General features: G+C 50.5%; 2 protein-coding genes and 1 pseudogene across 3 annotated transcripts; 1 reads left to right on the forward strand and 2 right to left on the reverse strand.

Annotated features, from left to right (window-relative positions):
• Positions 1-813: 813 nt before the first annotated feature.
• On the forward strand, positions 814-55,104 carry TSPAN15 (tetraspanin 15). 2 transcript variants are annotated; one of them, XM_065922492.1, is made up of 8 exons: positions 814-1,002; positions 32,478-32,663; positions 33,957-34,031; positions 44,511-44,606; positions 47,084-47,200; positions 51,403-51,450; positions 53,978-54,094; positions 54,316-55,104. In XM_065922492.1, exons 1-8 carry the CDS (start codon positions 907-909, stop codon positions 54,463-54,465), a joined length of 885 nt encoding a protein of 294 aa, XP_065778564.1. In that variant the 5' UTR covers positions 814-906; the 3' UTR covers positions 54,466-55,104. The 2 variants fall into 2 exon arrangements, with proteins under 2 accessions (XP_065778564.1, XP_065778565.1); XM_065922493.1 differs by lacking the exons at positions 32,478-32,663; positions 33,957-34,031.
• LOC136159018 (small kinetochore-associated protein pseudogene) lies at positions 21,139-23,021 on the reverse strand (annotated as a pseudogene).
• Positions 55,105-65,054: 9,950 nt separating the features above from the next.
• Positions 65,055-67,084, reverse strand: LOC136157223 (PML-RARA-regulated adapter molecule 1-like). The gene is made up of 3 exons (XM_065919204.1): positions 67,071-67,084; positions 65,313-66,411; positions 65,055-65,120 (listed from the first exon to the last, which is right to left on the reverse strand). The coding sequence occupies exons 1-3, from the start codon at positions 67,082-67,084 to the stop codon at positions 65,055-65,057; spliced, it is 1,179 nt and encodes a 392-aa protein (XP_065775276.1).
• Positions 67,085-70,282: the final 3,198 nt, after the last annotated feature.

A 70,282-nucleotide genomic window follows, 5' to 3' on the forward strand; every position in this document is an offset into this window, starting at 1 on the left:
CACAAACATGGATTGCCTGGTTCCCAAGTCCCCAGCTGAGCTAGGCCTGCGGGAAAAGGAAAACAGCAGTGAGTCAAGCAGGGGCCGTGGGAGACAGACTCACAGCCAGGAAGACAGACTTTGACCCCAGACAGAGGAAAGGCTGGGCGGAAAGAGGCTGGGTCAGACCTGGGCTGTGTGTGTGCAAGGGCTGAGGCCCCTGAGTTGGGGCTAGTGGGTGAGGGCTTTTCGGAGGAGGAGGCCGTCGGGGCAGGGCTGCTGTCTCGCCTAGTCCCAGTGAAGGAGAGGATCGGAGGCTTGGAGGAAAGCCTCCCACTGTTACAAAAGGAACTGTGGGGCCTTCCATGAGGGCCCTCTACCCCCACCCTGGTCTGCGGCGCCTTCCCAGATGCGACCCTCCCGTCCCACTTAGACTGAACAACTCCATTTCCTTATTCCAGTCATGCCTTGCACACTTAATTGCACACTTTTTAACGCCTTAGCCATAAATTCCTGCTCTTTCCCCATGGTCTTCCCTCTTGACCGCAATAGAAAGCGGGCATTCTGTGTGCCCCGAATGAAGCACACCAGCTCTCTCCGTAGCGACCCTCTGCACACACTCTCCCACGCCCCCCAGCGCGCCTTAGCACGGGCGCTTTCAGATTTGCCCGCGATCTGGTTTGCACAACCCTCGCCCCCGCCCCTGCCTTGGCCTCCTCTGGGTCCAGGGCCTCCGCCCCGCCCCAGGCCCGCCCCCTCCCCGAGCGCCCATTGGCCGCTGGGGCTGGCTGGCCCCGGGCCGGAGCTGTGATTGCGGCTCGCCGGTGTCAGTCCCCGAGCGAGCGCCGGTGGCGGGGCCGGGAGCCGGTCCGGCAGCCGCAGGTGGGGCTACTGGCAGCGAGGGACCCAGCCCGGGAGCCCCCCAGGATGCCCCGCGGGGACTCGGAGCAGGTGCGCTACTGCGCGCGCTTCTCCTACCTCTGGCTCAAGTTCTCGCTCGTCATCTACTCCACAGTGTTCTGGGTGAGTGACCCCAGTCGGGCCCCGGGATGGGAGGGGGAGAACGCACTCCCTTGTTCGCCCGCACGATGAGCCGGGGGTGGGAGGATGGGGGTTGGGTTGGGTGCAGACTTGTCTGCTCCAGGGAGCGGACAGAAGCGCACAACTGGGTTCTCGTCCCACTTTGCTTGGGAACCAGGAAATTCTGGCTGCTCGAGCTCAGCCTGACTTTCAGCCTCCGGGTGGGGAGCCTTAGAGCTCGTTGGCAAGGGCTACGACGAAGGAGCTCCGCGTGGCTCACCTGTGTGCACCTGACCAGCAGTTTGGTTCTCCGGGTCCACCAGCCTGCGCTGGTGCGGTAGGCTGTGGTTACCACGTTTGGCCGCTCCCGCCCCGCCTGCCGTGTGTTACTGAGTTCGCCTCCCCATCAGTCTGTGGAGTAGTGGTCAGGCTTTGTGGTCTGGGGTCGGGAGACCTGGACTCCTTATCCTGTCCCAGCCGACGCCCCGGAGGATACCTCCCCGCTGTGCTGCGGTTTCCTCTTGGGTGGAAAGAGGATGCCTTGCGGGAGGTGTGGTCAGGAGGATTCCACCAGACGTGTCTGGGGAGGTCTCCAGCTGCTTTTAGGCGCTCGGAACTTTAAAAAGCCCCTGCACTTTACCTTCTCTTCTCTCCTTTTGGGGGACAGGATGGTTGTGGTTGGACATGAACCAGCTTCGAATCCTGCCACTACCACTTTCCAGCTGAGTGATCCTGGGGAAGTTACTTCATCTTCTGAGGCCATGGTTTCCTCATCTGCCAATAGAAACATCACAATAGAAACAGTGATGATACTCAACTTTCAGAATGGTTGTGGGGATTAACTGAAACAGGTCAAGTCCATTGCTTAGAACAGGGACCAACAAAGAGCTCAAAAAGTCTCAGCCATTGTTATTATTATGGACAGGGGAGCTGGCCCTCCTGGTAAGCTGACCCAATAGACTGGGTTTCGCTATGGAGATTTCAGACTGGACTGGGCCCCCTCCTAGAAATGAGGACTTCTTTCTACAGGCCAGTGCCAGCCCTGCCACTCTAGTATAGTTCCCTTGTCCCCAATATGCCACAGGGCAGACTTGCCCAGGTACCTGACACCCATCCCCTGCAAACACATGTACACTCTGGTCTCTTTCTCAACCTTCATTGAATCTTTTCTTCTGGTGGGAACTGCTAGATCTGCCATCAGGCTTTCCTTGTGACCCCTCTGTGGATGTGACCTTACCTGGTGTCCAGATCCAGATTCTCGATTTGTTCTGTTACTGACTCAATGGGAGATCTTAGGCAAGTCACTTCCCTGTTTGGGGCCTCAGAGCTGTGAATTGACTCACCCAGCTCCTAGTTCAGTTCTCTGACTCTATGTAATGAGCAAGAGTGATGAGCAGTATGTATGGGGACTGGAGGAGGTAGCACAGATTCACTGATGGATGGTCCAGGGAGGCAGAAGTGTTTTGTTTTGTTTTTTAATATTTATTATTTTTTATTTTGGCTGTGCTGAGTCTTAGTTGTGGCACGCGGGAACCTTAGTTGCAGCATACAAACTCTTAGTTGCAGCATGTGGGATCTAGTTCCTCAATCAGGGATCAAACCATTGGGAGTGTGAAGTCTTAGCCACTAGACCACCAGGGAAGTCCCAGGGGCAGAAAGTTTCATGTGAAACTGGGATGGGGATGATCTGAGCTGTCACGCAGCAGTTCTCTCTCAAAGTTACATTGGAATCAACTCAGAATTTTAAAAACACTCTAGATGCCTGGGCCCTGGCATACATATTTATTTAAACTTATTTAATCTCTCCAGGTAAGTGTATAACAAGTGTTAAAAACTGCTGGGCTAGATGGTCTCACGGGCCCCTTGATTTTGATTCGGGATTTTTTTTTGCCTGCTCCTTCTTTGGCCTCAGAAGCTCCTTCCCTGTAGTTCAGAGTTGGCAGGGAGAAGGCTAAAGCTGATGGGTGGGGAGATGGGGAAATAGGAGAAGACCAGGAGTCAGAAGGTGGGGGTTACTTTTTTGGCTTCACCGCTTCTCTCAACGTTGTCATTGTTCAGTCACTAAGTTGTATCCGACTCTTTTTGACCCCATGGACTGCAGCACGCCAGGCCTCCCTGCCCCTCACCATCTCCTGGAGTTCACTCAAGTTCATCCATTGAATCAGTGATGCCATCCAACTGTCTCATCCTCTGCCGCCCTCTTCTCCTTTTGTCGTCAATCTTTCCCAGCATCAGGGTCTTCCAATGAGTTGGCTGTTTGCATCAGGTGACCAAAGTACTGGAGCTTCAGCTTCAGCATCAGTCCTTCCAAAGAATATTCAAGGTTGATTTCCCTTAAGATTGACTGGTTTGATCTCCTTGATGTTCAAGAGACTCTCAAGAGTCTTCTCCAGCACCACAATTCGAAAGCTTCAATTCTTTGTCACTCAGCCTTCTTTATGGTCCTACTCTCACATCCATACATGACTACTGAAAAGACCATAGCTTTGTCTCCTAATTTCTTTGCATCTCCATTTTTCCATCTACAAAATGGATAATTGATATCCTGCCCTATACTTCACTGGATTGTTTTTAGGGTTAGCCATATGGGGAGACAGTGACATGTGGACAAACCAAGTGCTGTAAAAAAGAAAGTCACACAGTTAAAGCGAAACTCGAATTTTCAAGGCCCCGCCTGCCACTGTCCCTGCAGCCTTAAGAAAATCCCACTCTGTGGCCCTTGGCTGTCTCTTCTGGAGCAGGGTGGGACTCAGAACTCAGAATCCTCCCTTTTCAGCCACCTGAGACTGACTTAAAAAATCTTTAACTTCCCATCCCTGGAGGTATTAGTGCTTAATAATCTCCTTACGCATGCCAAGAACCCAGCCACCTGCCAGGGCAACTTCAGGTGCCAGAATTTGACTTCAGGGTGGAGGCCCAGTTTAAGTAATTTGCCCTAGACTGGGTTTGTTGTTATTTGGAAACCATTACAGGAAAGCTTATTAGCTCAGTGCCATCCCTTGGGAGGAGGAGTGGGGCCAAGTGTTACCTGCTTTGTACGCCAAAGGTGCTAACATTTTCATCTCAGTATCTAAGGAGCTAAAAGTTTTACCATAGTTATGCATCTTCTGTAGGACTTTATGCTTTAAAACTTATTATCAAATAGGAAATGCAAGGAGATTGTACAAAATTTAAACGTATGAAAGAGTAATCATCAGTTATAAGCATTCCTCCAGTCCCTCTCTCCTGGTATGCTCTGTCCATAACTTTTGTGAGTTTCTTTATTCTTCCCCAGCCAGAGATCAAACCATGCCCCCTGTATTGGAAGCATGGAATCTTAACCACTGGACTGCCAGGGAAGTCTCTGTTAGGAGTTTCTTGTGATTCTTTTCTGAGATACTATCCTAGGCACAAACACGTGGATGTGTTTATACTCTTTTTTTCCCCCTGCATAAAATGGCATTCTGGGCTTCCCAAGTGGCACTAGTGGTAAAGAATCTGACTGCCAATGCAGGAGACTTGCTAGACATGGGTTCGATACCTGGGTCAGGAAGATCCCGAGGAGAAGGAAATGGCAACCCACTCCAGTATTCTTGCCTGGGAAATCCCATGGACAGAGGAGCTAGGCGGGCTACAGTCCTTGGGGTTGCAAAGAGTCAGACACGACTGAACACACACACACAAAGTAGCATACTATACACAGTTCTGCCCTTACCTTTTCATTTAAATTTAAATGAAATGTAAATTTCATGTAAATTTTGGAGCTCTGATAGGGGCTGCCTCATTCTATTTGATGACTATGTAGAATTCACTGTGCGTGAGTGCTAAGTCACTTCAGTTTGTGTCTGACTCTTTGTGGCCCCATGGACTGTAGACCACCAGGCTCCTCTGTCCACGGGATTCTCCAGGCATGAATACTGGAGCGGGTTGCCATTTCCTTCTCCAGGGGATCTTCCTGACCCAGGGATTGAACCTGCATCTCTTTTGTCTCCTGCATTGGCAGACAGGTTCTTTACCACTAATGCTGTCTGGGAAGCCCAGAATGCACTGTAAGATATGCCAAAATATATTTCATCAGTCTTCGGCTGGGGGACTCAGGTTGTTTCCAATCTTAAGTTACTGCAAATAGTGCATCTTTGAATGTGTCATTTTGCACATGTGTGTGTATGTCTGCAGGGTGATTTCTAGAAGTGGAATTGCTGGGTTAAAGGCTATATGAATACATGATATACATATGAGAATGCACTCATCTTAAGTGTATACAACTTAATGAATTTTTACAAAGTGAACATCACTGTATGATCAGCCCCCCAGGTCAACCAACAGAAATGTCAGCAGAACCAGAAACCCACCTTGTGTCCACTGGCCAGTTGCTACCACTCCTCACCAGTAGTAATCACTATTGGGATGTCTAATAGCACAGAACAGCTTTGCCTGCTTTTGTATGTGCATTAAAATTTTTGATTAATGTTGTTAAAATAGCCATACTAGAAGCTATAAGCATTATAAATTATTTATGTATAATATTACATTACTTTAAACTGACTCACTTTTTAAACTTAAATTTATTTATTTCCCATGTTACTTGCAGGATCTTAGTACCCCAACATCGGGAGTGATCTTGTACCCTTGGCAGTGAAAGCATGGAGTTCTAACCACTGGATTGCCAGGGAATTCCCTAAACTTAAATTTAAAAAAAAAAATTTTTTTTTTTTAATTTATTTTTAAAAGGAGGCTTTATGTTACTACTTCCAATGGGGAAGGCTTCCTAAATGGTGCAGTGGTGAAAAATCTGTCTGCCAATGCGGGAGAAACAAGAGATGTGGATTTGAGCCCTGAGTCAGGAATATCCCTTGGAGGACTACATGGCAACCCACTCCAGTATTCTTGCCTGGAAAATTCAATGGACAGAGGAACCTGATGGGCTACAATCCATGGGGTTACAAGAGTCAGATATGACTGAGTACACACACATACACACAACGGGGAACCAAAGTTCCTCATCAAAAACTGCTGGTAACAGTGACAGTAAATACAGTGCAGGGAAAACAAAATACCATTATTAAATCCCAGCTAGATACAGTGGGTGCTATAGGCTGCGAACCTGAGGCTTGGCTGGGTTGTTCCAAAGGCAAGTTGGCAGATGCTCTGAGAGGTGTAAAGACAAACTGACACCAAAGCCAAGATTTGCTCCTTGATGAGATTGGAAGGATCAGAAGGGAAGTGAGCAACGAAAACTTCACTTAGTCTGTGAGTCAATATGAACATAACCTTGAACCACTTACGAGATCTCTTGTGCCACTCTTGGGGGCCCTCTCATTTTTTTTTAGAGGAAGAGGGTGACCCTGGGGCTCAGACGGGGCATGTCTCAAGGTCACTCAGCACAGCTGGCACTAGCCTCCAGGTGTCCTCATTTCCAGTTCAGTGAGAAATGAGCTCATCCACAGGCTCTTGGAGCCTCCTCTTCCCACTGCATGGGTGAATCATTCTGACACATGTGCCCTCAGCCCACTGGGGACACACCTCTAATTATAGCACCGACCACAGGGTATCCTAGAGATCTGTTTACATGACTTTTTCCTTGCTGGACTGTGGGCTCCTGGAGGTCAGGGGAGTAGCTCTTTCATATCCTCTTCCAGATACTGGTCTCAGGGCTGGGCACACAGTAGGTGCTCTGGAAAGGCTTGTTGCATTGGGGTGGCTGAGTCCCGACCTGTACCTCGGAAGCAGGGATTGGAGATATGGGTGCCTGGATCAGAGGCCAAACTGGGTGTGTAACCAGCAGTGGTCAAGTTTGCTGACGCTTTGAATTTGCAAAGTGGGCTGGACTGATCATGGAGACACTGGCTGTCTAGAAAGCACCAAGCCTATCCCCTTACAATGAGGTAGAGTTTTAGGTTGGGTAAGGGTATCAGGGCTGAGCCATGTTGATAATTGGGAAGGAAGTGGGTGTGGATAGGTGGTGGAGGTTATAAATTCTGGAGGCAATATTAAGTCTTGTCCCTTTAAGGATAGGCCTCATTACCATAGTTCGACCTGTGACGCTTTATAGTTCCCCAAAGTTTAATGGTTAAGAGTGTGGACTCTGTACCAAGCTATCTGGGTTCAAATCCGGACTCTGACATTTACAGGTAGAGTGACATAGGCATTAACTTCCATCTGCCTCAGTTGTCTTATCTGAAAAACGGGTGATACCAGAACCTATCTGAGACCAGTTATCGGAAGGGCTTAGAGCAATGCCTGCCACATGATAAACACTACACCAGCTACTTAAGAGTTAGCCATTCTTTCCCTGCCTTCCTTTCTATTCTTCTTGGTGCTCAAGAGCCATAGACTGAGAATTAGAAGGGCCCTTGAAGGCACCTCTGGTGTGAACTTTTCATTTTACTGAGAAGGAAACAGGCCTGGAGAGGAGAAGCAAAGATCAGAGACCCCACAGCAAGTTAGTGACAGACCCAGACCAGGACTTGGCTGCCTGACTTCAGTTTCTTCAAGGGGACACTGTGACCTTTACCAGCAATGGTACCCCCTCCCCGCTCCCCAGTTGGTCCCCCCACTTGGCAGGGCTCCAGGTGTAAGTGGACAACAGCATTTCTGGAAGGAGCTAGGTACCTAGCTTCCCTCTTGAGCACAGCAGGAATTTTTAAGTTTTGAAAAGAGCTTTGTTTGTGCGAAAATAATACGTGGCACATAGTTGAAAAAGAATTCCAAGCAATTCAGGTAAGCACAGAGATGAAAATAAAAGTCACTTTTGATTCTATCACCAAAAGAACCATTATTGGGGTAAATACTCATTTGAACATCTCATTACACATTTGTGCATGCATGCTAAGTGACTTCACTTTTGTCTGACTCTTTGCAACCCCATGGACTGTAGCCTGCCAGACTTCTCCGTCCATGGGATTCTCCAGGCAAGAATACTGGAGTGGGTTGCCATGCCCTCCTCCAGGGGATCTTCCCACCCCAGGGATTGAACCCGCATCTGTTATGTCTCCTGCATTGGCAGTCAGGATCTTTACCACTAGCACCACTTGGGAAGCCCCTTCCTTATACATATATGTAGATATTTAATATTTTTGTGTGTGTGTGTTTGATTGATTGAGAAATTCTAATTTCTTCTTGTTCTAGGCAAGCATTTCATAGAGAAAATAGTGAAAGTCAAGCAGAAAGTGAGGCAGCCTTCATAGTGGAGGTGGTCACCGTGCCTCCTGGGCCCAGAGATGGCCTGGGGCTGGGCTCAGGCCTCAGGCCCAGGGAGGTCCCTCCCCTCCCCAAGCCAGGCCACAGGACCTTTACAATCCAGAGAATCCAGAAGGCACCCCCCAAAGGGGTTTGGAGAATTTTCTAATGCCCTCATTTTCCAGATGAGCAAGTAAGGCCCCAAGAAAGTTTCTTTGTGCTTGGTCGAGACTTCTGTGGGTAAACCCGCCTTTTCCTGTAAGTGAAGGGTTGTTTTGTGCTGTAGGGCTGGGTGGGACCTCATTGCTGCCTTTGGTTGGTTGTTCTTGAGAAGCAGGAGTAACAACCTGCCCTTCTTCCCCCTGCCCAGTGCCTCTTCTCTCTGGGTGGCTCACAATGCCACCCTGGGGTAGGACTCAGAGTCAGCCAGACTAGGGAGTGAGAATGAAATTTCTGGACCAGCTGGCTCCAAATACAGGGGAAAGATGTCTTCTGGGTAAGCCCAGGTGTGGAGGACTGAAAAGACAGAACTTTCCCAGAGGGCACCTCTGGCTGTGAGTGGATTGGAATCGACATCTTCACAGAAGGCAGGAGAGTCCGGTCTTGACACACCATTCCCTCCAAGGTGGGGACCACTTGTTTGCTTATTCAGTCAACAGTTCAATAGTTATTTAATGCCTACTGTGTATACAGGCACAGTGATAGTTAACCAGGAAACAACTGTGAACAAGACAGACTTGTCTGGAAGACAGACAAACCTCTAAATACACATAGCTGTGATAGGTGTTAAGAAGCAAATTAAGGAGGAAGTGGGGAAAGGTGGAAGTTCCTACTTTAAATAGGGTGGTCACGGAAAGACTTTATGAGGAGCTCAAAGACTGAGAGGCTTCCCAGGTGGTTCAGTGGTAAAGAATCAGCCTGCCAGTGCAGGAGATGCAGGAGACATGGGTTTGATCCATGAGCTGGGAAGATCCCCTGCAGAAGAAAATGGCAACCCACTCCAGTATTCTTGCCTGGAAAATCCCATGAACAGAGGAGCCTGGTGGGCTACAGTCCATGGGGTCGCAAAGAATCAGACATGACTGAGCAACTGAGCACGAATGCAAAGACTGAGAAGGAACCAGCCATACAAAAGGCCTGTAGAGAACATCTCAGATGGAGGGAACAGTAAGTGCACAGGCCCTGAGGTGGGCAAGTATGGTTGCAGCACATGAGGATTCCTAAGAGGACCAAATTATGGGAGGAGAGACTGGTGGGAGTCTGATCATATGAGGAGTCTGGGGTCTGAGTGACCTAGGAGGGAGGTTTCATTGTCAGGACTCAATGGCAGTGCCATCTGGAGACATGGATCAAGTGCTGGTTTTGCTGTGACTCTGGGTAAAGAGCAGACTCCCTGAGCCTGCTAGATGACTCATCTATGGATACTGTGGGGAGGATCCTGCAAGATGAGAGATGCAGAAGCTCCCAGCTCACTGTAGGCCTGGTCCACGGAGGGATGGATACTTACCTGGGGAGCCTTACAGAGCTCAAGGGAACTGGGATATTAGATGTGATAACTTCTGGAACTTGTCTTATTAGAGCAGGTTACTTTCTCCTGGGGATGCTCTGCCTGCTTAGAGCAGATGGCTGTGGCTTTGCCCTTGGGTGGAAAAGTCTGACCCCTTGGGAGAACATGTGGCTTCTTCTCAGAGCTGGGTCCTTCCCACCCTTTAGTTCCTGGCTTTAATGGTGCACCAGTAGAGGCTCTGCGCCACATGCTGGGCATGCGAGTCTAGCCTAACTAGAAGGCTCTGAGAACACCCAGATGGGAGAAGGCGGATGGAAGAAGCACTTCCGGGAGCCCAGCAGCAGGGTCTGCCCTTGCCAGAGAATGTCAGACAGGTGATGTCAATAGGGGCACTATTCAGCTCCAGGCTGGGCCTTCTTGCCTAGGCCAGGAGGAGGAGAGACAAAGGAGCAGATTGGGAGAAGAGGAGATGAAGAGGTCAGTCCACGAGGGAGATGGAAACTGAAATTAGGCAGCAGTGGCCAGCTGGAGATAGTGTGTGGTTTTCTGCCTGACTGTCTGGCTGTGACTGCAGAGGAGCCCTGGGGAGACTTCCAGGAGGTGGGAGCTGGGCTGGAGGGGCACAGAGGCCAGACTGAAAGGAGTGGAGATGAGCTTCGGGAGGGGAGGGTGGGTCACTGCAGAATGGGATGTTTCTTGGGCCTGGTTGTTGAGGTCAGAAACACCCACTGGGGGAACTAGGCCTGGAGGCCCAGCTCTACTAGGCAACTAGTTAGGAGAATGAGTGCTTCGTGTTTGATGGGTGGGGATCAGGTCTGATTGAGTGACTATGGACAAATCACGAGCACCTCTGTGCCTCAGTTTCTTATCTGTGGGAATGAGGTAGCCCTTGTACCTTGAACAGAACCAGGCTTGGGTGGGGCAATGCCTCCAGAGCTCTTAGCAGGGTGTCTTGTGTAATAAGCATCAGCGTGGATGCCAGGAGAAGTGGCATCACTGGGTGGGAGCCAGGTGGCTGCTTGCTGGGTGTTGGCAGAGAGGCTGGAGGGTGGGAGGAGCCTCCACTTTGCACTTACTTCGCTGAACTTGCACTTCACTTCTCTGGGTTCTCAGAACAACACTGTAAGCTGGACACTCGTCCCCTTTTACAGCTGAGGGGACTGAGGCCTAGGGAGGGAGACATGACTGACACAACCCACTGTTTGCCTCCATCCCTGAGACCAGAGCTGTTTCACTGTGGAAACTGTACCTGTTATGTTTTGTTTAATTCTTTGCAAAGGAGACTTTCTCACGAATGGAGATCTTTGCATCTTAGTCTGCTGGGAAGTAAATATTTACCCAGAGGGTAGAAGGAGAACAGCCTTGGCCTGGTCGTTCTCAGAGCGCTCCCCTTCCTCGGGAGAGCCCCTCCCAGATGGCACATGGCCTTGGACAAGTCACAGGGCTCCCTGTGCTGTTTGCCATCCCTACCAGAAGATGGGCTGAATTGGGTTCAGTGCAGGGGGCTGCGGTCAGTTCCTGTGCATCCACTGAGAGCTGGGCACTGGGCCCAGAGGAGGGCACATTGTGCTTGGTGGTGGGCGGAGGGCAGCCTCCAACCTGCTCCATCACAGACCGGGGCCAAGTGCCCGACTGGAGTGGAGTGGGGTGCTGGCTTCTGAGGCTGGCACGAATTTAGAGACTGGGTCACTTCCTGAGGTCAAAAGACAGGACCTTCTAGGCCATTGGATCTGTGAGACCTCCCATCTCGTGGATTTCACAAGTACATGTGTCTAAGATCCATCTTCACAGCTGATTCCATGGGTCTGGGTTGGGGCCCAGGCAGCTATAATGTTTAAACTTCCCCAGGTGATTCTAAGGAGCTGCTGGAGTAGAAACTACAGCTCATGGTGGTGTCTGTGAGGGGATTCTGATGGAGTGGCCTGGTTTCCAAGCCGACTTTCTAACTAGCTGAATCCTGACTGACTTGCTGAATGTTTTCCCAACCTTGCTGACCATCTGGACAGTGTCTGTGGGCTGGGGAAGTCGGTGTGCCTGTTTGGGGGAAGCTCGCTGGGAGGGAGCTGTCCTGGAAGTGGAGGAAGCACGCTAGGTGGGCGTGGACAAGTGGGGGCTGTGTGTGGGGGTGTTGGCAGCACCCAGTTGGGGCTGGTGGAGGTGTGTAGAGACCACCAGCCTTGGCATGTGGGTGACTGTGTGGAGGCTGGGCTTCTCTGGGGATCTAGATGTATCTGGTTGTGGGTGGGTATCCATTGTTCTAGAATTCCGTTTTCCTTTTGTTATCTTTACAACATACCTTTATCTGCTTTAAAGGCAGTGCTTCTCTGTAGTTAAGTTTGTAACTTGAAGATGTTTCTATAGAACCAGACTTGAAGTTTCTTGAGCCAGGGATTCACGCACTTAGAGGGTGAGCTGTGATCATTTCTCCCCTTCAATTATGTCTCCAGTTTGAGAACAGCTGATCTGTCAGCATTGTGTTGGAAGGCTGACTGTGATCTACTGAGTAGCAGTGACCTAAAGTAATGACCCTACAGGGGAGGTGCGGCAAGGAGGGGGAGCAGAGTTTCAGATGGCTGTGATGAACCTGCTCAGGGTCACTGTAATGGCCCAGTTAGTGGAAGGATGAGGCCTTGACTTCTGACTCTGACCATGAGTTGTGTAGTGGGTTGAATGGTTCCCCCCCACCAACCCCCAACAACAACATAAAAGATATGTTCATGTCGCAGAACTTGTGAATGTGGCCTTGTTTGGGAAAAGGGTCTTTGCAGATATAATTGGGTTCAGAATCTTGTGATGAAGTCACCCTGGATTGACTGAACATGGCTTAAACTGAAATGACAAGCATCCTTGTAAGAGAAAGGCAGAGGGAGCTTTGAGGCAGAAAAGACGGACACGCTGCGGGGAAAGCCGTGTGAATGCAGAGGCCAAGGAATGCCTCGAGTCACCCACAGAAGCTGGAAGAGGTGAGGGAGCATATTCCCCTGCAGCCCCTGGAGGAGGCATGGCCCTGCCACGCCTTGGTTTCAGGCTTCTGGCCTTCAGAATTTTGAGAGAACTATTTCTGTTGTTCTAAGCCCTTTGTGGTAATTTGCTATGGTAGACCAGAGAACCAAAGCAAGCCCTTTCTGCTTCCCCCGGTTGCCTGGCTAGGGAGGGGCCCAGTAGAGCAAGGCCTTGAAAGTCACTTTCCCTTCAGCAGGTGCCCAATGCGGAGGAGGGGTGGGGCGGGGGGAGGAGCCTGGCTGGCTTGGTGGAAGCCTTATAGTCCCACCCGCTGGGCCCCGCCCCTCACGAAGCCCCGCCCCTCAAGCGGCCCGGCGCCGTTCCAGCCTCTGCCCACTCAGATCGAAGGCTGTGATCTGCAACTGATTTCTCAAGGGTTTTTCCTCTACGAGGAAAGCCTGATAGAGGTTAAAGCTTGGGAAGGGAGTACAAGTTAGCTCTCAGGAAGGACTTCCCGATTCTGAAAATAGTTAAATCTAAGCTGCTTGCCGAGCGGGACTGTGAAACATCTGCTATTCCCCTACAACCTCTCAGAACAGGAGTGTCACCCATCCTTTCGGGCATTTAGGATGTGGTGGAGTTCCAGTTTGGGCGAACTTCGAAGGGCCATGGAGGGCATCTGATGTAGCACCACCTTCCTTCCGGAGCAGAGGGAACTGAGACCAGACCACACAGAAAGTGCCTCTGGTTCTAATACCTCCATTCAGGCGGACAATGGGAACTGCTTAGTGATTTCACCCCAGTGGCATCCTCTCTCGCCGGCATTATTGGTGTCCTCCGCTGTAAACGGGCCTGCTGCTGCACCTGCTGCAGAGGCCTGATGTGTGACCTGTCACAGACTGGCCTTCTCTGCAGAGCCAGAAAGAACTCAGGCAACGGGAACTCTGATACACGCCTCTGACCTGGTTCTCTTCAGCCTTTGATGAGGGAGCTCTATTTGCCTGACCCTATGCTGGGCTGGGGACAGATGATCCAGGCGTGTCCCTGTCCCTTGAGAGGATGGCACTCACTGCGTCCTACCAGTGTACTCAGGACAGCGGCAGACGTTCTGTGTTTGGGGTGGAGCCGGTCAGCAGCTCCCAGGAGGCTCTGGCTGATGGGGAGGCTTAGTCAGCAGTGGAGTCTTGGGTTCTGGGCAGAAGCAGCCACTTGACTCTTTCCATCCTGGAGAGGAGGTGGGCTTAGCATCAGAGCAGAAAGAAGAGAAGAACAGGAGTTGTTCAGGGGCCCGCAGGTCTGAGACAGGAGTGACCCTGTTTTTGTCCTCCTTTTCCATTGCAGTCTCCTTTGGTGCTCACCTTACTTAGAATTAAGCTTTCCCTTTGCAGTTAGAAAACCCCTTGTCTACCCTCTGTCTGATCTGGTTGTGTCTTGTGCATCCTCCTCTTTTGTCTTTTTAATTTTTCTCCCAGCTTTATTGAGATATGATTGACATACAGGACTGTATACGTTTAAGGTGTACATAATGATTTAATAATGGTTTGAATTAAATCATTAAATGATTATCACAGTAACTTTAGTGAACATCCATCATCTTATTTATCAATAGGTATAAAATTAAAGAAATAGAAAAGAAAAATTTTTCCCCGTGATGAGAATGCTTAGGATTTACTTTTTAAAAACTTTCATGTATGACATACAGTAGTGTTAATTATATTTATCATATAGTAAATTACATTTCTAGTATTAATTTACCTTTTAACTGGGCATGTGGGATCTTAAGTTCCCTGACCAGGGATTGAACCCGTGCCCCCTGCAGTGGAAGTGAGGAGTCTTAACCCCTGGATTGCCAGGAAAGAGTCTTGTCTTTTTAAAGCTAACAATGAATGAGCCCTTACTGTGTGCTAGATTGTGTTGTTTGCTAGACATTCTCTCCTTTAATCCTCCAGCAACCCTAAGAGCAGTTTTAGGGTTATTGCCCCATTCTACAATGAGGTAAAGAGAGGCTCAGAGAGGTTAGGGAACTTGGAAGTAAATGCAAAGCCTTACTCTCTCTTCTGGCAAACTTCTTGATGCCTTCATGTCCCAGGTATTTGTCTTTGGGAGGAGAACATTTTTAAGGGAGGTGGGCTGTTTGGAGATGAGTTGTTTGTTCTTTGGTTCTATCCTTTAGTCACTCATTTAACATTTCCTAGGAATACAGGAAATACTTGGGGGCTTCTCAAGTGCCGCTAGTAGTAAAAAACCCACCTGCCAGTGTAAGAGATGTGGGTTCGACCCCTGGGTCAGGAAGATCCCCTGGAGGAAGCATGGCAATCCATTCCGGTATTCTTGCCTGGAGAATCCCATGGACAGAGGAGCCTGGTGGGCTCCTGAGAGCCCACAGGGGCCGTGAGATTCTCCCTAAGGTGCTGCTAGAGGAGCAAGGGCGCTGGAGTGGGGACCAGCTTTCTGGGGCAGGGACCCTGGGCTCCTCAGGGAGATAAGCTGACTGCCCCACTCTGCGGAAAGCGCGGGGGCAGCCCTGACGTGGCCCAGGTCACCTGGGCCAGTGCCCTTGAGGCTGTAGGCTCTCTGGAGCTACAGAAAGGGAGAAATGGGGCCTGCCTCCCTGTCCTTCAGAAGCAGGTTTTTTTATTTTTCTTTTAGGAGAGGATGTGCCAGGGCGTGAGAACTTTGTTCCCAATGAGAGAAGGCAGCTTGCCGTGGATAAAGCACTGGCCTTAGGAGTCTGGAGGCCTGGGTCACAGCTGCTGACCGAAGGCTAATGGGCTGTGTGACCTTGTGGGAGTGACTGCTTCTCTCTGGGCCTCAGATGCCCATCTACCAGATAAGAGAAGGGGACCGGAACAGCACCATCTCCTAAGTGCTGGTGGGCCAAGGTGGTTTTAGGTGCTTTCAGGGACGGGGAGGGGGGCATTTAAAAATTTAATACATGTGTATTAGGTGTAATGTGTATTAAAGAAAATAATTAGTACCTCAGATTTATGATTTCATAGATGTTGATTAGGTTAGGTCAGGACCGTATTTATCTTAGTAAAAAAAGTCAGTCAATTTAAAGAAAAATTGTGACATTTCCTGGTCAGGTGTAGGCACTTACTATTCTTTGTGTCTGCTGAGCCTTAAAGAAAGAATGGAGATTCTCATTATGTGTTACAGCAGTTTGCAAAGGAACTTCGCCTTCTCACTGGGTCCTTTGAGTGACCATCAGGCAGGTGTTATCATTCCTTTTTGGGTGGCACTAGTGGTAAAGAGGGCTTCCCTGGTGGCTCAGCTGGTAAAGAATCTGCCTGCAATGCAGGAGACCCTGGTTCAATTCCTGGGTGGGGAAGATCCCCTGGAGAAGGGATAAGCTACCCATTCCAGTATTCCTGGGCTTCCCTGGTGGCTCAGATGGTAAAGAATCCATCTATAATGTGGGAGACCTGGGTTCGACCCCTAGGTTGGGAAGATCTCCTGGAGGAGGGCATGGCAGTGCATTCCAGTATTCTTGCCTGAAGAATCCCCATGGACAGAGGAGCCTGGGGGCTGCAGTCCATGGGGTCACAAAGAGTCAGACACGACAGCGTGTGCACACACACCCATCATTCCTATTTAGCAGCAGAGTCAGCCGACCCTCCAAGAGGAAAGTGGTCTATCTGAGGTCACACAGCTCCTAAGTGGGCTCAGCTGGCACATGCTCTTTGCCAGTCCCACCAGCCCAGCCTCAGGGAGCACAGTTCACATGGCCTTTACCTCCTCCCATGGCTGGCACTGGCTGACTTCATATTGTTGGTTTCCCAGGTGCATCTTCTCTGCTCCCAACTTCCTTAAAGCAGAGAAGGATGCAGTTGAAGGTGACGAGGGACCCTCTCTGTCCCTTCCTTCAGGCTTCCCTCCAGGCTGTGTCCCACAGCCCCGGGTGCTGTTTTCCTGGTTCTTGCTGGATGGGTAATAAGCAGGTTCCTTTCACAGCCAGTATTCAGTCCTGGTTGGCAGTAAGTGGAACATCTGGTGAGGGCCTTAATTCCAGGCCAGAGGAAGCTGCCGGCCCTGAGCCCTCATTGAGCCGGCCCCTGGCTGTGACCACTGAGACCTCCCAGGCCAAAGGGAGACTCAGACTGTGAACAGGTCTTCTCTTAGAAGAAATGGAACTTGGACCTTGCTTGCTGCTTCAATATTTTTATTGTAAAAAAAAAAAAAAAATTAAACATAAAAAAGGTGAAAGAATGATAGTGAATACCCATCTGCTCACTTTGCTGTGTTGTGCTTAGTCACTCGGTCGTGTCTGACTCTTTGGGGCCCCGTGGGCCAGCCCGCCAGGCTCCTCTGTCCATGGGATTCTCCGGGCAAGACTACTGGAGTCGGTTGCCATTTCCATTTCCCTCTCCAGGGGATCTTCCTGACCCAGGGATTGAACCCAGGTCTTCTGCATTGCAGGCAGATTCTCTGCCAGCTGAGGTACAGGGAAGCTGTATATGCCTACTAGCCAGAATCAATCATTTTAACATGTGGCCATGTCAGAATAAGTTGCAGACAGTTCACCCCAGATATCCAGGATGCATCTCCTTTAAATAAAAGTGTCCTTGGATATAGCCACAACACCATCATCACGCCTAATAAAAAAACAAGTCTGTGTGAAAACTTCGCCAGTTGTCCTTAAGATGTTTCTCACAGTGCATTAGAAAAAATAATCAGGATCCAGCATTACGTTGGATCTCATTTTGACAAAAAAGGTCCCAGTGCATCTGAAACACAAGGGGTGATCTCTGAGGCCCCGGATGATACAGATTCTGGAGTCCCAGGGAAGATAATCATGTGTTACTTCCCCATATTTGCCTAATACACCAAGAACTACTAGGGCCTTGCTTAGGGAAATTCAGAAAGTGGAGAACGAGGGGCCTCCCTGGTGATCTGGTGGCTAAGACTCCGAGTTCCCAAAGCAGGGAGCCTGGTTTCAATCCCTGGTCAGAAAACTCGATCCCACATGCTGCAACTGAGTTTGAATGCCACACCTAAAGATCCTGCTCAATGCAATGAAGATCAATGATCCTGAGTGCCGCAACTAAGACCCGGTGCAGCCAAATAAAATAAATAATTTTTTTTTTTTTAAAGAAATAAAGTGGAGAGGGAGAGGCATGCTGGGCCTGGATATCCACGTGGGTCTGCCGGCCCTGACTGCATGAGCCCTCTTCCTGCCTCTTCCTGTCGGAAGGAGAACTGCTCAGTGGCTGGAGCCTAGACACCAGACTCTGAGTCCCACCCCCTCACCCCTGCCCCAATCACCAGTGGCACGTGCTGGGCCCTGTGCCTGGTGCTGCGGGGCGATGTTCTGAAGAGCTATGAGACCTGGGTCCGGCTGCCCACAGTCTGCAGGGACAACCCATAGATGCTCTGTTTGCAGATAACCAGCGTGTATGGATGTGTGGGGTGGAGCTTCTTTGTTCCTTGGCTTGGTTGCTTGGGGTCTGGTTGGGGTGGAGTGGGAGAAGCCCCTTGTGTAAGATGGAAAGCCCTAAATCAATAGTGCCTAATTAGCCATGACAGGGAAATGAACTTTGAAAAAAAAATTTTAAACCCACAGAAAATTTGAAAGAGGAATTAAAAGAATACCTGTATGTTATTATTAGCGTCTTGTTTTAATATCTCTCTCCCTATCTTTCTTCCCCCAAACCCTTCTCTCAATACCTTTTTTTTGACTGCAGCTTTTGTGACCACACCCTTATATACCCCAGCAAGCAGCTTTCCAAAAGGGGCATTTTTTTCACATGCTGCCATTTTCCATCTGAAAACAAATTACCATTAGATAGAACATCTATGCCGTCCGTATCCAGATGTCCCTCCTTGTTCTGCGAATGTCTTTTGCAGTGAATATTTTACCCAATCTAGGTCCACATGTTTCGGCTGAGATGTGTCTCTTTCATCTCCTGTAACCTAGACTCTCTTCATTGCTTTTGATTCCTTTGATGCCTCCAGGCCCTTGATCTGTAGAACATCAGCGTTCTGGATTTACTTTATGATTTCCTGGTAATTAGGTTCAGGCCATACATTTTGAACTGTGGTGCTGGAGAAGACTCTTGAGAGTCCCCTGGGTAGCAAGGAGATCAAACCAGTCAATCCTAAAGAAAAGCAACCCTGAATATTCTTTGGAAGGACTGATGTTGAAGCTGAAGCTCCAATACTTTGGCCACCTGATGTGAAGAGCTGACTCAATGGAAAAGACCCTGATGCTGGGAAAGATTGAGGGCAGGAGGGGAAAGGAGCAACAGAAGATGAGATGGCTGGATGGCATCACTGACTTAATGGACATGAGTTTGAGCAAACTCCGGGAGATAGTGAAGGACAGGGAAGCCTGGTGTGCCACAATCCCTGGGGTCACAAAGAGTCGGACATGACTTAGTGACTGAACAACAACACCATAAATTTCCCGTATGAGTGCTGCACAGGGTTTGTGGGAGGAATAGGAGGTGGGATGCTCGGCCACTCGGCCGCTGTCCATGCCAGGCTTGACCCTCTCCATTGCAAGTGTGCATTTCCCTGTGATATGCCTAAGCTGTGGGTGACACCTGAGGCTGTGTGAATATTCTGTCTACCAAATACCTTTTGAAAGCAAATCTGAGCATGGAACTCCCTGCTTAAGTTATGTCAGTGATTTTCCTAATTTCAACTTCAGAATATATCCAGTCTGCCTGCTTCTTCTACCTGCACATGCCCACCCTGGTCCAGGCCACCATCACCCCTAGCATCTAGGTTGCTGCAGTAGATTCCTGACCATTCCGGTTCCATACCTCCATCCCCCAGTTCTCAGCACAGCAGTTTCAGAGTAACTCATTTAAAAATCGAAGTCAGATCAGATCACTCCTCTGCAAACTTGGAGTGCCTCTCACCCACTCAGAGCAAAAGTCAGAGTCCTCTCAATAGCTTCAAAGCTTCCGCCTGCTCTGCAGCCCACGTCCCTGCCCTCTCACCTCCTGCCCTCCGCTCTCCCCTCCATCGGGCTGTAGCAGTTATTCTCTGAACACATAGGCACATTCCAAGGTCTTGGTAGCTGCCTGGATGTTCACCTGTGTATCTGTGTGGATGGTAGAGCGTCCCCTACCCCTTCAGGTCTTCACTCCAATATCACTCTCCCTGGCTGTGCTATTGAAAATGCCAGCCCCCTCCATCAGCCTTCCTGGCCTTCTTTCCTGTTTCTGTCTTCATAGCCCTCATATCCAAGACATACCATATACTTTTTTTATTTATTTGTTTCTCCCCAACTGGAACGTGAGCTCCACCATAGCTGAGATTTTTGTGTTTGGTTGGTTAACTGCTAGCTAGGCCCAACTCCCCATCCAGCACCCCATTCCTTTTTTTTTTTTAATGTGGAGCATTTTTTAAGTCTTTATTGAATTTGTTACAGTATTGCTTCTGTCTTGTGTTTTGGTTTTTTTGGCCAAGAGGCATATGAGATCTTAGCTCCTCATCCAGGGCTGGAGCCCACACCCCCTGCATTGGAAGGTGAAGTCTGAACCACTGGACCCCCAGGGAAACCCCCTGCACCCTGCTCTTAGCAGCTGCTCCCAAAGTGTGCTCCAGGGATCCTTGGTGGGTGGAGCCTTTTGAGGGGCTCTGTGAAGTCAAAATCATTTTCTTGGTAATACTAGGATGCTATTTGCTTTCCTGCTGTCATCCTCTCAGGATTGCCCAGGGGAATTTCAGGGACATATGATGGTGATGTGGCAGCAAATTGAGTGAGGAGCAGCTTCAAGAATCTACCAGTTCTTCTCATCAGCCAGATATTTACATCTGCAGAACTGTAAAGCCCATGCCACCCTTCCTCTCACAATTTTTTGGGAAAATTTTTAACAAAAAATATGCTATTTCTGTTAACATGTAAATCTATTGTTGTTATTTAATAAATATTTAAAATATGTCTTTTAATGTCTTATATAGTAAATAATCGGTAAATATAATCCTGCAAAACAAGAACTCTAGGGTCCTCAGAAGTTTTTAAGATTGAAAATGAATCCTGAGACCAAAAACTTGTAGAACCACTGGCTTACACAACCTCTCAGTAAAGAGAGATCAAAGAAATGAATGAACTTTTTGGTTTAGGCTGAGACACTTTGCCATGGTGGTCTGACTTCTGAGCTCTTCCCTGGCCTCCTCCCATCCCCTGTCTGCCTGTTCTCGGTTCTAACTATGCTGACCTGCTTTCCTTGTGGCACCTTCACGGGCTCTAAAATTCCTTGTCCATTTCAGAAATTCTTGCTTGTCCATTACATGCATCAAATGGAACTCAATTCAAACTCACATCTCCCAGGACACCTTCCTGATCTCACTGGTATTGCCCATGATTTAGTGTCTCCTCCCTTCTAGCTCTTCTGCACACTCAGTGACCTCTCCCTCACTGTTCCCTATTTCTGCTGCATTTGCTTGTGTACATGTATATCTTACCTTACTGAGCTTCTTGAGGGCAGAAACTAGATCTTACCTTTTTTTTTTTTTTTTTTTAGTTACAGAAATATTTATTTAAAACTAACACTTTATAAAAAAAACCACAGAAATGATTTAGATTAAAAGCTCCAAGTTGTATTGTTTCATAGGTGTTATTGCTATCTATACCTTCACCCCATTATGAAGCCATTTCAGGTAACTTCCAGTTCATAAATTTACAGTGAGGTTACAGAGCCCAGCCAGGATGGGACAGAATGTGTTCCAAGTTAGGAAGGGACTTGACTCCTCAGTGATGTCTCCCATGGAGCATGTATGCTTCACTGTTTCTTTCTGCACGTCTTCTGGCTTCTCTGGTTGTGGCTGGTTTAGAGTCTCCTGATGCTAATGATGTGCTGCTTTTTGATCCTAGGAGGCTGATCCAAGCTTTCAGGCCCCCTCTCCTGTAGGCCCTAATTATGAACTGTGAGGTTCAGGAGAGCTGGACAGTCTGAAGGCTGGGAACGAATGCTTGCTTAAGGGAGGAATTGCCATTCCAACATCAATTGTCTTTAATCCTACTGCAGAAACTGTTTTCATTCTGGGGATGGTGAGTCCTAGAAGATCATGGCCAAGAAGCAGATGTCCTAAGTAGCTTCCTCTGAGAGTCTATCCCCAAGAGAGAGCCATGTGGCCACCTGCTTTTTATCATATTTCTAATAGCTGTTCCATTTCCTCAAGGGCTGTTGTGAGATCATTTACTTGACTGCTGCATAAGGTCTGTTGTTCAAGGAACTGGGCTCTCTCTTCTTCTTTCATCTTCAACTTTACCTTTAAGGCCTGTAACTCTTCCATCTGCTTTTTGGCTGTTTCGTTAAAAAGCTTCAGTTCATCTTGCAAAGTTTGTAACAGTAGCATGGAGTCCATGTGATCTACGGTGGAGTCCTGCTGTGACGCCAGGGTCTCAGTGCCTGGGGTGAGGCCTTTGCTTTCTAAAATTGCCAAACAGTTGTCCTGAAACTTCTCCAGCAGCTCTACTTTTTGAGTCAGGTCCTTCAGCTCTCCCTGAGTTTCAATCAATTTCTGGTGCAACTGCTTGTTGACAGCCTCTAAGAGCTGGTTCTTATCCTTGAGCTCTTCTTCCGATTTCTGTTTACTTAATGGTTTGTAGCTCTTCCTGAGGTTCCTTCTGGAGGTGTCTGTAGCCTTCACCTGCCCATTCTCTCGTCTCGGTTTGATGATTTTTGTAACATCATTCTCTGAAGCTCCCGAATGAGGTCTGGAAACATCAGCTTCTTTGGACTTAACAGGTAACTGGCTCTTAAAAGTGGCTCGAGTTTGTGCATCTGCGGGCAGGCCGCTGCTCAGCACACAGGAGGGCGGCAGGGTGTACACCATCTTAACCACGCTGGTCATCGTAACGAGGCGGCGCGGCTGGGGCCCAGGTGCCTGCTGCTGCTGCCCGCACGCCTCGTCGCTCTGGTTCTAGATCTTACCTTTTTATGACCAGTACCTGGTACATACTGGGCACTTTCTAAAATATGTGTTGAATCAGTGAGTGGTGTCTTGGAATTCAGAATAGGGACTCCCTTTCTTCTGATTTATCCTTGGACCAAATTGCCTCTAAAGGGGGCATGGTTTCTGGCATCTGATTTGAGTCTTGAAATGTCAGGGTGACGACCGTACTTCATCTTTACTCAGAAGTAACATTTACTGAGCACCTGGTGGGTGCTGGGAACTTTTGCATGGTATCTTGTTTCAGGGGCACTGTGGTTCATTAGGCCACTGTAAACTGCCTTGGGCTCTAATCACTTTTCGTATGGCTTCTGTGGGGATAACATGGTCTGGGAGCTAAACTAAACTTCCTGTGGACTTCCGGAACTAATGCATTTTCATTATATATGCAGACTGTGAGGTTGTTGAAGTCAAAGATGATGTGGTAGGTGTGTTGCTGGGTCCTGCTACCACGCCCTGTATGCAGTAGGTAGTAAATAGCTTGAATAATCTGTTCAATGGGCATAGTTAGTACTGGAAATATCAGTACAGTGAGGGCTTCCATTGGTGGTTTCATAGGTGATCATAAGTGGAGAGAGATCTCTATAGCTGGAGTGATCCAGGAAGTCTTCCCAGGGGAGGAGTCTTTGAGCTGAACTTTGGAGGATGGGTGTTAGCCCCTTTCATTTTTGTTATTTCCAAAAACAGTTGGTCTCCTTTCCGTGGCTGCTGTGGGAGGCAGTGCTGGAGGCGTGTGCCTTGATCAGGCTGGAGTGGGAAGGATATCTCTGTTCCCTGTAGGACCTACTCATGCCAAAGTGTGGCATCTCCTGGCCAGGTGGGAAAGCAAGGGCAGACCCATGGAGAAGGACTCCGTAGTGGAAAAGACTTTGGACCACCATGGTCTGCTGATGGCTGGGGTTCTTGCGAGGGCTGTCTGGGCATGGGTTTCCTTGGGCTCCCAGAGCAGTGAAGGGATCCTAGGGCTTGTGACCAAACATCTCCCTTTTTGAGCAGGGAAATTGAGGCCCAGAGAGGGGAAGGGAATTGCCCAAGGTCACATGGCAATTAGTGACAGAATTGGGATTAAAGTCAGGGCTCCCCTCTCATCCCCCTCCCCCAACCCTCAGCGCTCCTTGTAATGTATGATGCTGCCTCTTTTTCCCTTTTGCCCTTTGACCTTTTTGAAGTCATAAGCCTTTGGAGTGGGTGACCTTTGGGTCCCCAAGGGTAAATCCTGTGCTGTCTCAGGGAAGAATGGGGAATGCCTGGCCTAGTTCCTCGTGGGCAGGTGTGGATTCTGGGATCTGAGCTGGAGGCCATTGTTGAGGACAAAGTCCACTTGTCACCTCTGTGAGCCTGTGGCTGCTTTTAAAATGTCTGAGTGAAAGGGAGACTTGGGCCATCTTACTCCTGCCAGCGGCCTGCAGCTATGAGCGAGGAGCCTGTGCCGTCTGGGACAGAGGACAAAGGAATGGGAACCAGCAGTGGTTTGGCACGGAGGGTACTCCTGAGTGTACCCCAGCAGGAGGCACTGCACCTGGGCTGAGACCTGGGGAGATAATCACCCAGGTGCCACGGTAATACAGCGCCGGGAGGTGGGGTCTGACTTTCCTGGTGCAGACCTGTGGAGGTGGAGAGGAGGGGGATCCAGAGAGGGAAGGAAAAAGAAAACCAGGGAGAAGTGTATGTTGGGTAGGGTGATGTGTTCTTGGCTCTCCTTTGCCCCTTGGCTGTTACTGCTTTCAGATTAACCAGATAAGTCATCTTGTTAGTATTATTTTTAAATAGAGGTTCCTCTGGGAAATCTCCTCTTATTCACTGTAATGAATTAGGTTTACCTGCCTCAGGGCTTGATAACATAAGACACCTATCTTTCTGAGCACCTCAGTTCTATTTTTAATGCGAGTTTTCAGGACTGTAAGTCATTTTATCCTGAAGCCTCAGAGTACTCTGGAGTGGGATCATTAATTTCTTCTTTGGGTTTATAGGCATCTAAAGCAATAGCGTTTCTCAGATTCATTCCCCCGATAGGTTTGTCGGCTGGTCCCTGTGTTGGTGGAACGTCCAGTAGTATGAAGTCAAACTCCTGTGCAGGCTCAGCTCCAATGGACCTGCTCTGATTTCCCAGGAGGAAGAGACTGCCAGGCTTCTTGTTTCAGAATATTTTCCCCAGCTGTTTGTTATACCATTCTCCATCTGCCTGCCCGAATGCTTCTTAGAGAGAGTCTGAGCTCCATCAGCTCTTAACCTCCAGTGCTTCATTTGTTTGTATTTGTTTGTGATTAGACATTCCACTCTGCTCCTGCTGGGTTGAGTAGCTGGGGCTTGCAAGCCTCCCAGCGTAGCTCTTTCACAGCCTGGAATGTGCTGCGTGCTTGTGGGAGTCTTATTATTATTATTATAGGAATGTGGAAGATCATTTAGAGAGAGAAAATGGCAAGGCAGACCTCCAAAAAAACTTCACAATATAGAGAACAGATATGTGTGTGGGTCTTTTATCTTTTTAATTTAACTTTTATTTTATATCGGAGTATAGTTGATTTACAGTGTTGTGTTAGTTTCAGGTGTACAACAAAATGATTTAGTGATATTTCTTTTTCAGATTCTTTTCCGTTATAGGTTATTTAATACTGAATCGAGTTCCCTGTGCTATAGTGGGTCCATGTTGATTATCTGTTTTACGTATAGTAATGTGTATATGCAGGCTTCCCACAGACGCTTCTGGTAAAGAACCCTCCTGCCAATGCAGGAGACGTGAGAGATACAGGTTTGATTCCTGGGTCAGGAAGCTCTCCTGAAGGAGGGCATGGCAGCCCACTCCAGTGTCCAGATTCTCCAGTGCCTGGAGAATCCCGTGGACAGAGGAGCCTGGTGGGCTGCGATCCATACAGTTGCAGAGTTGCACATGAGTGGACATGTGCACACATGCACAAATGTGTATATGTTAATCCCAGACTCCTAATTTATCATGCAGGAATGAGCGTTTGTAACTGTTGGTGACAGAAGGGTAGCAAAACAGAGTGTTATGTCCGCTTTGCTTCTTAGAGAGAAGGCCATGTTTCCCACCCCGGGCTGAGCTGGAGAGCCAAACCTGGGAAATACTTCCAGAAGTTTCTCCCCGAATCTGTATAGACAGCCATGGGAAAGCTCGAGGGAGGTGGAAAGCACTGTTATTAGAGAGGTCATAATAAACATGGTGTAAATAAAGGAAGAAACCATGCCTATGGGCAGGAAAACCTGGTAAACGTGTCGATTTTCTCCCAAGGGATCTGTAGATTCAGTGTGATTCCAGTCAAACCTCAGCAGATTTTTTCAAGAAACTTGATAAGATGATTCTGAAATACATACACAAGAGTCAAGGTCTAAGAATATCCAGGATGCTTCCAAAGAAGGCAGGAAGGAGGGGCGTGGCCTTGCGGATGTCACAATGGTGTTATAAAACTGTAGTCACTACCCAAGGGAGGTTTGTTTAGAGACAGACTGACTGATGGGGGAGACTGGGAGCCAGAGACCTAGGCATGTGTAGAACCGCAGTGTATGACATCAGAGTTGTAGCAGATCCATGGGGACAAGAGGACTGGTTGATAAGTGGTGCCTGTTACATTCTAACAGAAGCAGGTTGTCAGAGAATGTCATGGACCAAGGGTTACAGTTAACCAAGTTCTCTGCATTGATGTCAAGGTTTTTTTTGTTTTGTTTTTTAAGAAGTTCAGGGTCAAGGCAGAGTTGACTGCAGAGTATCGGTGACAAAGACCAGGGACTGGCTCTTTTGCTGTCAGCAGGATGCAGTCTGCTGCTGCTTCCTCCAGGGCTGGCTTTGCCTTGGGCTTGAGAGGAACCCTATTCCTCTAGCACAGGCTGCCCGAACTTAGCACTGGGGCCAGGTCAATGGCACCAAGTCCAGGGTCCCAGAGCTTAGAATGACAGGGTCCCTGTCATTCTGGAGGTGGGTCTGGCACCCTCTTGGGAGACAGAATGAGCCTTAGATCAGTTTGGGTTGGGAGCTCTGGATCTGGTCTGTCCTGCTTTTCATAGTGGCAAGAGAAGTGGGATGGCAGGAGCTGAGCTTTCCTGGGGAAAGTGAGAGAAGAGATTGCTTTCACTTGGATGAAAGTCTTGAATATAAGCTTCCTCTAGCTAGTGGTAGGATGATTAGGGCACATGACTCTTTGATAAGGATGGTCTCTACCATCAGAAAGGAGCAAGGTGGGAATGGTAAGGGGCAACATCCAAGGAGAACTGCTCTGGATCTGTCCAGTACGGTGACCACCAGCTACCCCTGTCACATCTAAACTAGTTTACATGAAGCAAAATGAAAAATTCGGGCTTCCCTGGTGACTCAGTGGTAAAGAATTTGCTTGCCAATGCAGGAGACACAGGGTCAGTCCCTGGGTTGGGAAGATCTCCTGGAGAAGGAAATGGCAACCCACTGCAATATTCTTGCCTGAAAAATCTCATGGACAGAGGAGCCTGGCAGGCTACAGTCTGTAGGGTCACAAAAGAGTTGGACATGACTTAGCAGCTAAACAATAACAACAAAATGAAAAAGCTTTCCAGGCACACAAGCCATATTTCAAGAGCTTGCTAGTTCCATAGGGCTAGTGGCTAACCACGCTGGATGTTACCACCATCATAGAAGATTCTGCTGGGAGCACTGCTCTGCTACCAGCACCTTTGTATTTTGCAGACATTTTGGACCCATTCTCTCCCAGATCAAAGTGAAAGGCCCGTCTGGTAGATTTACTGGCAGGCAGACAGGTTTTGGCTGTGCATCCTAACTCTGCCTCTTATAAGCTCTGTGTCACTTAACCTCACTGAGTCTGGTCTTTAATGCAATTGGCTGTTTCTTAGACTTGCCAGGGTGTGTGACGGTCAGGGAGATGCTGGTGTGGCACTTTGCAGGATGCTGGTGCCGCGAAATCACTCTGTACATGGCAGTGGGCATTACTATTTTACAAGGGAAAAGTGAGGCTCAGAGAGGCAAAGTGACATGGCCAAAGGCGCCGAACTAATAAATGAAGGCCCAGAATGCCAACTCCCATTTCTTATCTTACCTCTGCTGCTCCATCCAGCCCCAATCTGCGCAGGAGAGAAGCTGGTAGAGTGTGCTGAGCAGGAGCCCACTTCTGCAGGGTGGGCTCAGCTCTGGACCAGGCAGGATCAGTCTGGGACTAAAGGGCTGGTGGGTGTGAGGTGCAGGGCTTCCTGGCCGATGCAAGGGCCCTGCTAGCCCCACCTTATTTAAAATCTCTCTCAGGTCTTGGAGTTTATCCTTTTAAGCTCAGACCTCAGAAAAGTGCTTTGTTTGGGCCATATAGAGCCCTGCAGGCTTTGAGCACCCCTTAGGTGGTTCCAATGTGGAGCAGTTATTGGAGATTTCAGGAAAACACTTGCTCCTCCAGGAAGCCCATCCTGATTTTCTGACATTTCCTTTCACCCCCTCAGTTTTGATCAAATTCCCAGAGTCTTCCCCATGGAAGAGATTCAGCATGCCTCCCCTAGACCTGAGGTTCTTCCTCTTTTTTTGTGTGCCAGGAACATTTCAGTTGAAGGATAATGATAGTAAAGGTTGACTTTTTTCTCCATCCCCAGTTCAGAGATCCCTGAATCCCATCCATCAGGCCATAGAGATCATTTCAAGACTTTCAACCTGTCTTCCCCCAGACTTAGCCCATGTATAGTCTTCTGACCCCTTGTGACCCTCAGGGTCTGGGACACAATAGGTGCCTGGCATGTGCCTTTGGGGGTAAAAATAGGCCTTGTGGGTCCTCTCTGAGTGCAGACCTACCCCAGCTGGGGGTGAGCCAGCCGGAACCAGATGCTTCCTGAAGGAGGAGGCAGTGCAGGTGATGGAATGCCTCACATGCTTGCCAGCAGCAGCATGAAGCTGGGCCTCAGCTTGCAGAGGAGGAAGATGGTTCCCAGGCTGCAGGGCTCAGAGGGGACTTCAGGCCAGGTTCACAGTGGGCAACAGGCTCCCAGGCAGCCTATTGAAGATGCCACGTGGCTTGTGGCAAAATCTGGGGCTCTGGGCCTGGCCCATGGGCTGCCAGCAGCATGTTCTTTCCTTCTCTGGCCCCAAATGGGCATGGCCGTGTGCCCCTCACCCCCAGCCAAGTTTAGCTGAAGCTGTCCTGCTTGACAAATGGGCCATTTGCTTCCTGTGCTGGAGCTGAGTGGCTGGCTGCCCAAAGAGAGACTATAATTAGCAGAGAAAGGGGATGGGGTTGCACACTAGCATTGACAGTTAATTTTATACTCACAGGGAAACATAAACTGTTGTTCTCGGAGATGTAAATATCATTTGGAAATCAAGAAGTTCCTGGGAAGGGTATGTCAGCCTCTCCCCATGTCTGGTGCTCCTGGAACCCTTGAATAAGGAGCCTAGATCTGCTTGTGCTGTGTGTGGCGCAACTTCAGGGGCCACCCAGTGGCTTCTGGAAGGACTGAGGTGGCAGCACCCCCGGCTGGACCAGGAGAGATGAGCCTGTGATGGCTCAGTACACAGTAGTGCAGGAGTCCAGAGGTTTGGGTCTGCATGTGCTGCAGTAGCTTTCTATGGCTTTAGTGGTCTGGAAATGTTGCAAGGCTGACTCGCAAGGAAAATGTGATCTTTTGTAACAGGAGGGAGATCAGACCAAAGAAAGTTTTGTTTCCTGCCAGGAAGGCTGTTCTGGAGTGGGTCCCGGGGCTCTGGGGAGCTTATAAAAATAGAAGAAGCCACTGACTGCCTTTACGAAGAGGGCTGGGGTCAATTCTGCTCGGAATGCAGGCCTCCAACAGCTTGGTGTTTGGGGGATGGTTTCCAAAGCAGTGTACCTTAACCCAGAAGCATAGCATCAGATGGGAAGGAGGGGGGCATGGAGAGCCTAGGATGGTGGTTAGATGTCGGGTTCTGTGTCCATCCTGCCCAAGAAGAGCTTTTTTATCTAAACAAACAAACAAAAAAACTGAAACACAGAAGTCTTGAAAGTATGTGGACTCAATCCTGAAAATATTAAGGTGTTGGTTCAGCGACAACATGCTAATTACAGTTTTCACCAAGATAGAGGGTAAAATGCCACTTCTGTTGCCTGAAGCACACCGCATCCTTCATATTGATTCCTCACCCTGCCTGGGCTCTGATGATGTGGGGTTCTTCTTTAATCATCAACCCTGGCTCTAGGGCTGAAGGATCTCTGGGTTCTGTGTCTGGTTCAGGGCTAGAGTTGAGTAATTCCTTGTAAGTGCACTAATAAGGAAGGGGAGGACCTGGCTCTCTAAAACTGCTTGCCCTTGTTCTCAGAGGACCCGCAGGGCTTAGGCTGGCCTTGAACAATGATTTCACCATGTCCTGGGTTTTGGAGCATGAACTGAGCAAACCAATAACTTTGGTTAATATTTTTCTATCAAAAGTAGATTTTATTTCTTGTGGTCCTCATTTTCCTATAGAGGGCCTTGTGTGTGTGTGTCTTAACTTTTTAAATTTAAAAATTTACCCAACTGAGTGATTTGGATGACATCATTTCAATCATGGTTTTCCCAACATGGCCAACTTGTTAATAAGCAGTTCACAGACGAGTGCGTCAATGCCTTTAGCACCTCTTGGCCTGTGTGTGCTGGGAAGGCATTCCTTTTAGACCTGGGGAGTAGGTATCAGTAATCTCAGATTACCCTTTCAAACTAAGGGTAATGGCACTTAGCAGTGACATACAGCAGAGCCCTGGACCGGAGGAGATGGCTTCCCGGTAACCCTCTGTTACCTGATGTTTCCAAGTAAGCTTGGTCTGTTTGACTTTTGGCATCCCTGCCACTTGCAGAACTTAGGGGAAGCAGGCACTTCCCTTTACCCAGAACAGTCTTGGCGCTCTTTAGAAGGCCGTTGAGATCTACTTTGAGGGCACATTGTATGATAGCCATTTTAGGGTGGAGGTAGACCAGGAGTAACTGGAGGAGCCACCACCTCCTTGGTGTCCAAGATGTTGACTCTAGGGTAGCTGTGCTCACGGCATATCTTGCCCATATCATGTCTGTATTATCCCTCATTTCCTTTACTCAGACCATCACTGACAGCACCATGGCTTCTGACTCCTCTCCCACACTGCCTCCCGCTCTGTGGTGAAGTCCAGTGTATCTGCTCTTGGGAATATGTGCCCTGGAATGCCAGAATCATTGGACAGGCAGCATGCTGGGTAGACAGTGTTGGACTCAAACCCAATCAGGGATCTATTGGGAAGCCTGGCTTGCATCTGTTCAACAGACATTGATTGTAAATGCCTGTTATGCTTCCTAAATGTCAAGGCTGTTCTGGTGCTGGGGCTGCCCTAAACAGTCGAAAAATTCCTCCTAGCATGGAGCTTATGTTGTGGGGAAGACAAACAGTTAAAAAAGAAAACAAAAAAGGTAGTATGTTTAATACTTGTCAGTGCAAAGGAAAAATAAATCAGGAAATTGGGATTGAGAGTTTCAGGGAGAGAATTATCTGTGTTTAAACAAGATGACCCCAAAGGCCTCACTGAGTAGGTGAGAAGTGAGCAAAGACGAGAAGGAGGTGAGGAAGGGAGCCATAGTGCCATTTGGAGATCAGGAGAAAGAGCATTCCAGGCAGTGGGAACAGCCTGTGCAAAGGCCCTGAGCTGGCACACTCTGTGTGTTTGGCCGGCAGTGAGGGGCCCAGTGCAGTTAAAGCAGAGTGAGGAAGTGGGGGGAGTGAGAAGTGAGCTCAGACAGGCTGTGTGGACTGCGATTAGGGTTGTGGCTTTTACTCTCAGGGCACAGAGAACCAGCTTATCCTGATTAAATTTTGCTTGGTCACTCTGGTAGGAAGAACAGGCTGAAGGGGGCCAGTTAGAACACTATTGTGAATCCCAGGGTGATGGGGCAATGCAGTCCCAGACATGTCTGAGGGTTCGGGGTGACATCCGCTGATAGGGCTCCCTGAAGATTTAGTATGAGACTTTTCCGGCTGAGAGCAGGAAGGGGTCCTCCAAGAACTTTTTCCTGATGGGGAGTTACAGTGGTCACCTTCCCACTGTTAGGAAAATTGATGATGAGGAATTTGACTTAAAAATCTCTTCAAAATCCCTCCTGCTCCAACTTTCAGTCTTCCTGATGATCATTCTGAAGATAAATCCCACGTGTATGGTGCTGAGTACAATGCCTGTCCCCCTGGGCAGGCCTGAAATTTCCTTTGGTGTTCTGCCTGTGTAATACACACCCCAAGGCCCCATGCTTTCAGTTTCGCAGTGTTTCCACTGTCCTTATCTCATTAAAGCCTTGCAAAAACCCTTGGGTGAACAGGGCAGAAATGATAGTCTTCATACCCATTTTTCAGATGAGCACACAGACTCGTGTGGTCCAATGCTTGTCCAAAGCCCAGGGTTAGCAAGTGGCAGAGCTGGGACTGCGGTCCAGGTTCTCTGATCCTCTAGCCAGTGGCATTTCCCTTGACTCACCAGTACTTCCCACCAAAGCAGCATTCCAAATAGAGTCTGTATTAATTTACTAGGACTGCCATAACAGAGTACCACAGACTGGGCGGCTTAAGCAACAGGGATTTACTGTCTCTCAGTTCTGGAGGCTGCATGTCCAAGGTGACGGTGTGGGCAGATTTGGTTTTCTCTGAGCCCCCTCTCTTTGGCTTTGCCAGTGGCCGTCTTCTCTGTGTGTCTTCACATGGCCTTCTCTCTGTGTCCTAATCTCCTCTTAGAAGGACAACATTCATAGCGGATTCAACCCTAGTCATAAGACCTCATTTTAACTTCATTATCTCTTTTAAGCCTCAGTTTCCAAGTACAGTCCCATTCTGAGGTTCTGGAGGTTAGGACTTCAGCTGGTGAATTTGGGGAACACAGTTCAGCCCATAACAGGTTGCCTCACATCCGGTGACCTGGGATGACCCCTCCAACGGCAGGTACCAGAACCCTCCCTTGAATCCTTCGTAGGAGAATCAAGCGACTGCAGTCCTTCTCCTCTCTCACTCCTTGTTTTCTTGCTGCAGCTGATCGGGGGCCTGGTCCTGTCTGTGGGGATCTATGCAGAGGTCGAGAGGCAGAAATACAAAACCCTGGAAAGTGCCTTTCTGGCCCCGGCCATCATCCTCATCCTCTTGGGGGTCGTCATGTTCATCGTGTCCTTCATCGGCGTCCTGGCTTCCCTCCGCGACAACCTGTGTCTCCTTCAAGCGGTGAGTCAGCCCCAGGCACCCATCAGCTGGTGGAGGGGGCTGTGATCCTTGGAGTCCCTGGGAGAGCTGGGAGACCACCCCGGGCCCTCGGGCAGCCCAGTTAATCAGTCCTTGCCTCAAACCAGCTCTCCTTGAGGGTTTCGTGGGTCAGCCTGTCTATATTGGCCCAAGAGGGCTCATCCTCCTCCACTTCTGCTTAGAAAGGCTAATTCAAAGACATAAAACCCACTGAAAAATAAAAAATAAAAAATTAAAAAAAAAAAAAAGACTGTTCTTCTTAAACCCCATGTTGGTCTGGACTGTCTGTTGGAAGTGGGAGAAGATATGCTCAAATGAGAGCAAGCAAAACCAAGAAAAGTTGTTGGTGGTGAGTCATTAGCTCATGTAACCAGCAAGCCCACCCTAGGTCCAGGGGTTTAGCTGACGCCCTTGGGCTGTCTCTCTTGCCACCTCCCAGCTGGATGCCAGGTGTTGTCCTCAGGTTCTCTTTGCGATGGTCACCAGCAGCCTTAGGTCAACAGTCCTTATAGCTCAGGGTCCTGGGGAGTCTTTCCTGGTAACTCTGGCCAAGATCCTGGGACTTTGATGGGACTGCTTGGCCAAGTGCCTGCTCTGGGGTCAGGGGTAGGGTCAGCCTCCCTGCCCCCCTTACTGTGGGGTGAGAGATGGCTTCTCAACACAGTGGGTGCTGGATAAGAGATCTATTTACTCTGTACCCACATGTGTGTTTGACCTCATTGTTCCCCTCACCCGGGAAGCCCCTAAAAGCCCCTATGAGCATAGTCTCAGTGATGCTCCCTGAGGCTGGAAGTTGTTGACATTAGTTTGTACAATGCTTGTTTCTGTGCTAAAGGGCGGTGTATCCACTCAGCCTGAGACATCCCCTCAACTGCCCTTGGGGTCTGGGAAGTCACTTTGCAGGCTGCTCTAACCTGCCTGTCAAGACAGGCCTGTCCCCTCTGGGTCAGCCAGAGGAGGACCAGAGGCTGCTCAAGGTGTGGGGTTGGGGGAGGGGGTTGTTTTTTTCACCCAGACCCCACTGAGGACTCCTGGGACAAACCTTGATAACAGTCTGGCTGGGACAGCTGAGTCACTCTTCCTAATCACAGGCTCCAGCGACGGGCTTTCCTGGGAATGTCTGTCCACATCCTGTGTCCTCACAGGAGGAAGGGGTGAAAGGCCCGGGAGCCCTTAAGAGCTCTGACAAAGAGGATTTTTCTTACTGTGCTTGGCCTTGGAGCAGACAGCGCTTCCCCTTCCACTCTCGGTGACTCACGGAACTTTGTTTTTCAGTTCATGTACATCCTTGGGATTTGCCTCATAATTGAGCTCATTGGTGGCGTGGTGGCCTTGATCTTCCGGAACCAGGTGGGCCTCTGGCACATTTACCAGTTACGTGTATGCTGGGCACCCGCTGTGTGTGCGCCCTGGCTTGCAAACTGGGAGTGCAGTGGAGAGTGGGGTGGATAATCCCTCATGTGTCCATTGGGCTGGGGAGACAGGCACTGAACAGGTAGACCAGAAAACAAGAGAACAAAACAGATAATCCCTCATGTGTCTATTGGGCTGGGGAGACAGGCACCGAACAGGGGAGACCAGAAAACAAGAGAACAAAACAGGCCGATGGCAGAGTGCCTGGGGTGGAGGTGGGGAGAATGCTGATGGAAAGAGCCATCCTGCTGAGGCTCAGGGGGAACAGAAGTCCAGGCAGAGGGGACCGCTGAAGCAGATGGGAGCTTGGTGGGTTTGTGCACAGTGTGGAGGCTGCTTGACTGAAGGTGAGTGATGGGAAGTGGGTAGAAGGTGAGGCTGAAAGGACTGGCCGGGGCAGATCACATAAGGCCTTGAAAGTTTTTTAAAGGCAGTGGGAGCCTGTGGAGAGTTTTATGCTGGGAAGTGATGTGATCTGATTCACATTTTACTTGCTGCTGAATGTTATGCCCGATGTCCGAATCCCCGAGCAGGAAGAGAGAAGGCTTCCAAGACAATGCAACTTGCAAAAAAAGGGAAGTTTATTGCTGACTCGAGTCAGGGCTTACTGCCGCAACCAACACAGTGGTGCAGGGTCAGAAAGCCCTGAGCAGAGGCGGTTACCCAAATTTATAAGGTATGCATAAGCGGTTAGTAGCTGGCTTAAGCGGATTGGTTACATGTTTGCAAAGCAATTTTATTGGTACAAACTTTCGCAGGCTTTTGTTCAAACTTGGGCGTTCACGGGCTTTTCAGCTTTCCCCTGATAGGCTCCCTTTTTTTTGCTAGGCGCATGTTGATTGGCTGCCTCCAGGTGGCCTGATAATCATGTTACCCTGGAAAACCAGGCCTACTCCTAATCTAGGCTGCCTGTCATGGCGCAGCCTCACACTGAATGGAGAGTGGACAGTAGGGAAACTAGCTGTGGGTGAGCCTTCACCACAGGCATGTCTTACCCTTGGAATCCAAGGGTCTTCTTCCTGTTTTGTGAGTACCAGGAGAGGGGAGGGGAGATTCCCATCATATTGATGGACTCATTGAGGCACAGAGAGGTTACGAAGCCCTCCTAAGTGTACATAGCAAGAGGGAGGCAGCTCAGGGATGCTTTCCAATTTCTTTTCATTTCTTTTTTCCTCCTCTGCCCCAGCTTTATTGAGAAATAATTGACAAATAAAATTATGTTTAAACTCTATAATGTGATGATTTGATATATGCATACATTGTGAAAGGATTATCATAATCAAGTTAATAATACATCTATCACCTTGAATAGTTAACTTTGGGGGAGGGGGAAAGATCTTAATATTCAAGATCTATTCTCTAAACAAATTTCAAATATATAATACTGTATTATTAACTATAGTCACCATATTGTTCATTAGATCCTCAGAACTTATTCATCTTGTAACTGAAAATTTATACCATTGACCAACATCTTCCTGTTTCCCTTACCTCCTAATCCCTGACAATGACTTTTCTACTCTCTGGTTTTATGAGTTTGACTTTTTTTTAGATTTCAAATATAAGTGGTCCTATATAGGAAGTGTTTGTCTTTCTCTCTCTGACTTAGTTCTCTTAGCACAATACCCTCAAGATTCACCCATGTTGCTGTAAGTGGCAGGTTTTCCTTATTTTTTTATGGCTGAATAATATTCCATTATATATATATACATTCTATATACACAAACAATGGAATATCTGTATCTGTCTCACATCTTGATCCATTCATCTGGCAACAGACACTTAGGTTGTTCCCATATCTTGGCAATTGTGAATAATGTTGCGATGAACGTGAGAGTTCTTTTCATGGCACATGAGTCTCTGAGATAGTAATTTCATTTCCTTTGGTTATATACCCATGAGTGGGATTATACCACATATGGTAGTTCTATTTTTAATTTTTTGAGAAAGCATCATACAGTTTTCCATAGTGATTGTACCAATTTTACACTCCCAGCAACAGTGTGCAAAGGTTCCCTTTTTGCCTCACCCACATTTATCTCCTGTTTTTTGATAATAGACATTCTAATAGGAGTGAGATTATATCTCATTGTGGTTTTAGTTTGCATTTCCCTGATGTTTAGAGATGTTGAGCATTTTTTCATATACCTGTTGGTCATTTTTATGTCTTCTTTGAAAAACTATCTATTCAGGTCCTCTGCCCATTTTTTAATCAGATTACAGCTGATGCTTGAACAACATGGGTTTGAACAGTGTATATCCACTTATACACAGATAGTTTTCAACAAATATAGTATCTATATTTCATCTTTAAATCAACTAAGTGTGAGAAAAGTTTATGTTCAGTTAGAGATCACAATATGTGGAGTCAAAAGGACTAGGGTTTGAGTCCTGATTCGATTTAAACTGTTTTCGCTTCCTGCCCTTCAGTGAGTTATTTATCAGTTCCTTTGTTTAGAGGCAGAGATAGCAGCATGCAGATTCTCAACTGTACTGGGGGTTGGCTTCCCTAATCCCTGCGTTGTTCAAAGGTCAACTGTATTTTTTTTTTTTTTTTTTTGCTCTTTTGCCACTGTAGGGGTTCCATATATATTTTGGGTATTAACCCCTTATAAGATATATTGCTTACAATTATTTTCTCCCATTTTATAGTTTACCTTTTTACTTTTTACATAGTTTACTTTTTAGCAGAAATGCTTTAGTTTGGCATAGTCACACTTATTTTTTTTGCTGTAAGGAACATTGCCTATATATTTGATGTCAGATCCAAGAAATCATAGCAAGACCAATATCAAGGAGTTTTTTCCTGTATTTCCTTTAGGAGTTAGTTCTACTACTTGAGGTCTTTCATTTAAGTCTTTGACTCATTTTGAGTTGATTTTTGTCTATGGTATAAGATAAGGTTCCAATTTCATTCTTTAGCATGTGGATTTCCAGTTTTCTCAACACTATTTATTAAAGAGAGTTGGCATCTTTGTTGGGAATTTATGTTGAGTTTATTTCCAGACTCCCTTTTCTGTTCCATTGGTCTTTGTGTCTATTTTTATGTCAAAACCATACTGTTTTGGTAACCATAACTTTGTAACATTGAAATCATGAAGTGTGATACCTTCAGCTTTGCTCTTGTTCAAGATTGCTTTGGCTACTGGGGTTTGTTGTGATTCCATATGAATTTGAGCATTTTTTTCTTATATCTCTGAAAGACGCCATCTGAATTTTGACAGGGGGATTGCACTGAATCCATAGATTGCTTTGATCCATTGGTTGTCTTCCCAATTCAGTTTTGCTACTTGTTCTTCCCTTTTCCTCTTTTCTGCTTTTCAGACCATCTGCTCTGGGCTGGCAGATCCAAGATACTGGTTCATTTTTCAGCAGCCTTGAGGAGGGAGAGATGTTTATTCCATTTGCCCAGCAGGGCTCCTGGCTGCCCACAGCTTTCCAGAATTATGAGCTCGTACTTTATTAACTAGAGCCCAAGTCCAGGCCACGGTCAGCAGCATCAGTGGTTTAATAAACAATCTCCTAAGTGAATAGCAGTTCTCATTTACAGGGTGCTTTCACAAAGAATTGATGATTTATTTTCCTTGCCTGTAGCTCAACAGGGGCTGTGACACCACTCCTTTCCAGGGAGGAGCTAAGTAAAGGCGAAACCTCCAGGGACCTTTAGTCCTCACAGCTGAGGATGCCATAGGCTTGAGGTCAGGGCTGAGAGCTTACATTATCCCCAAATACAGGGGCACCACAGTGTGAAGTGTGTTCCTTCCCCTTGACCGTGTCCCCTCATAGAACCATGTCAGTCCAGGAAGGACCCTCATCGTCAGGGCTCTCAGCTCTTTGGAGGCTTATGATGGGCTGTGCTCTCATATGACAGTGATATATAATTCAAAAACTTAAAAATGAGATACAAAACTGTGAGTGTAGGGACTTCTCTGGCAGTCCAGTGGTTAAGACTCTGTGCTCCCAATGCAGGGGACATGGGTTCAATCCGGAGAACTAAGATCCCACATACTGCACAGTGTGGCCTAAAAAAAAGAAAAAGAGAGAAAGAAAAAGAAAAGCCCTGTAAGTGCAATAAGATCTCCACAATTTAAAAAAAAAAAAAAAGGCCTGGAAAAATCTGAAAGGAAATAGAAATATTAACATATTAATTCATATTTTCCCTGAGGGATGGGACTAGGGTGATTTTTATTTCCTCCTTTATATTTTTTTTCCCTAGCTCCCAAATTTTCTTTTTCATTTTTTATAATCAAGAAGAAAAATACCATATAAAGGAAAATAATGTCCCTGCCAACTGTAATGCCATGTGATTTTGTAAAACAAGAAATGGGCCAATGGTGAGGATAGGGAAGGAGAAGCCTGGCCATTGATGGTGCGGAAAGAGGTGAGGCACAGTCAAGGTTGGGTTCCAGGTGAGTTCCCAGTTTTTCTTCCCCAAGAGGGGAAGACAGTTTTCTTTGAGTCACAGTGTAACAAGTTCAGTCTCCAGCCCCGCGGGCTACCTCTTAACTCTAAGAATTCACTTGTGGTGACAGACGAGGACAAGTCGTCAGGCTGATGACTTCACACAGGGCTCTCAGGAAGGTACAACCATGGTCACCTCCAGGCAGCGAAAGATAAACAACTCCCGGGTGTGAGGCAGAAATTCCCTATCAGTTGCTGACCCTGGGCACAGTCTCTGCTGCTAGGCATGACCCAGGAGCTGGATTGAAGCAGCTTCCCTGCTTATGCAGGGTGGAGTGGCCGTGTGATGGGGAACTTGGTGCAGAGCTGGTGGCCCGAAGGATCTGGGCATTAAAAGCAGGAGAAGTGCAGCACCATTAACCCAGCAGTGGGTGGAGAACCTGGGTGACTTCCACAGGTGTCTGGGTCTCACTGCTCTTTATTTTTTTTTTTTAATTAATTTATGTTTTGGCCATGCAGGGCTTCCCTGATGGCTCGGTTGGTAAAGAATCTGCCTGCAATACAGGAGACCCAGGTTCAATCCCTGGGTCGGGAAGATCCCCTGGAGAAAGGAATGGCTACCCACTCCAGTATTCTTGGCAGGATAATTCCATGGATGGCAGAGCCTGGCAGGCTACAGTCCATGGGGTCACAGTCGGACACAACTGAGTGACTAACACTTTCACTTTGGGCTTCTCTGTGGCTCAGACGGTAAAGAATCTGCCTGCAGTGCAGGAGACCTGGGTTCGATCCCTGGGTTGGGAAGATCCCCTAGAGGAAGAAATGGCAACCCACTCCAGTGTTCTTGCCTGGATCTTACTTCCCTGACTAGGGATCAAACCCGCATCAGGGAAGCATAGAGTCTTAAGCACTGGACAGCCAGGGAAATCCCTGGGTCTCATTGTTCTTGACCTGACATCATCCCAGCTTGTTCTGAGCCTCCCTGAAGGAATATTGGGGATGTTGGAAGTGGGCAGCTCCTGCCCATGTGTTCCCAGCGAGGCAGGGCTGAGCAGGGACACCCAGAAGACACTGGGCTATGGCTGGTATGTCTGTACCCATCCCGGGCCTCCTTCCCTCTACCTCCTGGACAAGTGGGGGAGTGACCTCTTTCCTGGCCTTGATTGGATGGTGCCGTGGTCACACCCAACATCAGCCAAGGAACAATGGGCAGCACCCAGCCTGTTTATCTTGGCACTGTCACCAGCTGGCTCTTGGCGTGACCGTGAGGTCAGGGCGGAGAGAAAGGAGACAGCATGGGCTGCTTGTCTGAGCACCTGAGCATAAGTATCCTTCCCACCTGGAGCAAGTAGAGAAAGTTCTAGTGATGTGGACGGACTCCCGAAGCTGGTGCATCCCACTGTGGGCAGCCGTTTGGAAGTGAAAGCTGGGCTCCAAACACCTGGGAAACCAAAGCATAACCCTCCCCTACTATGGGGGTTAATCCTGAGACTGCCAGCCAGATGTGATAGGCTTCCCTGGTGGTCATCTGCTCGTGGTGGCTCATGGTGAAGCATCTGCTTGCCATGCAGAAGACCTGGGTTCGATCCCTGAGTCGAGACGATCTCCTGGAAAAGGAAATGGCAACCCACTCCAATATTCTTGCCTGGAAAGCCCCATGGACAGAGGAGTTCACGGGGTTTCAAAGAGTCGGACCCAACCGCGGGGCTAACACACACTCCAGCCAGGTCTGAGGAAGGGACTGGCAGATATTTCTGAGAACCTTGCAGTGTTCACACCTCTTTCTTTCTCACTGTTTGGGTTCCTCTCCACCCTCGGTTGTCTGATGGGGCCCATCTCAGGGCTGGAGCAGAGGCCCCAGGGGAAGCAATGAGGATGTCTTTACCTTCTGGGGGACACTGAAGGGAGCCCAGGGATGCTGGCTCAGCCTAGGTGCTCAAGGAGGAAGGAAGTCCGAGGCTGAGCACCCACCTTTGCATTGTGAAAGCTGAGCTGGCGATGGTTCTGGCTGAGCTGCTGGCTACTGGACCTCCCCAGAGTGGGCCCCAGAAGCTGACATGAATCGATGGAGGCCGGCTGGCAGCCTGTAGGAAACTAGGGCAGCTCCATCCCCAGAGGTCTGGTGGGAGGCTCCAGCTGCTGGCTCTTCCACTCCTCCTTTTCTGCTCCTCAGCCTCCCATCCTGGGGAGCTTCCACCCATGCCCCCCACCCCCTCCAATGCCTTATTTATTTGTTTTTCAGGCTTATAAAAGGCTTTATTAATGCATAATTCACATACCGTACAATTCCGTTTTCCCAGGTGGCACTAGTGGTAAAGAATGCACCTGCCAATGCGGGAGATGCAAGAGATGAGGTTTCGATCCCTGGGTTGGAAAGATCCCCTGGAGGAGGAAATGGCAACCCACTCCAGTATTCTTCCCGGGAGAATCCCATGGACAGAGGAGCCTGGTGAGCTACAGTCCATGGTGTCGCCAAGAGTCAGACACGACCGAGCGACCGAGCATGAACACCATACAGGTCACTCATTTGAAGTGTTCATTCATACATGTGCAGCCATGACCTCTGTTGATTTTAGAACACTTTCGAGGCTTTGAGAAGAAATCCGCCATCCCCGAGCTATCCTCCTCGTTCAGCAACAAACTGTCCAAGTGCCTCCACTGAGGGGAGTGATGCAGAGGCTTCGGGTATCTTTAAACCTAGATTGAAAGACGGACCTAGAAAGGGCAGTGCTCTGTGGCTCGAGTCTGGTAGCTTGAACAATGTGTTGTGAAAATTCCATGGTTTTGATTATTGCTTACTCTTTGTTTGATTTGGCTTGGGCCACATGCCCCTGAGGCCACGCCAGCCATTCATGAAAGGTGGTTTTCAGGTCCTCGCTGGAGCTGCCCCACTGCGTGACCTGGTTTAGAGCCGGGTGGGGGGTGGCCCTGGGTGCGTTGGCCTCTGAGGCAGCAGAGGAAGCCGGAATTCACTTTTCCCTACCGTGCTCCCACAGGACATGTCCTCTGAGTGGCTCCACCAGTCCCCTAGAACACTGTGGAACATAGCAATGCACTTTACAGTTGATTATCGTTAATTAATGAACCATACAACCCCACCCCTTAAGGAACCACCCAGACATTCTACACGTCTCCCTGGTGTGGACGCATGCACCCACACACACACACACACGTGCACCCACACGCACAGACATGGTGCCAAGGGCAGCACACACATGTAAGAGCCAACACAAGCCAGAGAGCTCCCTGGTGGGAACGGGGGCAGCTGCTGCCCGTGAAGTCTGGGACCATCTGTTCTTCCTGTCCGTCCAGAGAGGCCTCCAGTGGGGCCTCCCTCCCCCGCAGGGTCCAGCTCAGCTAACCAGATGGAAGGTCTGATTTGCACAAAGAAGGCCTCTTTCAGAGTCCACGCCTTTGGAAAATACCCAGAGACTGAGACGGTCTGGGGAGAGAGGTCAGGGCTGCTCGCCGTAGAGTGGGGGAGAGTTTTTCCCCGTGGGGCTGCCGGGTATCTGCTCTGCTGCTTATCTTCCTCCCTGCCCTGGGCCTCCTGCCCTCACCCCACCCGGGCTCCTAACTGCGTGTGACCCCGTGGGAGGGCAGAGGGGTGACCCAGCAGAGGGACTGTGAGGTGGCCAGTGGGCTGGGATAGGAGGGCCAGGACGGCCTGCAGTGCCTTGAGACTGAAGGGAAGCCACCTCACCCGCCATGACTGTGGCCCTTGCATATCCCTGATCTTGGACATCACCCCCTGCCAAGAGCCCCTTACAGCATGCCATGTCATCCTGTGAGCTCACTCCCTGGGGGACAGACTGATCCACCTGGTGTCCTGTTTCTTAGGCACCCCCAACTATGCCCCAGCTGGCTGGCCTTTCCCTTCATCATCACCCCAGGGAACAGGTACCCAAGACTGGAAAGGCTGCAGGAGCTGGGGACCTCTGGGAAGCGTGGACCTGAGAACAGGCGGGTCCCTGCTCTGCCCAGGTCGAGTGACCAGCAAACCGCTCTTCCACTGAGCCCCTGCCCCAGGATCCAGAGCCAGACCTGGGCAGGGTGGATGGCTGGTGATGGCAGAGAATGTTACAGGGGAAGAGGGCTGACCTGGTGCTTCCTGAGGCTGGCGTGATCCTCCTCAACTCCCAGGTCTGCTCCTGAGCGCTGATTGTCATCAACAGAGGGTTTTCCTTCTGACCATGGAGACTGATTTCCTTGAGCCAGTCTGCTTTGTCACCTTGGCTTTGAGCAGTGTGTGAATGTCAGGAAGGAGGTGGCTATCACATCCTTGTTCCTCTCTTCCTGATACTGGAGATAGTTTGGGGAGACGGCCCTGAACTCAGCCTTGGGTTCTTGGCTTCTTAAAGTGTATCAGGCTGTGATTTTGACTCTTGATTCCAGCATCTCTCTGCCAGTGATCATTGGGGTGACCTTAGACAAGTCACATTACCTCTTTGGGCTGTAGGGAGTTTGGGAGGGGTCCCAGATCAGGAGTGGCTCTTGGACAAGACTTAGGGTCTTGATTTCTTTTGGGATTAGCCATTTTCCGCTGATGACATGATGGGTATGAAATGGTACTACCTCCTGGGAAAAGAGAAAAATCTATCATATAGTAGCAGCACCTGCTATGTGCCTGGCATCGTGCTAAGCACTTTCGTTGCTCTAGTTTGTTTGAGTCTCAAATTCCTCCGAGGCAGAGGATCCCCACTCCCACCCTGTAGGGGAGGGAGAGTGTCCGTCACTCAGTCAGGTCCAACTGTTTGGAACCCTATGGACTGTAGCCTGCCAGGCTCCTCTGTCCATGGAATTCTCCAGGCAAGAATACTGGAGTGAGTTTCCATTCCCTTCTCCAGGGGATCTTCCTGATCCAGGGTTCAAACCCAGGTTTCCTGGATTGCAGGCATATCCTTTACCGTCTGAGCCACTGGAGGCCCAGAAGTTAAATGATGCTCCTGAGGCAGGTGTGGGTGCAAGGACTGTTCTTGACCATGAGGCTTGACAGCCCCTTGCAGCTTTGTCTTTGATCTTTGGAGCTGGAAGGTGTCTTAAAGACAGGCCTGCATGACTGATTCACAAGTGCGGAGCTCAGAGTGGAGGGGTAGGGTGGGGCCTGCAGTCCTAGGGTGGGGCCTGGAACTCAGGACCCTCTTGTCCCCACGAACCCTGAGGGCGCCTCCCCCAGGAATCGTCTGGCTCCATAGCTGAGAATGCGCCCTTTGTGCCAGCACAATCTCTGATGATCTGCCCTGAAAGCCCCGATTGTCACTGTGAGTGTGGAGCCGGGCTGCCCACACTCCCGCCCCGTCCCTTCCCGCTGTGGGGCCTTTTGTGCTCCTGGATCTCGGCACAACAGCCGGGCTGTTGATCCCGAAGGCCCAGCGTGACTGGGAGAGGGTGGCCTGCCAGCACCCTTCCCGGTGGGGATTGTCCTAGCCCGAGAGGGAGGTGGGCCCTGCCGTCTGGGTCAGAGCACTGCAGCGACAGAGAGAGACCCGGAGGGAAGTCAGGACACCGGGTTTCCAGGCCTGGCTGGGCCCCTAACCAGAGCTGACACCTGCTCGGTGGCCTGGGAAGAGTCAATCTCCCTCTCTGGGCCTCTTCATTTGTAAAAGACAAGCTTATATAAGAAAGAAGAGTGGAGAGGGGGCTGGAGGGCAAAGGGAAGGGTCCAGTGCAGGCCTGTCTTTAGCAGTAGAAGGAGCGCCTGGGCAGCCAGGCCCCAGCCCTGGCCTGGTTCCTTCGGAACGGTGTCCCCCAGGCAAGCCCTCGCCCTCTGGGGGCCTGGGTTGTCTGATCTGTAAAGGAAGGGGGTGCATCATTCCTGCCTCTGATGGGCGCTGGGGACGTGGAGAGGGTGCTTGTGCAGGGAGGTCATGGGGGGATGGAGGTGCTCTGCAGGTCGTGGCGGGGAGGCTACCTGGGCAGGTGGACTCTCTGGTTCAATCCTGACTTCTGGGAGATCTCGGGTTGGACCCTGGGGTTGTGTGCTCTTCCTCCTTTATAATTTCTCCGTCTACATAGACCATCGACTTTCTGAATGACAATATTCGAAGAGGAATTGAAAACTACTATGATGATCTGGACTTCAAAAACATCATGGATTTTGTTCAGAAGGAGGTGAGTGAGGTGCTCGGGCCCCCCACGTCCTTTGCCCTGCTCCCGCCCCCCTGCCCCCAACTTGGGACCCTGCTCAAGAGGGTGGGGGTGAGGGGTCAAGTGGCTTATCCACCCCCACGTGGCTGGCCAAGCTGGGAGCTGAGGGTGGGCCATGGACAGCCGCCAAGGGTGGGGATGCCAGGGCATGCCTGGCCCAGAATATACTTGCCCTGCCTATTCCTTTCCAGTTACACAAACCCTCCCCTTCTAGAAAAAAAAAAGAACAAGGTCAGAGGGAGCTACAAACCACGTGGCAGAGTCTCAGGGTGCCCCTCTTCAGTGGGCAAAGAATCTTCTTTGAGGTGGGAGCGACCTCCAAGCCATCCAGTTCAAAGTTCCCTCTGCCGAGCCCCTTCAGGGGCAGGGAGCTCACCCCCTTGCAAAATCAAGGACAGCCCTGATGGGGAGAGAGCTCTTCCCCGGTTCCATTTCCCCCTGCACTGGGGAACAGAGCAAGTCTTCTCCTTTTCTCCGACGGCACTTCTTTGAATGTGATGATTGTCATCCGTCCTTCCCACGGTCCACCCAAGTCTGCGGGTGTAACAGTAGCAGCAGTGCCTGCTGCTGCCCTCGGGGGCTTCTACGCACCCATCTCACTTAGTCCTGAGCCTCAGGTTCCACTCCTGCCCCAGCGGGGTACTGATGGTCCCCTCTGCTTAGTGTCGCTGTGAGATTTGCCTGAATTTATTTCAGAGGTTAGAACAGGGCCAGGCATGTGGTGAGACTCAGTCAGCGTCTGTCTGTCCTCCTAGGTGAGGATGAGTGGAGTTTTAGAGCTGAGGGCCTCCTCAGCCCTGGCAGCGCCTCTTGGGACATGACCTTGGGGGCGTCAGCTGACCTGATCCCCGTGATAGCCCTCAGTGGGGGACCAACCTCTCCTTGCACCCGGGGCCATCCGTAGTGGCCACTCCCTTGGCTCAGGCCTTCTTTGTAGTCATAACAGGTGCAGCCTCTGGGAGGCCGTTCTCTGCCAGGGATGCGCCTGCCAGCTCTAGCCATCGGGTGGGGCGAGATGTTTTTATTGGAACCAACCTTCGGCTGGCTTGTGAATTTCATTTCTCCCAGGGTGGAATGGCGGGGTGACTCATGCTCACTGGGCACCTGCTTGGGGCCAGGTCCTGTGCGGAGTGCTTCCCGCTTGGCTTATCTTTGTCCTTAGCTCAGCTGTGCAAGGCTGGCATTGCTTTTCCTGCTTTATAGTTGAGCCTCTGAGGCCCAGAGAGGCTGATTGACTTGCCCAGAGTCACACAGCGTGGAGTGGTAGTATGAGGATTTGAACGCTGGCCTGTCGGATGGCAAAGTAAATGCTCTTTGCATTGCACCCCCAGAGGCGCTTCCTGGTCCCCTAGACTGATAGCCTGAAAGGCTCTATGGAGACTCTGGAAGGGCATCTGCTCTGATCATATCACTCCCCTGGTTAAACCCTCCAGTAACTTCCTGTCACTAAGGATACTATCCCCGTTCCCTGCTTATTCTGGCTGACAAAGCTTTCATGGTCTGACCTCAACCCATCTTGCTCAGTCTGCTCCAGGTATGCCTGCTGCTGAAATATCGATACAATGAACTCATCTCCCCGTGTGGGGTCTTGGCGTGTCTTGACTGGTTTTTTCCTGTTGTTCATATTTCCGATTAAATGAGATCTCCTCAGGCCTTTCCCGACCTCCTGCCTCCTTCCCCCGCTTGAGATCTTCTCAGGCCTTTCCCGACCTCCTGCCTCCTTCCCCCACTTGCCGCATCCCTGGTACCCAGCTCTACCTCCGCCCTTTTCACGTGATGCTTCCTCTCCATCTCCCTCAGGGCTGTGGCGCTCTCCCTCCCCCTTGGTTTTCGGGCACACAGAGCAATGCCCAGCACACAGCAGAGCCCAGTGGAGTAACTGCTTCCCCCGGGCACTGGCATCTGTACGGGGGACACGCAGGGCAGAGTTCGGCCAAGGGGAAGATGACGCCAGCTGCGCCATCACTTCAGTCCTGAGCCCCGGCCAGGGTGTGTGTGTGTGCCCCTTTGCTAAGGGTGGGGCAGGCAGAGCTGGCTGGTGAGGAGGTCAGCGTGGTTCAGGGGCCCCTGGATTGAGGGGCTCCCCTAGAATCCTAGTCTCTGGGGCTTTAAAGGCCAGGTCCTGGGGTGGGAGCACCTGCACTGGGGATGTGAAGATGGAGTCCGGTTGGCAAGGACCACCCACTATCCCACCAAAAGGCTACCCAGCCTTGGCTTGCATGCCTCCCCAGTAACGGGGTGCTCACTGCCTCCTGGGCCACTCTTCTGCTTTTGTTGAGCTCTGACCTGTAACGATGCCTCACATGCTCCCCATAATGCTCCCGACCTGGGTGATCCGCGTCATAAATCACGTCATCCCCTGGCTGGGCCCCTCTCTGCTGTCTGCCCCGGGGGCCTTGATGGTGATGGCAGCTCTCTTCCCCACTTGCTTCCTCCCTCAGTTTAAGTGCTGTGGCGGGGAAGACTACCGAGATTGGAGCAAAAACCAGTACCACGACTGCAGTGCCCCTGGACCCCTGGCCTGTGGGGTGCCCTACACCTGCTGCTTCAGAAACACGGTACCCACTGCTCCTGGGGCCTCCTGGCTGGTCAAACGCTTCTCTCACCTTTCAGGACAGGGGCGGTGGGGCTGGCTAGAGGGGTAGGCAGGAGGTGATGGTCCTTGCCGAGGCTTCCTGAGCCTCAAGGGCTACTGAATGTGGTGAATCTGGGGGTAGAGGATGGGGAAGACTTGTCTTATTAGTAACGGTTGTTGATATCTATTGAGCACTTACCACGTGGTGGCCTGTTCTAGGTTCTTTAGTTGTTTTAACTCATTAAGTCCTTTCAACAACCCTGTGAGGTAGGTATGGTTATTTTACCCACTATACAGATGAGAAAACTGAGGCACCAAAAGGTGAGGTTCTTGACTCAAGGTTGATAGAGCTAGGATGAAATTCAGGCAGTTGTTGTCAGAGCCGAGCCCTGGACTACTGTGCACACCAGGCGAAGAGTGGGAGAGAGTCCAGGCCGGGGGGCTGAGCAGGGTGGCCGGCTTGGCAGCCATAGCCGGGGGCCAGGGCAGGGCCTGCACTTTGAACGTTGCTGGTGGACTTTGGGCTTGACGTCCTGGTGACCATTAGCAACGAGGTGCTTGGAAGCAGCCTGGTGATGTAAATGCCAGCCTCTGCCTCTCCCCGGAGGGGTCCTCTGATCTCTGTTACCCGCTCGGCCACTTGGGAGGCTGCCCTGAGCCGTCACTGCTAATAAATGAGAGGCTTGGTCAATCCTGTGTTTGACTAATGTGTCCAAAAGCTGCCTGGTTTCTGGCTTGGAATGAGGCGGGGAGTTTTGCAATTACTCATGCCTTGAAGAGTCATGGAAAATTTCTCTTCTGACGTCTCCACCATTCTGTGCCCACTCCTGGATTCTGTAAACTGAGCAGCTGCTGGTGGGGCGGGGGCCTCACCCATGACTCAGGGAGCCAGTGCCAAGCGCATGAGCCCTAAAAAGGCTGGGCCAGGAGGGGAGGTTTGTTTGGAAGTTGGAGCTGCCATTTTAGGGTAGCTCTTTGTGCAGGGGGAGTGCTGAGGAGGAGCCCAGGGTTTTCAGAGAGGCCTGGGGGTGGGGGCAGGGGTGACCCTGAACTTCGTCATCCAAGGCAGTGGCACCTGAAATGTCCAAGTTGCGACGTGAAAGCCCAACGTGCATTCGTTCATTCATTCATTCATTCAACAGGTATTTACTGAGGACCAGCCAGATGCAGTTCTATGTTCTAAGGATATAGGAAACACATAGAGAACTCTCTGCCCACATGGCGCTGACATTCTTTCTAGTGGAGAAAACTAATAAGAAAAATAAATAAGTAAAAGAGATAATATTCTAAGAGATGATAAATTCTAAGGAGAACAATAAAGCTGGGGCATGGACTTGCCCATAGATACTGAGAAGGTTGGTTCTCAGTAAAACCCTGAAAGAAGTGAGGGAGTAAGCCATGCTATCTGGGGATGGGAATTCCTGGCAGAGAGAAGAGCAAGTGCAAAGGCCCTGAGGTGGGACCTGCCCTTGTGAATTTAAGAAACAGCACAGAGACCAGCTCCAGTGTGGCTGGAGCAGAGTGAGCTTGGGGGAGGATAGTTGTAGATGAAGTCAGAGGTCATGGGTATCCTGAAGATCATGATCAGGACTTTGGTTCCCTTGAGTGACAAGAAGTCAAGTGACAGGGCTTTAGTGGACGGGTAGCAGATCTTCCTTAGGCTTCACCAGCACCACCCTGTCTGCTGTGGAGGCAGAGGTGACATGGGCAGTCTGGTTAGGGGCTAGTGCAGTGATCCCAGTGTCTCAGCCAAGGCTGTCTGAAAAGTGGGCTCTGAGATGCTGGTTAGTGAGCAGGAAGCTTAGTAGGAGGTGTGCTCAGAATTGACACCTGTAAGGGAGGGGATAGAAGCTGGGCTGGGCAGAGGGAGAGGTTGAGCAATGATGCACTGTCAGTGGGGTCCTCAGCCGAATTCACGGGAATGTCCTGGGATGATCCTGCAGAGTTGTCCCATATTGGGGTGAGATGGGCAGACCTTCATACCTCCACATTCAGCAGGCATTACATGAGTTTAGTGTTTCACCCAGGAAGGGACTTGCTGACTTATTTAGCAGAAAAAGAGAATCAATAGGATGTGTGTGTGTGTGTGTAAAGAGATTTATTATAAGAAATTGATTCACAGAATTATGGAGACAGGCAAGTTCCAAGATCTGCAGAGTTAGTCAACAAGCAGGAGCCCCAGGAGAGCCAATGGTTTACTTCCAGCCTGAGTCCACAGGCCTAAGAACCAGGAGAGCTGATGATGTAGTTCCTGTTTGAGGCTGGCAGCCTCAGGGCCCAGGAAGAGCTCATGTTTCAGTTCAGGTTTGAAATCAGACAGGAAGAATTTTTCCTTACTTGGGGGAAGGGTAGCCTTTTTGTTCTATTAAGGCCTTCAACTGATTGGATGAGGCCCACCCACATTAGGGAGAGCAATCTGCTTTACTCGGCCTACTGATTTTAATGTTAATTTCATTTTAAAAAATGCCCAGAATAATGTTTGCCTAGATATCTATGTCAGTTCCCCTCCACCTCTGGGGCCTAGAGAAGAGTTTTTTGGCTCCAGGTGTAAGGGAGGCCTCTGTCATAGCATGTCTGTTCCCCAAGGGCAGGAGCTGTGGTTCTGCCTGCAGGTCTGGAAGCAGCACAGTGAAGAGTAAAGTTATTCTTGTCACCTTCTTACGTATTATACAGTTTACTTATTTATTACGTTCATTGCCTATCTCCCTTCCTAGAATAAAAGTTCCATGAAGGCAAGGATCTTATTTTGTTCTTTTGTATTCCCAACACCTAGAACAGAGAATGGTACATAACTGATGCTCAATATCTGTTCAGTAATGATTGAATGAGTGAACAAATAAGGCAGGAAGCACCTGATCCCATCGTGCCCTCATACATCTACTACCCAGGCTGGACCTTCTCCGCTGGGGTCATGTTTATGGCTTGGAGGGGCCACTGATGCTGACTGACGTGAGGTGGATCCTGGGTGTTTTGGAGTCTGAGGGTTGCTGGGGGACAGCCTAGACTGAAGGAGGTTATTTTGCCCACACATCAAACCTTAACATTTAGACTGATCTAGATGATGTCTGAGGTTCAACCCATGCTTTTAGAAAGAGTAACAGCCCTCCTTGCCTTCCAGGGTCTGGGTTCAAGGTCAGTCCAGCCAGCATGCCCTGCCCTTGGACAATCATTTTATGTATATATCTCACTTTATATTCAAAACATCCCCATGGGGTACATTCAGAGATTATAACTGCTTTATTGAAGAGTCCAGGGAACCCAGCCATTCATTCATTCAACAAATCCTTATTGAGTGCCTCCAAGTGCCTGCCCCTCAGCGCCACACCTCAGGTTGGTCACAGAGCTCCGAGGTGGCAGAGCAGGGCCTGGACCGGGCAGCGTGATGCCAGAGCCCACACCGGCCACTCTGTGCTCCTCCATCCCTGCTGGCTCCTGGGGCACTCTGATCCCACAGTAGCTGTCACTTAGATGTGGACGGGTAGGACATTGAGCTCTTTCTCACCTTCTAGAAAGCAGAGGAGACTCCACAAGGGCTCAGGCTGTGATGGGAAGGGCCCCTGCCAGCCCTGTGACCTAGGTTAGCTGGGAAGAGATTTGATGAGCCCAGGGCCAACCACAACTTCCACTGTGCCCAGATTAGTCAGCAGCTGGAAGCTCCTGAAGGCAGCTCTCTTCCCGGGCAGGAGGTTGAGCAGCCCTACTGGCGGGTGGCAGTCTGCAGGGGCCGGGAAGTGTGGTCAGAGGCCTGGCCTTGCCCTCAGGTAAACCCCAGCTGGCCAGGGGCCTGGCTGTGGTCTGGGATTTTCTTTCACAAGAGCCAACAGACTGGGAGCAACCTAGTCCTGACCTCAGCACATGACCATCTCAGCAAAGTGAGGCTCTGGCAATGCAACAGAAGAGTCTGGGCTCCTAGGCTGCCACTGGTGGAGCAGTGGGTCTCCCACCCAAGAGCCACAGAACCGGTCTTCCCACCTTTTTTCCCTGGGCATTTCTTGGATCCAGAAGAAGATGCAGACTTGAACCAGGCAGCTGGGATGGGAATCTCAGCTCCATTCATACTGGATGGTGCAACTCTCTATGCCTCAGTTTTTTCATCTGTAAAATGGGGGCATGGGGGGTTGCTAAATAAGTGTCTTCTGCAGTAATCACCATGTAAGTGTTAGCTAATACACATTTCTGTTTCAGACAGAAGTTGTCAACACCATGTGTGGCTACAAAACTATCGACAAGGAGGTAATATCTTTGAAATCTCTTTTCCCCAGAAAGGCTGCTCTTCCTGTTCCATCCCCAGGGTGATCAGAGGGGCTTCCAGGGGTGAGGCTCCTGGCTGTTGAGATCTCCCAACATTCCTGGCTGTGAACAGGAGCCAGGGACTGCCCACGTTTTTTGCCCCTATCTAGACACAGCAGGCAGCCCACTCCGGTACTCTTGCCTGGGAAATCCCATGGACGGAGGAGCCTGGTGGGCTGCAGTCCATGGCGTCTCCAAGAGTTAGGCACGACTGAGCGGCTTCACTTTCACTTTTCACTTTCATGCATTGGAGAAGGAAATGGCAACCCACTCCAGTGTTCTTGCCTGGAGAATCCCAGGGACAGGGGAGCCTGGTGGGCTGCCATCTATGGGGCCGCACAGAGTCGGACACGACTGAAGTGACTTAGCAGCAGAAGCAGACACAGAAGGACTTGAGGAGCCAGGAATCCCCCCATGTTGGGAGAAGCTGGCTGCCAGAGTTGATTGAGCAGCTAATGTGTGAGGCCACCATGCCCTTGTCAGCACCCCCGTGTGTCCCCATGCCCAGCTGCGTTCACCAGCCTGCCTCTGCCCTTGGAGCTGCCAGTTTGCAGATACACACTGGCTCCCTCAGCCTGGGACACAGAAGTCCCTGGCAGAAGACAGTCTTTGGCTGGTACCTCCTGGGTCAGCTTCCTGGGCATTTCTCCTGGACTTGGAGAGAAGATGGGGTTGTGCTGAGAAGGGAGCTAAAAATAATGAGGACTTGAGATGGCCTCTGACCATTGGGTCTCAAAGTGAGGTTCCCAGACCAGCAGCAACAGCAGCCCCAAGGAGCTTGTTAAAAATGTGCACTCTTGGGGTGGGGCCAGTGGGTGACTCTGACAAATATCTGAGATGCTGAACCACAGACCAGCAGTGGTTCTCCAAACATGGGACCCAACGACTAGTTTTTATAATAAACACTTGGTAATGCCCTATTTGGGCTTCCCAGGTGGGACTAGTGATAAATAACTCGCTTGCCAATTCAGGAGATGTAAGAGATGCGAGTTCGATCCCTGAGTCAGGAAGATCCTCTGGAGGAGGACATGGCAACCCACTCCAGTATTCTTGCCTGGAGAATCCCATGGACAGAGGAGCCTGGCGAGCTACAGTCCATGGGATCACAGAGTCAGGCACCACTGAGGTGACTTAGCATACGCAATGCCCTATTGTTACTTGTTATTCCAAAATGACACTCACAGATAATAAAACCTACCTACCTATACACCTAATTCCAAAACAAGTGGCATAATGATTTGAGATAAGTGAAAGTGAAAGTCGCTCAGTCTTTTCCGACTCTTTGTGACCCCATGCACTATACAGTCCATGAAATTCTCCAGGCCAGAATACGGAAGTGGGTAGCCTTTCCCTTCTCCAGGGGATCTTCCCAACCCAGGGATCGAACCCAGGTCTCCTGCATTGCAGGCAGATTCTTTACTGGCTGAGCCACAAGGGAAGCCCACGAATACTGGAGTGGGCAGCCTATCCCTTCTCCAGTGTATCTTCCCAACCCAGGAATGGAACTGGGGTCTCCTGCACTGCAGGTGGATTCTTTACCAACTGAGCTATGAGGGAAGCCCCTGATTTGAGATAAAGGAGAAATAAGATGAAATGATTTATAACCATATACTGTATTTCAACATGTACACGCTTAGGTTCTAGATAGAAACAGCAGAAGACAGCAAAGTTGATCAGGTGTTTGCACTGCCAGGGGCTTCTGTTACCTAGGAGGGGTGTTGTGTGGGCAACTTGCATAGCATGGGCATATCTTTTGCCATGGACATGGTTTTAAAATGGTGAACAATTCTTGATAAAGTTCCGAACAAAATCGAATATAATTATTCCTTAGTTTACCTATTTCTGTAGAATTCAATGTATAGTAAAGCCAAGCAGAGAACACTGGTTTTTATGTCCCTGGAGTTAGGCTTTGTGCTCAGATAATTATAGATGAGCTATCACCCATCCAGATGCCTGGGGGACATCTAAGAGGCAGGTAGTCTGGGTGGCTGTCCCTCGAGAAGGAGTGCCCTGAGCTCTGGAGTCCTTCAGTCCCCCCCCCCCGCCAATCTCTGTGACAAGCATAAGGGCCACCACAATGTCAGCAGGCTCTCTAGGGAACAGTACTGCCTGTTGAAAGCCTTCCGTGGTAGCTCAGCTGGTAAAGAATTAGCCCACAATGCGGGAGACCTGGGTTTGATCCCTGTGTTGGGAAGATCCCTTGGAAAAGGGGACGGCTACCCACTCCAGTATTGTGGCCTGGAGAACCCCATGGACAGGAGCTTGGCAGTCCAGGGGGTCGCGAAGAGTCAAACAGGACTGAGCGACTTTCACTTTCTGTTGAGACCCTGTGGTTTAGAATCAACTTCTCAGGTTGCATATGAGAAACTGAGGCCCGGAGAGGCTGAGGGATTCGCCTGGGCCTGGGATGAGTGGCAAGAGTTGGGACTGGGGCTGCCAGGCGGGTGCTCAGCCAGGCTCCTCCCCGCAGCGCCTGAGTGTGCATAACATCATCTACGTGCGGGGCTGCACCAACGCCGTGCTCATCTGGTTCACGGACAACTACACCATCATGGCGGGCCTCCTGCTGGGCATCCTGCTCCCCCAGGTGGGCTGGTCCCCCCTCCCCCAGGGAGGGGAGCAGGGGTGGGCCGGGATGGGGTGGGCCGGGATGCTGCGTGGCTTGGCGATTACACAGTGCAGAGCAGGGACAAAACTAGGGTGAAGAGGGCTTGGGTATGCTGGGCTCAGACAGCGAGGGCCGGGGGGCTGGAAAGAGGGCGAATGGCCCAGACAGTGAGTGATACCCACCTGGCGCCTTCTCCTCAGTTCCTGGGAGTACTGCTGACATTCCTGTACATCACCCGGGTGGAGGACATCATCACGGAGCACTCTGTCACCGACGGGCTCCTGGGGCCTGGCGTCAAGCCCGGCGTGGAGGCGGCAGGCACGGGGTGCTGCATGTGTTACCCCATTTAGGGCCGCGGCCTGGGCATCGGCTCCAGAAGAACTGCGACAGAACAGCTCTGCTGAGGCCGTCGGGGGGCGGGCGGGGGCCCGGACAGGCCTGTGGCTCCTTCTCCATTCTCGGCGCTGACCAAAGCCCCGGCTGTGTCTGCTCAGGGCTCCCAGACTGCTGCGTGTCGGGAGGCAGAGCCACTCCCCAGCTGCGGGACGCTGCCTGCCCACCCTGCTGGGCGTGGGGAACCGGGCGCCCCTTCTCCAGGCTCTGGCCGCTGGGAAGGGGGAGCTCAGTGCTGGGCTTCAGGCCCACTTCATTTCTGGTAGTGCCTTGGCCTTGGGGTTTGGGCCCTTGAAGGCAGTTTTGTACTGACTTGTAGCCAGGGAGCGAGGAGAAACACGTGCCCCGTGGTGAAGGAGGGGAGGGGTGCAGTCCCCGGGTCCCTGTCCTTCAGCCTCACCCTTGAGGCCTGGGTGGGCCTGTTTCTCAGCCTCCCAGGTGCCTTGAGCCCTCCCCAGGGCTGCTGCTTTGCTGACCTGTTTTTTTACATGATTTTTGTAACATTCATTTTGTACACAGTTAATAGGACTTTCCGACTAATCAAAGCTGCCCCCTTAGTCTTCCCCCTCAAGCCAGTTCATTAATCAGACAATAAAGATGTGATTTTTTTTTTTTTCTTCTGGTTTTTCATTTGTGCTGTTTGGGTCAAGGGTGGGTGAACAAAACCTCAGGTTGGGCTTGGAAGTCCCTCATTGGTGCAGAGATTGAAGGGGGGCCATCCTGGGGCCAAGATTTGGGACAGTAGGAGACACCGAGGTTGGGAGGAGGGAGGATCACCAAGGCCCCCTGCTCCCTGCATGGAAACACTTCCCCGTCCTTTGGTGTTGCTGCTTCAGGAAATGGCTTTTCCCAGCTGTGCTTGTGGGCAGGGCATGGAGCCTCTCCTGCCTGTCATTCCTGCTAAGAATTCACTGTGGGACCTTGGGGAAAGAGGCAGTGATGACAACCTGTTTTAGACTGGGAAACTGAGGCCAGGCCACCGTGGCATGAGTCTCCGCTTCCAGGAAGTGGAACAGATTGGAACTAGGAAAGTCAGAAGTCCAGAAGGGAGCAGTGCCCACAAATCCGCCTGTGGCCACTGGGCTATGGAACTAAAAAGATTCTCCCGCTGTAAACAGCCCATTGTTCCCAGGGCCTGGGGTGGGGCTGGACATTGCGCATCATTAGCAAAGGGTGGTGGGTGCTGGTCGCCCCCTGCTGGAGATGGCAGGACCTGCATGGATCCGTCCGCCCAAGCCTTCCTGCCCCAAGACCTGGATTCTAGATTTCCTCTGAAGTTCTTAGTAGCCAGAGCAATAGAAATAAACAGCATGAGCCCCAGACCTGAAGAAATCAGTTTAAGAGTGTTAAGGGAACTGCCCATCACACCCAGCACTTACATAGTGGCCATATATATGTACAAGCCTGCATTGTCTGACATGTGGGAAAGGGCAGAAGAGGGCTGTTTTTTTTAAAAGGATAGAATAATAACAAGCACATTAGTGAGCACACTCTGTCTCAGAAACTTGTCTAAACACAGATATCAACCCCTTTCACCCTTACAGCTGTATGTGGTAATTCTTGTTATCTGCATTTTATTGATGGAGAAACTGAGGCATGTTGTGGTTAAGTAACTTGCCCAAGGCACACGCTGGTAAGTGTCAAAGCTGTGACGTAAGCCTGGGTGGAATCTCCCTTGCACTCAGCCCCCCTGTTCCACTGCCTGCATTGCCTCGTGTGGACACGTGGTACCAAGCATGACAAACCAGTGACAGTTGCTATTACAGCTGTCTCCAGGGGGCGGTGATTGCAGACACTGCTGCAGTCTCTGCCTGGTCCCCATTTTGACCAGTGCACACAAGACCAGGTCAAACTCTGTGGCTGGAGGCCTCGTGGCTGTTCTCCGAGGATTCTCTTTGTGCTCAGAGTGGGTGGCAGCTGCCTCGGGGACAGCAAGATGGCAGAGGCACTGAGGAGGCTGGGACAGCACAGAATCTGCTTATCCAAAGTCTCGTTGACCCTGGTACTTGTAAACTTCTGGTTACCTCGTCCTCCCTCTTTTCACCTCGGCTCACCATCACCCCCAGCTCCCACTGTTGCTTCTGTGGATCAGGGATCACAGATTGGTGCCCACAGATGGCTGAGCTGCTGTGGACACTTAGCTCTTCTTTTTCTTCCAAACCTCAGCCACTCACGTCTCCAGAAAGCAGACAGAAGTCGCAGAGAGGACTTTTTCTGTCCTGTGGTTGGGGTGCCCCTGATTTGCATCCTTCGTGCTTCCAAAACAGTAACATCATCCTGACCTCTCATCACACAAGGATGAAAGAATGACCTTCAGAATGAGTCCTTTTCCTTCACCATGGCACACAGACAAAATGACGATCTTAATGCAGCCTGCAATATCCGTGAAGCTGGGGGAGATTTGTAGGCTTTGATTTTTGACTTTGTTGTTGTAATATAAGGAAAAACAATAAAATGCATTAAGGAAGATTGGGTTTGTATAAAAATTGCAAATACAATATTCTCCAAACTTATTTTTAACAGCGTATTGAGGTATATTCAACCTAAAATAAACCACACATGTTTCAAGTGACAAATATATCACTAATGAAACCATCACCACAATCAAGATAATGAACAAACCTATTGTGCTGAAAAATCTCCTCTTGCCCTTGGTGATACTTTCCTTATAGCCCTCCTTACCACCTCCTGTCCCATCTCCAGGTGACTTTGCATCAACTTTCTGTCTTTATAAACTATTTTATATTTTCCAAAATTTTATATAATGGATTCATACAGCACAGACTCTCCTTTTTGTCCGCTTTTATTTTTGCTCAGCATAATTATTTTGAGTTTTATCCATTTTGTGGCATAAATCAGTAGTCCATTCCTTTATATTGCTGAGTAGTATTTCTTTGTGTGGATATGCCATAGCTTATCCATTCATCTACTGATGGACATTGGTGTTGTTTCCAGTTTTTGTCTGTTGTTAATACAAATAAAAGCTGCTATAACCATTCATGTACCTGTCTTCATATACATATATACTTTCATTTCCCTTGGGTAAATATCTCAGAGGGGAGTAGCTAGATCATATGGTAAGTGTATGTGTAGGTTTATAGGAAACTGCCAAAATATTGTCCAAAGTGATTGCTTGATTTTATATCCCCACCACAGTGTAGAGTCACAGTTCCTCTACCTCCTTGCCAGTATTTGGTATGGCCAGTCTTTTAAATTTTGGTCATTCTCATGGATGTGCGATGGTAAATCATCGTGGGCTTATTTTGCATTTCCTTTTCTGTCTGTATGTGTATAAACTGAAGCACAGTTGGTTTACAATATTGTGTTAGTTTCAGGCATGCAGCACAGTTACACATATATATCTGATAATATAGTACAATATAAACATATTGTTTTTCAGATCCTTTCCCCTTACAGTTTATTACAAAAATTATTGGGTAGAGTTTCCTGTGCTATACAATAGGTCCTTGTTGATTAAATGTTTTATATATAATAGTGTGTGTATGTTAATCCCAACCTCCTAATTTATCCTTCCTTCCCCCACCCCCCATCTTTGAGAAAATGACTCCTTCTTTGGGTGACTTCCCTCCACGCAGTGTCAGTTAAGTAACAACTACCTCTTTTTCATGTTTGTTATTCACTGGTCTGTGCTCATCTCTTCACCTGTAATAAAGGTGTATAATAACCATGCTATGGAAAGGGGGATTGGGGTCAAAAGGGTTGAGGAATATGTCTAGGGTTCCCCATCTAGTAAGTGGCACTGCCAGGATTTAAAAACATGTGTGAGCCTGGCATTGGAAATCCTACCTACCATTCTGGCCTCATCCCTGACCCTTGCTGCCATCAGCAGGTCCCTGGACTCACCCCGTTCATTCTTAACTCACATGGTTCTGCCTATCATCTCACCAGAAATATCCAACTCTTAACTCTTCCATATTCCCTCTCCCCATATTCTTGGTGTCTCACTTCAATTCTGTCTGTTCAGTTCAATTCAGTCGCTCAGTCGTGTCCGACTCTTTGTGACCCCATGACTGCAGCATGCCAGGCTTCCTTGCTCATCACCAACTTCCGAAGCCTACTCAAACTCATGTCTATAGAGTCAGTGATGCCATCCAAGCATCTCATCCTCTGTCATCCCCTTCTCCTCTTGCCTTCAATTTTTCCCAGCATCAGGGGCTTTTCCAATGAGTCAGTTCTTCACATCAGGCAGCCAAAGTATTGGAGTTTCAGCTTCAGCATCAGTCCTTCCAATGAATATTCAGGACTAATTTCCTTTAGGATGGACTGGTTGGGTCTCCTTGCAGTCCAAGGGACTCTCAAGAGTCTTCTCCAACACCAAAATTCAAAGCATCAGTTCTTTGGCGCTCAGCTTTCTTTATAGTCCCAACTCTCACATCCATACATGACTACTGGAAAAACCATAGCTTTGACTAGATGGACCTTTGTTGCCAAAGTAATGTCTCTGCTTTTTAATATGCCGTCTATGTTGGTCAAGCTTTTCTTCCAAGGAGCAAAGTGTCTTTTTAATTTCATGGCTGCAGTTACCATCTGCAGTGATTTTGGAGCCCAAGAAAATAAATTCTGTCACTGTTTCCATTGTTTCCCCATCTATTTGCCATGAAGTGATGGGACCAGATGCCATGTGTCTGGAAAGACTTATTTTTATGGTTACCTATTCTGCAGATGGAGAAAACTGAGGCCAGGCCAGTAAATTGTATACAAAGTGCCTTCACCAGCAACCCAAGAACCTGGCTCCTTCCATGCCCCCTGCCCTGCCTACCACCCCCCTGGAGCCTGGGACCTGCGCAGTAATAAGGGGTTGATGGCTCTGGTGCCCAGGTCCTAGTTTCCCACAGTCTGAGCCCTCGGAGAGAGACTGATTTGCAATCCTGAGCGCCCAGGAAGGCAGAAAGCGCGTCTCCTGGCAGGCCGCATATTACCACTAGGTGGCGCTGCAGGCCCGCCCCTGGGAGCCCAGCACGCAAACCACTGCTCTCGCATCGCACCCCCGACAGCCGCGCTGGCGCTGTGGCATTGCTGGAGTGTGCCTTTCAGTCCCTACCTCCAGGAGCGGGCCTAAAGGTGAGCGAGTCTAAAATACTGGTATTTGCGCATAGTTGTTGTTGTTCAGTTGCTCAGTCATGTCCGACTCTGCGACCCCATGGACTGCATCACTGCAGGCTTCCGAGTCCCTCACTATCTCCTGGAACTTGCTCAAACTCATGTCCATGAAGTCGGTGATGCCATGCAACCATCTCATCCTCTGTCGCCCCCTTCTCCTCCAGCCCTCAATCTTTCCCAGCATCAGGGTCTTTTCCAGAGTTGGCTCTGTGCATCAGGTGGCCAAAGTATTGCAGCTTCAGCATCAGCATCAGTCTTCCAATGAATATTCAGAGTTGATTTGTTTTACGATTGACTGGTTTGATCTCCTTGCTGTCCAAGGGACTCTCAATAAATAATAGTTAACTGAGAAACGGAGGCTGGATACTAACAAGAGGTTTCTATTACTGACGGTCCTTTGGTCACTGTGTGTGTGTGCGTATGGGCGGGGTGTACACTGGGCTGAGCACACTCCAGTCTTCATCCTCTTTAGTCGCTGCAGCAGGGAGGCAGGCTCTTTATTCTCGTTTTGCAGGTGAGGAAAACAGGCTGAAGTCAGTTAGTGGTAATAGAGGGAAGAAGCAGGATTTGAAGCGCTCTGCCCGCATCCTCTTGGGATCACCTGTTGGTCCAGTGCCGCCTCCTTGCCCAGCTTAACCGGGACCCCAGGTGAAGTCCTGCGACCCTGCTCCACCAGCACAGCCTCGGCCCCCAGCATCGTGTGACCCCCAGAGGGAGGCCTCGGCCTTTAGGCAGCTGCAGAAGGGCCTCAGGTGAGGCCTTGGGAGGCGGGCGGGCACGTATACGCCAGAGAGAGGCAGTGAGGCAGCAGGACTCTGGAGGGCAGTTTCTGCCTGTGCAAGGATGGTAATTGCTCCTGCCCAGGTGAAGGGGAGGCCTCGCATGCCAAGTTGCTGCTCTGCAAGGGCTCCGCAGCTAGCCCCGCCCCAAGCCCTTGCCCCTGGCCCTGAGCAGGCGTGCTGACAGGCGGCAGGCTTAACTGTGGCCACCGCGTGTTCTATCTGTTTCCCTGATTTGTTTTGCTGTTAGCAGTCTCTCCCACCGACAGGCAGGGTCTTGCCTGCATCGTGCACTGCTGTCTGCCCAGCGCTCAGATCCGGTGCCTGGTGCGCGCTGGCTTCTCAGAGAGCGGGTGTTGGTCGAGGGATCATAAGTGACCTGGAGCATGGGGCACCTGTGCTCGGCGGGGCTCCTAGAAGTCAGTGGACACCCCGCCCCCCGCCACATGTGAACCCCAGAGGGCCAGGCTTGGCGCATTGCACTCTTGCACAGGTTGTCGGGCTGGTCACAACTTTGTCCCTCTCGGGGCTTCTCTCTCCTCTCTGGAGGAGCATCTAAAGGTTTTCAGGTGTGGTGGCTCAGGGGATGGCTATGCCAGAGGTAAGCATGATCTTTCATGTCACCTGTGGTCATGGCTTGCCACCTCCTCCCTCTTCCCTCTCCTGTATCCTTTCCTCTATCTATCAAAGTGGACATGCTATGGCTTCCCTTCTCCCTTCTAATATCCAGTGAAGACCTCCATGCAAATAGAAATATGTCTGCACAAATTTAAGAAACTAAGCCTGGGCTTGAGGCAGATCTTGTAGCAGCTTCTAACAAGGACCCAGACTGAGACACCATTAGCCAAGAGCTGGTGGCACTGGGCCTCCTTGTTGGGGTTTTTATGATTTAGCCTTAGCTGTCCTTCTGATGCTGATGGGCAATGCTGGGGAGCCTTTAGCAGTGGAGATTCCTTCAAAATCATTTGGACACTGCTGGCAACCAGGGTGGGTCTCAGAAACCAGCTCCATTAAGAAGAGCCACCCACAGGCTCCCGTACAGTGTTGCCTGGAGAACTAGAACTGGGTCTCACAGCCAGAAGGGGAAACAGCCCATGGAGAATATTGGCCAGAGCTTGGCTGGGTACCACATAACCCCACATCTTCCACCTTAGGTCTGTGAGGAAGATTCTGCCTGGGTCTGGGGGTCCTAAGTTGGAGCTGGGACAATCCATGCATCCAACAAAAGGACCATAGAAAGAACTCTTCAATAAAGGAGAAGTCACCAGGAGAAAAATGTGGGCCTATGAAAAAATATACAGCCAAAGGAAAGGAAGATGAGAAGGCAGGGCTTACATCTTATAATAACTGTAGCTCTAGCACCTCATAAGGCCCACACAGATTCTGCTCAGTAATATGTTAAGTGAATATGTGACTCAAGAGTATAACCTTCTGCAGCCATGGATTTTACTGGCAAAATTAGAATATTTGGACTTGAGCTTTATATAAGGTACAAGAGAATACAGCTTCTATTTATTTATTTATTTATTTATTTTCAGGGAGCAATAATTAAAGCTTTTAATATTTTTCAGATCTATCAAAAAAGTTGTTTCAAAAAATGTAATATAAACAATGTTTTTGAAATGATGTGACCATTGTTCTTCAAATTATTTTTTAAGAGAAATTTCGACAATGACCATGTGATGGTCCATAGACTTTTGGTCAGTGGATCTAGCCCCACCCATCAGCAGGCTGACATCAGCTTTCAGATTCCTAGGTCCCTGCAGACAGCCATGCCAGGAACCAGCCCCATCCACCAGCAGGTCAGCACTAGATGATAGAACCAGAGTCCTGCAACCACCCATGATAGAAGCTGGCTCTGCACACCAGTGGACCATCACCAGCCCTGGGACTCCCAGGGCACTTAACCAGTTGCCTCTTAACCCAGGCCTGCCAGTCAGCAGCTGCCACCTCCACGTAAGGCAAGGCCTGGCAACCAACCTGACTGGGATCCAACCACTCCTATCAGACCAGCCACTTGGTCTGCCCAACACAACAGGACCCATGTAGCCCCACAGGCGACATCCTGAGAAGACACAGCTCTGGAGACCAGAGGAGAGGGCTCTGCTGAGGTGCACAGGAATTCTCCCACAACAGATCACTTCTCCAAAGTCAGGAAATGTCATCAACCTGGGAAAGGAAACAGGCATCCAGGTCCAGGAAGTATAGATAGTCCCAAACAGGATCAATCTCTGGGAATGCTCTGTTCCATCCATTTAGAAAAGCATTATTCAGGTGCATTATTCAGCCCTCATTCTTCTCATTTGCATCCCCGCCAGGAAAGGACGTGGTGGGGTGCAGCACCTGGCCAGGTGAGGGCTCTGCATTCCGGCTGGTGATGATGGCAGAGGAGCAGCGGCGGAGAAGGTGCTCCTGGCTCCTGGCCTTGCAGAGAAGCTGGGGAGGTCCCCACAGGAGCTGGACCACCTCCCGGGAGGGTGGGTGGCTCCTGCAGTCAGTTTTGCACAGGTGTCTGAGACCCAGGCAGGGAAGGGCCGGCAGATACACACGCAGGCACCAAGGGGGCTGCATGATGAGGTGCTAGATGGGATGAGCTCTGGAGAAGGCAGCCCCCACGGTCCTGAACAGTCTCTGTATGGTGGCCCATCTGGTGCCAAACACCTGCCACCCACAGTGGGAGGTCTCAGCAGCTAGAGAGTCCGGGAGGGGTCATGCACTGGGCCCCGCCCTTTGCCACGGAATTTGCAGTTTCTCTGTGACACGTATACCATGGACGCGTCACAATTGCCTCCTCTCTCCAGTGCGTGTTTGACCACGAGAGGAGTAAGAAGCTAGGGAGACGCTCTCCCAGTTTCACATTCTATTCTCGGGTTATTTGGCGCACAATCTGTCCTATACAGGCAATTTACTGTGTAAACTTCTTTCTGCGCTCCGCCGCCGGCGCCCGCTGGGCCGGCGCTCGCTGGTTTTGCGCCCTTGGGGTGCCACCACATCTGGCCGGGGTCACCCTGCCGCCCCAGCTCCTGCTTTACAACCTGGTGGCAGGCTGCTCAACCAGGATCCAGTGCCCTCATCGTCCGGGTTTTACAGCATGCCGAAAAGGTGGTACCCAATCCAGCAGGCTGGGTACTCCCATGTGGGTGCGCTACCCCTGGCGAACTTGAGGGAGCGGCCGAAGCAGCAGCCCGTCCTGTCCACTCGTAATTCCATGATATTCGGACCTTCGAGAACCGTCAGAATTCCTCCACCGGGGCGCAAAATTACTCTCCTGCGTTCACTCCCTGAGCTACCTGTTCAGGTAGCCAAGGCTGGGAAGCCGGTATCAACCAGTCACCGCCCACTTCCTCGCGCAAAGGAGAGTAAGGCCATGGTCCAGGAAGATCGCAGGGAAGGCGTGACAAAGGAGGAAGGTCACACAGAGGCCAAAGGAGAGGACAACGGAAAGATGAGTCCCGACCGCAGCGGGGCTATGACAATGACACCTAGGCCCCAGGAGACCGGCGGCGGGCTCCTCCCGCCCCTCCACTGCCCTCCCGAGCCTCCAAACCTCCTTCCGGGGCACCCAGGAGGCAACTTCAGTGAGAAAGCCCAGGTGTCTCGGACGAAGCCTTCCTCCCAAAGCCCCGCCATCTGCTCAGAGGGCACTGCTAGAGACGGCCGGCCTCCCTCGCAGCCTGGCCCCCTGGCGGCGGTGCTCTCTGCCCCAAGTCCGCGCTGCAGCCTGCTGCCCGAGAGGCCAGGAGAAGTGGTGCTGGGTGAAGACCACCAACCCGGCTGCCCAGAGTCACCGATGTCCGGGAAGGCGCTGCAGCGTGACCCACCTTCAGACACCCCGCGGAGAAGCTCTTCTCCCCTGGGAGCCGCCGGCAGTGGGCGCCCCCGCAAGAGGACGATGCCCCCGCCGCTTTTTCTGCCACTGCCGCCACTGCTGCCGCCACTGCCGCCCCCGCTGCCGCTGCCCTGGGGTCGCAGTGACCTTCCCCCGCCTCCGAAGCTTCCAGCCATGACTCGCGCCAAAACCCGGGGCACCCTGAAACAAACCAGGGACCGTCAGAGGAACAGAATCCTCAAGGATGCAAGGAAGGCCATGCGACGCCGCAGCACCGCCCTGCCTGCCCCAGGGACCACAGGTTCCCTGCCTCCGGTCAGTCACACGTTGCAGGTCCCTCCTACCACCACCAACTTGGCCGACCTGTCCTCCAGATTCCCCAATCTGGCTGGCCTTCCACCTTGCCCGACACCTTATATGGATCGGGTGGCAAGACACACAGCCCCCGTGGACTCTCATTCTGCTCGTCCTGCAGATGCTCTGCCTCCAGTTTCCAATCCCATTGTGGGAACTGCCCTCAAGGAGGATGCGGGCACTGCGTGTGCAGTCAGAGCAACACCACCTTCTATTTCTGACCTCTCCACACCTCTGAGCACCTCAACCCTCCCCTTCCAGCCACCCTCTGACAAAAATGAATCCCCAACACCCATGTGTGTAGATTCTCCCCCTCCCTTACACTTACTCACCCCTCTTCCAGACCGTCCCATCGCTCCCCCTGCTACAACTTCTACTGGAGTCCCTTTTACCACCACAGTCACAGCATCTCCAAGTGTAACCTTCCTGTCTCCTTCAGATCAGGACATCACTGACATGGACACTACTCCCCCGGCTCATGCTGTAACCTTTCAGTCTCCCCCAGGTATTGGGGTGGAGCAGACACGCACTGCAGGGAGACCAGACACCACCAGGGCATTTGTGCCGATGGTCTCCTGCCCTGCTTCAATCTTTAACTATGCCTTTCACTCCCAAACCAACCCTCAACCCACATTTGCAGCCACTGATGGGCTGCAGAGAGCCTCTGTTTTTCCAAAGCCCTCACCTGGGTATCAGGCTGCCGCCTTCCCCTGGCCCTCACCTGGGTATCAGGCTGCCGCCTTTCCCGGGCCCTCATCTGGGTATCAGGCTGCCGCCTTTCCCGGGCCCTCATCTGGGGCTCCGGCTGCCGCCTTCCCCTGGCCCTCACCTGGGTATCAGGCTGCCGCCTTTCCCGGGCCCTCACCTGGGTATCAGGCTGCCGCCTTTCCCGGGCCCCCATCTGGGGCTCCGGCTGCCATCTTCCCCGGGCCACCACCTGGGGGTCAGGCTGGCGCCTTCCCCAGGCCCCCACCTGGGGGTCAGGCTGCCGCCTTTCCCGGGCCCTCATCTGGGGCTCCGGCTGCCGCCTTCCCCTGGCCCTCACCTGGGTATCAGGCTGCCGCCTTTCCCGGGCTCTCATCTGGGGCTCCGGCTGCCGCCTTCCCCTGGCCCTCACCTGGGTATCAGGCTGCCGCCTTCCCCGGGCCCTCATCTGGGGCTCTGGCTGCCGCCTTCCCCTGGCCCTCACCTGGGTATCAGGCTGCCGCCTTTCCCGGGCCCTCATCTGGGTATCAGGCTGCCGCCTTTCCCGGGCCCTCATCTGGGGCTCCGGCTGCCGCCTTCCCCTGGCCCTCACCTGGGTATCAGGCTGCCGCCTTTCCCGGGCCCCCATCTGGGGCTCCGGCTGCCATCTTCCCCGGGCCACCACCTGGGGGTCAGGCTGGCGCCTTCCCCAGGCCCCCACCTGGGGGTCAGGCTGCCGCCTTTCCCGGGCCCTCATCTGGGGCTCCGGCTGCCGCCTTCCCCTGGCCCTCACCTGGGTATCAGGCTGCCGCCTTTCCCGGGCCCTCATCTGGGGCTCCGGCTGCCGCCTTCCCCTGGCCCTCACCTGGGTATCAGGCTGCCGCCTTTCCCGGGCCCTCATCTGGGGCTCTGGCTGCCGCCTTCCCCTGGCCCTCACCTGGGTATCAGGCTGCCGCCTTTCCCGGGCTCTCATCTGGGGCTCCGGCTGCCGTCTTCCCCTGGCCCTCACCTGGGTATCAGGCTGCCGCCTTTCCCGGGCTCTCATCTGGGGCTCCGGCTGCCGCCTTCCCCGGGCCCCCACCTGGGGGTCAGGCTGGCGCCTTCCCCGGGCCGCCACCTGGGGGTCAGGCTGCTGCCTTTCCCGGACCCCCACTTGGGGGTCAGGCTGCCGCCTTTCCCGGGCCCCCACCTGGGACTCTGGCTAATGTTTCCCTTGGTTCCCCATCTACGGCCTTGGGTCCTGTCTTCCCCGGCCCCACTGTGTAGGACTCCAGCCAGTGTCTTCCCCATCCCTCCATCTAGGGTTCTGCCCACTCTCTCCCCTAGCCCCCCATCTACAGCTTTTGGTCCTGTCTTTCCTGGCCCCCTCTCTAGGGCTTTGGCTGTTTCCCTCAGTCCCCAAATTATGGCTTTAGGTCTTGCCTCCCCCAGTCCCCCATCTATTGCTTCAGCTCCTGTTTTCCCCAAACCCCCATCTATGGCTTCAGCTCCTGCCTCCCCCAGCCCCCCACCTATGGCTTCGGCAGTTATCTATGCTTCAGCAGTCAGCATCTCTACAGATGTAAACCAGTCTTTGACATCAATGCTATGGATGCACCTCCTCCTCAGACTTTACTTTCTAGTCTACCTCTGACTCCAAGGAGAACCACTACTCATACCACATGGCTCTTCCTGGTTCTGAGAACACAGCGCCCAGTGGCAGCGATGCCTGGACCCGAGCCTCGACTTATTTACCTGTGGACATGGTCAACAGAGGTACCCATGTTTCAAGTGAAGCTTGAAACCCAGAACTCACCATTCAATCCACATCTGGGGCCAACAATAGGAAGAAGCCTAACAAGTCTATTCCACTGGGAAACCCATTAGCCCTAGCACAAGATGAAAAGCTAACCTCTTCTGCAGTCCAGCCACCCAGAGGAAGGATAATGGATTCAGGTTTACCAGATCCCCTGTCTTCCACCACCACCATCATAAGGATGGTGCAGCCGGCCTCTGTCTACAGCTCAGGTATTTTCCCCAGGGGTGTATCTGCTACTTCTGGTTTTGGAGTGGATACCACAGTGCCCAGTACTGGAGACAGTAGCTTGCTGTCTGCTAGTACCACATGAGGCCCACTGTTTTGTTTTGTTTTTTTTTTAATATTATTTTATTAGTTGGAGGCCAATCACTTCACAACATTTCAGTGGGTTTTGTCATACATTGACATGAATCAGCCATAGAGTTACACGTATTCCCCATCTCAATCCCCCCTCCCACCTCCCTCTCCACCCGACTCCTCAGGGTCCTCCCAGTGCACCAGGCCCGAGCACTTGACTCATGCATCCCACCTGGGCTGGTGGTCTGTTTCACCACAGATAATATACATGCTGTTCTTTCAAAACATCCCACCCTCACGTTCTCCCCCAGAGTTCAAAAGTCTGTTCTGTACTTCTGTGTCTCATTTTCTGTTTTGCATATAGGGTTATCGCTACCATCTATCTAAATTCCGTATATATGTGTTAGTATACTGTAATGTTCTGAGGCCCACTGTTGATGGGGCTGCAGCCTCTATGGCTGGTGGGAGTTTTGGGTTGGTGTGAATGCCCTAGGCCTCACTTATTCAGAAGCATCTGGCCCACCTCACTTTTGGACAGAACTGTGTGGGACACCCAGCACCACCTGTGTTCCTCCTGTGGCCAGATCACCTTGGGCTCATCTCATTGCAGCTGGCTGCTGCAGTAGGAACAGCAAGCCCCCATCCGAGCATCCGGGCACGTATCTGGTTCCAACTTGAATCCAAACGCCTGGGGTCTCCTTGAGCCAAGTCCAGGTGGTAGAGTCACGGCAGGGGAAATCACCATCCCTATGGTTAGAGGTCGGTGTGTTACCACTTCCCATCACTGCACCCAGGACCCACCACATGAGTGTAGACAATCTACAGTTACAAATCCCATCACCATGAAGAAGAAATTTGTGTCAACGGACAAGTCAATTTCAACATTTCACTAGAACAACACTGCATCCATTGGATTTGCAAGTGTGAGACCCACCCCTGGCTTGAAACCCACTAGAAGTTCCACCTGATTTCCAAACACAAGGGGTCCACCTGTCCAAGATCCAAGTGGTGGTGGTATAGGAGGGAACGTCATCATTCCCAGGAATGGAGGACCTGGTATCCACACTTCCCATCAGTACAACTGGGACCCACCTGGCCAATACACCATGGGTGAACACATGGAAGGAGCCACATCTCATCTAGGATGGGAGGCCCCAGTGTCAGCACCTGCCACTGGGCTCGGAACTCATATATGCAAAGCACAGAGTGGGTGATGGGGGCCAGCACCTCACCCGCTGTGACTGGGTACACTTCTGCTGTCCCATTCACACAAAGCACCCAGGCCTCCCCAGCCCAAACCCACGTAGTACGATGGGGGATGGCACCATATATATTTAGAGAGGAACGTCTGCACTCAGAACTCCTGGGACCCCAACTCAGGGCACCCCTCTGACTTTGGAGGAGCACGATGTTGCGTTTAGCAGCAATGAGCCAAAGGACCACACGCTCAGCGATATGCACGAGTAGGTGTGTGTTGTATGTGCATGGGTGAGGAATGTGGGTGTGTGTGTCTTACAGGGTGAGAAGCATGTGAGTCCAGTTCAGAACTACATACCAGAATTGAGAAGTTCCATTTGGAGGATGGAAAATAATCTGCATGTATCATCCACTATGCCATCCCTGGTTTGACTGTAAACTTGGCCGACCCAAACTTCTGGATATTTTCCCTACACTTGGAACTGGCAAGTTCTACTGCTGTCTTTAGCTGCTTCCTCTCCCCCTACCCATTTGCCTCAATGGACACTTATCTTTCCCAGCTTTATGTACAAATATGTATATAGGTAATTTGTATATAAGTAAAAACTTATTCCTGTTAATCTACTACTGTTTGTGTGTCTTTACCCATTGATATATATGAGTCATGATGTGTTGAGGCAGACTTAAGGTTGCAAAATTTTCTGGGTCCCAGTGGCTGGGTTGTGGAGCTAGGCATACATTATGACCATGTGTGCTGACTTCTGAAATCTGCTTTGAGTGTAAGGAGTGACAGTCCAGGAAGAACTAAGGTCCAGAGGAGGGAGAGACAGGGCAGCTCATCCTTACTTCTCTATGCCTCTCTCTCTCCCCCTGCACCACTCGAATCACACCAGAGGCTAGACAATCCCTGATGTGTGAAGAGGAAACACACTTTATGGTTTTCGTTTTTGAAAATGTTTAAATGTCTCTTCTGTGCATCTTTTGATCCAATTGAAACTTAGGCCAGTCATCTTTGTATGTTCCCACTTCACCCAGAGAGGATGGACTTTGTATCCAGGTTCATGTGTCTGGAGAAACAAAGGAAGAGTCCATGCCTGCTCTGTAATTGTTGAAAATTTAAGTTTACTTCAAGTTGATCATACTGCTTAAAGTATCAGAAAAGATTCTCTTCAATAACTGGCTTGGCTCTGAGATAGGCTGCTAAAATACCAAGCATAAGAGGTATAACTGTGTCCAGTTCTTGCAGACCCTAGAGTTTTGCTGGGCCTCCAGGAGGTTCAATAAAGGCAAAACTCCTGACTCTCTGTAGCCTATCCTGTAGTCAGAGGTGAGAACAGAAATCAGTGTAAATTATCTGACAAGTTGGTGGTGTGGTTTAGTTGCTAAGTTGTGTCAGACTCTTTGCAACCCCAGGGACTGCAGCCCACTTGTAGGCTCCTCTGTCCACAGGATTTTCCAGGCAAGGATACTGGAGTGGGTTGCCATTTCCTTCTCCAGGTACAGCTTCTATTTAATAAGGGCAATACATGGGAAGAGACCCTGGTAAACAAAAAAATATAGGAGCTGAGTTACAATTTGCACTAGATGCAATAAATACTAGACCTGAAAGTGCAAAAAGCAAATGAGAGGCAGAAAGGGTCAGATGGAGAGGCATTCCCAGGATGCAGAGGTAAAGGGTGAGGAAAGAGCATTGTGAAAACATGCAGAGATGAGGA

The sequence above is a fragment of the Muntiacus reevesi genome, chromosome 2 (genome assembly GCF_963930625.1).
Source record: "Muntiacus reevesi chromosome 2, mMunRee1.1, whole genome shotgun sequence".
Classification (NCBI taxonomy): domain Eukaryota; kingdom Metazoa; phylum Chordata; class Mammalia; order Artiodactyla; family Cervidae; genus Muntiacus; species Muntiacus reevesi.

Excerpts from the sequence above, each read along its gene's own strand:
- TSPAN15 (XM_065922492.1), top strand. The coding sequence starts at position 907 with ATGCCCCGCGGGGACTCGGAGCAGGTGCGCTACTGCGCGCGCTTCTCC. Across the intron at positions 1,003-32,477 it reads TCTACTCCACAGTGTTCTGG|CTGATCGGGGGCCTGGTCCT; the intron begins GTGAGTGACCCC and ends TTCTTGCTGCAG. Across the intron at positions 44,607-47,083 it reads TGGATTTTGTTCAGAAGGAG|TTTAAGTGCTGTGGCGGGGA; the intron begins GTGAGTGAGGTG and ends TTCCTCCCTCAG.
- LOC136157223 (XM_065919204.1), bottom strand. Across the intron at positions 65,121-65,312 it reads GGCGGCAGCCTGATACCCAG|TGCGTGTCTGCTCCACCCCA; the intron begins GTGAGGGCCAGG and ends GTCTCCCTGCAG.